The 72,089-nt window shown below is 34.5% G+C and overlaps 2 protein-coding genes and 1 long non-coding RNA gene across 3 annotated transcripts in view; all 3 read right to left on the reverse strand.

The window, feature by feature from the left end:
- LOC117321116 (thymidine kinase 2, mitochondrial-like) overlaps window positions 1-6,972 on the reverse strand; it is a 9,694-nt gene extending 2,722 nt beyond the window's left edge. The window contains exons 1-4 of the mRNA XM_033875586.1: window positions 6,694-6,972; window positions 6,351-6,409; window positions 6,007-6,081; window positions 454-507 (exon numbers count right to left, since the gene is read on the reverse strand). Of these exons, the coding sequence (XP_033731477.1) occupies window positions 454-507; window positions 6,007-6,081; window positions 6,351-6,409; window positions 6,694-6,721 (216 nt within the window). The 5' untranslated portion in view covers window positions 6,722-6,972. The remainder of the gene's footprint in view (window positions 1-453; window positions 508-6,006; window positions 6,082-6,350; window positions 6,410-6,693) is intronic.
- Window positions 6,973-17,495: 10,523 nt separating this feature from the next.
- Window positions 17,496-29,523, reverse strand: LOC117321117. Its single transcript, XM_033875587.1, has 9 exons — window positions 28,956-29,523; window positions 28,639-28,696; window positions 26,066-26,103; window positions 25,231-25,389; window positions 23,432-23,623; window positions 22,142-22,441; window positions 20,290-20,358; window positions 19,625-20,065; window positions 17,496-19,020 (listed from the first exon to the last, which is right to left on the reverse strand). The coding sequence occupies exons 1-9, from the start codon at window positions 29,209-29,211 to the stop codon at window positions 18,641-18,643; spliced, it is 1,893 nt and encodes a 630-aa protein (XP_033731478.1). The 5' UTR covers window positions 29,212-29,523; the 3' UTR covers window positions 17,496-18,640.
- A 37,434-nt stretch (window positions 29,524-66,957) lies between these two features.
- The window catches only part of LOC117321115, a 5,897-nt gene continuing 765 nt past the window's right edge, over window positions 66,958-72,089 (reverse strand). The window contains exons 2-3 of the long non-coding RNA XR_004531222.1: window positions 69,339-71,322; window positions 66,958-67,470 (exon numbers count right to left, since the gene is read on the reverse strand). This is a non-coding gene — a long non-coding RNA (uncharacterized LOC117321115). The remainder of the gene's footprint in view (window positions 67,471-69,338; window positions 71,323-72,089) is intronic.

Genomic DNA, 72,089 nt, shown 5'->3' on the forward strand with positions numbered 1-72,089 from the left:
TTATTTTCTTGAAATCAGTGATTTGTAAAATTTCACATATTTTTTTAATTTGACTCGACCGATCCCAGACATTATAGGACCTGCAGCAGGGCTTTTTCTGAGGGTGTTTTGGGGCCGTTAATGGGCCCCATTCCCATTAATTATTTCATATCTAAGCCAAATTCCCCAAATTTGCAGTTTACTTATGAAAAAATCTTTCCCGATTCACCAATTTTCTTCCTAAAATAACACAAAAAGGCCCCACCCCAAACAGGTGAGAAAAAGCCCTGTGCAGTGTCCCGGGTATTTCTACTGAATAATTATAAGCAGCTAATATTGCACTAGGGTAAGACATAAAAATATTTAACCTATCAGACATATATTTTAACCTGAAACCCCTACATTTTGAACAGACCATAAGGTAAAGCCTGTGTGATCTAATGTTTTACTTCAGCAGTGACATTTCTGACTTACCAGTGTGTTAAAGCCATCAACATCCTTCCACTTATTGACTGGTTCAGGTATCACCTGTCGACAGATAATCAATCTAGTGTCATCTTCAGAAATTACAGTCAAATAAACCCTTAACATGCCATTTCGAGGTATTTTATGTATAATGCAGTTAATATCAATAAAATAATTCCTACATTATACCTGTCAAGGATCAAATGTTGCCAAACTGGAGACCTCCAGTTTGGGGACTTTCCGCAAACTGGAGATTGTGTGCGACGACATTTTTACTAAACATATTATTCATAAAAAAAAAAAAAAAAACACAAATTAATTTTTTTTTTTTTTTTTTTTTTTTGTAACTTACATTTTATTCATCAAAATATATATGTATACAGGTACAAATTACATAATTTTATTCATTTTTTTTTTATTATCCATGCATGCCACGAACAAAACATACACACATACACACATGCACCACACCACACACATACACATGATGTACATGTATTATATATACTAATATACTGAAATTGATAAACTAATAAAGATATTACTTAAAGACATAAATGTCAAAAATATATCACAATAATTCAAAATCCATCCATCCATCCATAATACAATACATACATACAATACAAAACATACAAAACATACATACAATACATACAATACATACATACATACATACATACATACATAGAGTACATACATACATACATACAGTGGACCCGCGATAATCCGGACGCCGATAGTCCGGAAAACTCGCAGTCCGGACGGAATAGCACGGGAACGGATTTCCGTAACGTTATTTGTACTCACCAGTCCGGAAATTCGGTTTCCGATTCCGGAAGCCCATTTTGGGAACGGAAAGTACTTTTCATTAGTAAATTTCCCCCGATAATCCGGACGATTTTTTCACCACGAGGAGAGAAAAATGTCGGGCAAGTCACCCGTGTCGACAGCTGTACAGACTATCGCTTGACACTGTGCGTAGTCATAGCGACCGCTGCCAGGTCATAGCCCCGGGTGTTTACCTGTGTTACAATGTAGCTCTGTTTTTATAACGGTACATTGCTTTTCTTTACGATCGACCTAAATGCTACAGTATTAAAGGGTTTTATAGTGTAGACTGGTCTTGCTTTGATCAACTTGACGTACAATATCTATTATAGTTATTTTACATAGTGCTATTTCGTAGTTAGCAATAATTAATTCACTAACATACAGTATGTGATACGATACTTAATCAATCACAAATGCATGTAATAAATGTATTATCGGTAATTAACATCACTAACAATTGTATTGGGTAAACAAGGATATCGGCTTGTAACATCGTTACGTGTAATGACGACTCATTGAAAGATGCATGTTATTAATTACACACATGGTACATTTACGTATTAAGCAGTGATCACAAGAACCGGGTTAATTACACACTAATAAGTCGTCAGATACCGCTGATTTACTTCAGTAAGTGTCACATTGTTAAGTGAATACGGGTTTAATAATTATCGGACAGCTTGGGTAGTTCTCGCTGGTGTCGCGTACTTTTAGATAGGTAGCTTGGAGTTTCTGGTACAGCAAAGTGAGTTACGATTCACCACATTAATTAATGTTAATTATTACGTGGCGTATGTCTGAATTTTATTTACACGATTAAAAACACACAATATTGTGAATAGTTTTTATTATTATTATCCAATCAGAATAAATGGGCGTAACGTGATGCGATAACTTCTGATATAAAGACTGTGAACATACCAAACTACACATTGCAACTTATTCATTGTATCTTCATACTTACGTAAAAATCATATAAAAAAGCATGGACCAATGGTAAGTTGTACATAGTGGGTCTTTCATTTCACGTTTCTGATTTACGTAACAAACGTACATTGTACATAGCAGTTCGTTTATTTCAGGTTTTTAACTTACAGTAAAAAAAACCACAAAAACACAGACTGTTGGTAAGTTGTAAAAACCGGGTCTTTCATTTCAGGTTCATAATTTACGTAAAAAAACGTACATTGTACATAGTGGGTCTTTCATTTCAGGTATTTAACGTATGTAATTTCTACTCGTTTGTGAACCTCTGGGACGTAACCCATGTGTGTTGTTTGTAGGTCACATATGCCCGCTATAAATAAAACAACTTTCACTTCACATGTTCTTTTAAAAACATTGTTTATTTTTTAGTTTCTACAAAATAAAAGAAAACAAGAATCATATCAAGAACATAAGTGTATTTATTTTTTAAAAAGACTGACTATTAGACGTGTTTATGAAACGTCATTAAAACGTCCCGGATTGTATATAATCAAGGGAGATAACTCTTACACAACAATTTTTTGACCTGGTAGACGAAATTCGGTAGTCCGGAAAACTCGTAATCCGGACGGTTTGGGCTGGGAACGAAGGTGTTCGGATTATCGAGGGTCCACTGTACATAGAGTACATACATACATACAATACAAAACATACAAAACATACATACAATACATACATACATACATACATACATACATACATACATACATAGAGTACATACATACATACAATACAATACATACAAAACATACATACAATACATACATACATACATACATACATACATACATAGAGTACATACATACATACAATACAATACATACATACATACATACATACATACATACAATACAATACAATACATACATACATACATACATACATACATACATACATAGAGTACATACATACATACATAGAGTACATACATACATACATAGAGTACATACATACATACAATACAATACATACATACATACAATACAATACATACATACATACAATACAATACATACATACATAGAGTACATACATACATACAATACAATACATACATACATACATACATACATAGAGTACATACATACATACAATACAATACATACATACATACATACATACATAGAGTACATACATACATACAATACAATACATACATACATACATACATACATAGAGTACATACATACATACAATACAATACATACATACCCACATACATACATAGAGTACATACATACATACATACATACATACATACATACATACATACATACATACATACATACAATACAATACATACATACATACATACATACATAGAGTACATACATACATACAATACAATACATACATACCCACATACATAAGCATACATAAGCACATACATTGCACATACTTACATACATACACACACATACATACAATACTAGACAGACTGACAGACAGACACAGAAAAAAAGTAAAGATAGTGAAGACTTAGTCAAAAAGGAAAAAAAAAAAAAAAAAGAAGAAATTGTTGAGAAAAAGAACAAATATGCAACAGAAACAGATGGAGAAATAGGGTGGGAGGTAGGCTAGGAGAGTTGTTTGACCATGTCAAGGTTGACTTTTATATATATACTGTAACAACAACAACTGTACTACAGAGACATATTACAAGAACAAATTGGTAGAATTAAAAATATATATGGTGGAAAAAAAAAAAAAAAAAAAAAAAAATCTTAAGACAAATTTATTAATTTTTGCCACTTACTCCACTCTAAATCAAACCTTTCCTTGGCTGATACACCTTTACCAGTAGCAATATATTTTTGAACTCTGAAGTGATCCTTAATGGTATTAATTAATGAGTCTATATGTAATGAATTATGGAAGCACCTCATTCTGTAAATGTACTGTTTTATAATAATTATTATTTCATTGTCAACTCTATTTATAGGTGGATAATTATTAGTAATTAGTCCAAAGAGAAAGGATTTTTTGTTCACAGAAAAGGGGATTAATAACGCCTGCAGTAGCGTTTCAAAACTTTGTAATAGTGTCTGAACTTCAATGCATTCCCATAAAATATGTATAACAACAGTTTCTCTTTCAGAATTACACAAGACACAAACAGGAGAGTTTACCACACCCACTTTACACAAGAATGAATTTGTTGTTAAAAAATGGTGTACCACTCGGAACTGGAACCACTGAAGCTTTGTATTTTTTGTCACTAAAAACGGAATTTTAAAATAGTTTTTCCAATCAGTATCATTTAAATCTTCAAAAATTAAATCCCACTTCCTTCTACCAGATGGCATTATGTTATTTTTAATAAGCTTATTATAAAAACATTTTGAGCCACTGAGTCTGGTGTGCTCAAAAAACGGTTTTAGAATTAGTGGTATAAAAGGACAGGCTAAGTTATATAAACTTTAATCAAAACTAGATATTAACCTTTTTATTGCAGATGTGAAGCCATAGTACTGTAAAAAATTTGTCTCAATCTGATATTTGAGTGAGAATTCATTAAGAGAATAGAACGATCCAGTGGAAGTGTCTTTTAAAACATGGTATATATTAACTACACCTTTTTTAAACCAATTTTTATACAATATCGGTTTTCCTCCAACACATATTTTTTTGTTATACCAAAGAGGTATTTCTAGGATTGACTCATTATTTTCCAAATGTTCTTGACATAAATTATATTTATACCATGATTTAAAAACATCTTTCCAAAACTGATTCTTACAAATATTCATGCATGTATGTATATATTCATTACCAGTGTGCTAGCAAATCAATATCAATATGAGTCTTCAAGATTGACTGCCATTTTTCTGTAGTTTGGAACAATCTCTTGATCCAATTTAATTTTAACGAACAAATAAAAGAATCTATATTAATCATCTTAAGGCCTCCATTTGCATAATCTTGCACTACTACATCTCTTTTAATTTTGTCTGGCCCACCATTCCATAGATAATTAAAAAGAATAGAATTCAGTTAATTGATTAATAATAATAGTATATATGTCAATTTAGAATTAAGTAAAATGTATTCATATTCAAAAACATTAGTTCAATTGATTTTATCTTCCAATAATTCCATATATTGAATCAATAATTCCTTTAATTTTTCTTTTAATAATCTAAATATAGAAATTGAAGGCTCTTCTTTTTATATCAAATCCATGTAGATTCTATAGGTTTCATCGAAAAAAAAAGAAAATTAAATATCTTTCTTTTTTGTAACTACAATGAGGTTATGTCTGTGAAATAAAATTGAAGTTACAATTTAGAGAGAGCACAAAATATGTTAAATATATTTTAGAACGAAAATTGATTGCAAATCATTATTGACTCAAAAAGACGAGTTTCACAAAAAAATTGTATCAATTTATTCAACATCCTGATATTTTTAATGATTACATGACAATTTAAAACACTGAAAAATATCTAGATACTAAATTTGTGACCGATTTAAATTAAAATGTATGACATCACTTCATCATCATATATACCTCTGTCCAGTTCTTATACTTTGGGATTTTAAACAATGAACGTTTTAACATGGCCAGGGTTTCATAATGCTATAGTGTATAGCAAACATTGATATTAATTTGCTCACAAACAACATTTTTTTTAAATACTTTTAAACAGAAATTGACATAGACGAATATTGGTTTTATATTTCACTCTAGATAATTGATGGGATGGAGTGGAAGCACCCTTGAAAATTGAATTTTAATACCTCGACTTCAGGAAACTTTTTAAAGTACTGCAAGAAGGTAGATTTGCCACTCCCGATGTTTCCTTCCACTGCCACCTACAAAAAATCACCAGTAGACGTTATTAGACATTTATATATACATGTAAGTTAAACAACTTAATTAGAGTTCAGTTTTGGAGTGTTACTATGTAATTAGACTGAATATATGAATTTCAATGATTTTAATATATATGCAGTTCAATTCAATATGCATGATCAACTTCAAAACTGTCAAATTTATATATAGAATGCAAGCCTTTTGCACCTTAACCCAAGACTTCGCTAGCAGAAATTAAAACGACAAAAATCCTTTTAGCTCGTCTTACAGTGATGGAGTCTTTTGTTTGAGGCCCGTCTAGAACAACGCGGCATCGCTCCCGGTTTTCTGCAAAGTAAAAAATCAAATAAAGTTTGCAAATAGTTTATTAACGGTAACAAGAAATAAGTACTTGATAGAAAAATTGATCAGCCATTGCTTTTGATCGGAAACCCGACCACGGCAATTTATTTTTCATTTTCAATTTGCCCTGAGCCGGTGTGCGTGACTGCAGTGTCATTTTGTAAACAACTCTAGTTATAAGTTACGTCGATCTAATGCATTGACATGGAAAATTTCAACAGAAAATTTCATTGACAATTATTCCTCTTCTACATTGATGCTTTTCTCACCCAAATTCAGCTGCTGAATTCCAATCATGCTTGCTAACTGGGGTTCCCGTACGCCACCTAAACAGAGGACTCCACACCGGTAAAAATTTGGCGGAAAATGCTATGTTCACAACTCCCGCCTGTTTACATCTAATCAACCAATCAGAGCACCGTTTGTTATTCACTCCGTCGCCGCTCACGTACCGTAGTAATCCCCATAACCGCCCAACAGTAGGCTATCATGTGTGGTATTTTATTGATTTGAAGTAATAATTTCAATAATTACATTTTTTACAAATGTTTTGAATGTTGTGGGCTACATATATGGTACATTTAAACCATCGGAGACATCAATAGCAGGTAATGTTTAGTTACTTAACATAACATAGGCCTATTAGAAGTGATTCATAAATTAAAAATGCTAAAGTACCATATTTCAGCCGTTCAATTGTTATGTTCTCATCATAATTATTGAAGGCGATTCTCATTATAAAATGACATAAATTTCACATAAAAAGAATGAGGTTATTCAGGGACTTATGTGGCGCCGTTTTACTATTTATTCCCATTTGGTGATATCACCTATTCGAATAGGTGATATCACTTATTTGAAAAATGAATAGGCGATATCACCAAATGGGAATAAATAGTAAAACGGCGCCCCATGTAGGGACTTGTATAAATACGTCCAGGATTCTGTGTAGCCATATATATAGTCACACGATGACAGACAAAAGTACTATATAGTATTTATATATATACATGAAGAAATCTCCCCAAAATCGGTAAAAAAATATTGCACGATTTTTTTTTTCAAATACGTCACAGTTAAGAAAAAAAAACTTAATTATTTCTAGTTTACAAAGGACATGTCACATTAGCGAGAAATGGCAATTTTCAGTAAACTATATATACATATTGCAGTATTATATATAAATACACGTGTATAGTTGTCACTATGCATTCGATTCGATGATACAACGAGTAAGTGAAAATTATTAATTATGTCTGATATATTCTATGGCGTATGTTTTAGCCATTCTGTATTTTTTTTTTCAAAAATTGACTTTTTTATAACTTCAAAAATCACTGTTTGATTTCGGTAGTCAACACGTATGAAACACATTATTGAATTGTATTTTATATGGACATGCGTTATTTCAGTCGTTTAAGTTAAGTATATGCAATGGCATATATCTTCATATGTACATCTGATCATAAAAATGCATATATGAATTAAAAAAATATATATATATACTGTATATATAATAATAACAACCTATAACCTAGTTCTGTACGGAGTTGTTTCTTTATTTTTATTTTGTTTAATCACCCCGTCACTTAATCTGACATGTCTGTTAATATATATATACTGTATATATAATAATAACAACCTATAACCTAGTTCTGTACGGAGTTGTTTCTTTATTTTTATTTTGTTTAATCACCCCGTCACTTAATCTGACATGTCTGTTAATATATATATACTGTATATATAATAATAACAACCTATAACCTAGTTCTGTACGGAGTTGTTTCTTTATTTTTATTTTGTTTAATCACCCCGTCACTTAATCTGACATGTCTGTTAAAATATATATCCCATTTACATGATTACAATCAGCATGTACGGCTGTACGTGGTAATATATAACGAACGTGTACTTCTGTAACTCTCTCTCTCTTCTCTTCTAGAAAGAATAGAGCGAGAGCGAGAAGGCGAGAGAGAGCCTCTGTTGGCGAGGTGGATCGATCTCTGCTAGGAGTCCTCTAGCGTCTGCAGCAGAGATCGTCTAGAGATATAGAGAAGATAGAGAGATCATCTCTCTATACTCTCTCGTCTCTCTCTCTCTCTCTCTCTCTCTCTCTCTCTCTCTCTCTCTGTCTCTCTCTCTCTCTCTCTCTCTCTCTCTCTCTCTCGAGAAGTCGTTTATAAGTTGGAAAAACTTGCTGACTAATCCCTTTGTCATTATTATATGTCAATAAAATATGTTTAAACTAAAACTGAAATGTGATATTAGTGCAATATAAGGTATGCCAAACACAGAGTATTTCAGTGTTATCATCAAAAATATAATGGGTCGACATGTTGATTTGTCTGTATACAATATGTGACTATGTTATTGTTTATTATTTTGTTATTATTACGGGAGAAGTCGTTTATATAAGTTGGTAAAACTAATCCCTTTGTCATTTTTGTATGTCAAAATATGTTTAAACTAAACTGTTTATAATTACTCGCATAGGCGAGTACACATGTCATTGAATCCTGAACTGGTGTTGCAAATTTTATATATCTTAAACATTTTGCAAATTCATATAATTCTGATAAAGCCCATATACTTAGTAATGTTAACTTTTGATTTATAATTATGTATAGGTAATATTTTACAGTATAGTATGATAGGGGGAGAGCGAGTGTCTCATCAATATAATAGTAGACTAGATGTAAGGATGGGTGAACAGATTTATTTTAAAGTTTGCAATAATTGTACCCTTTGCATGTGACACTTATATAAACTACTTTGAATTTAAATTTTGTGTATTTATAGATATGTTGTAGCACGGTCGAAGCTTCCTTAATATTGGAGATAGGCTTTTGGTCGTGTGACTCCTTTTCGGGGAACCGATTGTCATCAGGCGCGGATCCAGGACTTTCGAAAAGGGATGGGGGTTCAGTAATTTAGTGATAATGCGAGCGCCGTACGTAGGCGCGAGCCTTTCAACAATTCTCTGTAAATGTTTACTGGTTACAAGGAAAATCCCATTTAATTGAGAAACTTCACCCAAAAGTAAGACTTTTTTATCATTAATGTTTTGTTGTTCTTTTTTCGGGAGGAGGTGAGGGGCAGGTGTGTGTGTGTATATATATATATATATACATATAATCATCGAGTGCAACTACGACAGGAAAATCAAATCTACACATCAAATGACATATATTAACCTATGAAACGGAATTCAAGTAGATATTACACTATCCGTTATTGCATTCTTCGAAGAATTGCGAATAGCATAAAACACCGCAGCGCCCCCATACTGCATAATGAGGAACTAAAGAATGAGATCGCCAACAATCACAAAGTCAACGCGAATGCCGATAATGCAATACTGAATGTTGACGTAGCGAATACCGGATTGCGCAATGCAAACTCGTAATGACAATGTTGACGACTGGAATAATGAAACTGCAATATGCAATCTTAACACTGAGTACACGAATGATAATAAAGGAAATGATAAGGTTCAATTCGCACAACACAATGTTTATGTTGCACACAAGAATGCAATAACGGATAGGCCTAGTGTAATATTTACTTGAATTCCGTTCCATATTAACCAATGTGTTTTCTCGTCGTTATGCGCCGTCCGCCGCTCGCTGCCGTACGTGACTGTTTCAAATTCCAAATCTCTTTTCAAGTTCCATCTGGAGATGATACTGATCAAATGTTGTTAAATTCGAGTCGGTCTGAAATCCATGATGGCCGCCATGACCAACTTGAGAAAGACAGACTTTTACACTTATCATCCATGCAGTTTGTCTGGTACCATTGACCTGAAAATATCTTAATAACCCGTATTTTAAACGTCTTCTCAATTCAGATCCGAGGGATTCACCTCTAAATTAAGTGAAATGGTCCGGACAACATGTTGCGGGTCGGCCTGAATTCCAAAATGTAGAAACGCAGACGGGAACTCGTGTTGTTCAAAACGAACCTTAGAAAGTTAGTACCATATTCCCTCAGAATTTTTGGAGGACCAAGATGCAGATTTCTTTTATGAATTGAAAGAGGTGTACCAACTTGACATCTGTAGCAATACCAAGTGATATATTTCTGATGATTTGTCCAATCAAGATTCTGATGTCAAATTATGACTCCGATTTGGAGGAAAGTGAGGAAGATTTCAATTTTCTTGTAGAACTATTCGACAACAAAGAATATATCATCCAGTCAAGACTTAGAAATGATTCATTTATCTGTAAAGATTTTACAGTGGACGTCCGTGTAGTTCAATGATTTATTTTGATGACAGTATAGACTCGCTGATTACACGTTGGGGAATCACGTAGTCAGAAGATACGAATATGCTAAATATATAAACACTGCTAGTTTTAAAAGATAAAATATTGAACTTGTTTTGTAATAATGTTTGTTTGTAGCTGACAATACATTGTATGATACTTGATTCTTATTTTGTGTTGTTTTGCTTTTACAGATAATCTGCCACAGTCAGAAGATACAGTTATAGGATTATCCTCAACAAGTTCACTTCCCTCACCATTTTCGACAAGTAGGACCTGTGTATTTCAGAACTCCTGGAGAATGCAATGTTTTTCAAATGTGTTCTGAAGGATCAGGTATGTTCTCTCGCTCGCTCTCACCCCCCCCCCCCCCCCCCCCCCCTTAAAATTTTATTTTTAAAGACAGTATAGTTGACCAAAGGGTTTATATCATTTATATCAGCGGGTATCCACGTTTTTATGTTAGAAACATTTTAGACTAAACGGAATGGCGTGGCTTTATTTCAATTATGATTAAATGATTAATTATTGTTCAATTCTGCCAAAAAAAAAAAAAACGTTTTCAAAATGTACAATAGTGTCAACATTGCCGGTTAATTTTTTTTGAGGCAGTTTTTGCTTTTCCTTCGCCTAAAAACCAAGAGGTCCATGGACGTAAACGGTACCTTAAGTTCCGAAATACATAACAATTGTTAATGTTTTTGTTTTTAAAATAAGAATAAACAAATTTGACCCCTGTAACATTGAAAGCAGGCCAAGGTCATTCAAGTCTGTTATCCAAGTATGCCATTGCCCCAGTATCACAATCCTGTGACTCTTGGTAATTTAGAAGATGTCGTTTCAATACACATTTGACCCCCTTGACCTTAAAAGTAGGTAAAGGTCATTAATTTGAACAAACGTGGTAGTCATTCAAGCAAGCAAGTCGCTGACCCAATATCATGACTTTGGACCTCATTGTTATTAGAAGACGTCGTTTTAAGATTCTAACTCATTTGACACTTGTGACCTTAAGAGTATGTCAAGGTCATTCATTTGAACTACCCTGATAGCACTTATTCCTTACCAGCATGCAACTGTCCCGATGTAATGACCTTGGGTCTCTTGGCTTTCTGAGAAGATGCCAAAAATGTGAATTGTTCACGACACCAGAAAAAAGGCGATCGCATCAAATCTTCGTCTTAGGTGACCTTAAAACTAGCTTGAAGAAATTGATTATAACATATTTTGCAGGATTAAAACAAAACGCATTGTGATTTATGTTAGACATGTTTTATTACACTGATTTAGCAAAACTGAAAAAAATAAAAACATGTTAATTGTTTTTGATCACATATTTAATTAATAATAATCATGCATATGCTTTGCATTTCAAAGATAAGGCATTATGGTCGTGTGTTGCTTGCCTGTACATTTGGGTTGAAAACAAATATCTGACATTCAAGAAGGAACATGGAAAATGTCAAACTTGATTAAGCAAACTTGATATTAATTGAGCTTACACATAACAAAGAAATATCTTTGATGTACATAAAGGATAATATCTTGTTCATAGAACATTTTACATTTTGTTATATATAGTGTTATTTAATCGAAAAATTTCAAAGAAACCAAAAATATTCTAAGATTTAAGCAATGTATGATGAAACTAGCAGTTCAACTTTATTCACAATATTGATCTCAATAATAATTATCGCAAATCAATATTATGAATTAAAGAAGTTATATACCGTTTACCACTGTTCAATATTTCTTCTGAATTCTGACAAAGATGTTTAATGTTTTATTATTAATCCTTTATATCGCTTTAATTCAGCCCATCTAAAAAAGTGACAGAAGCGTATTGGTTATTATAAAACAATATAAGCAATAATAGAAAAAAAAAACCCAAAAAACGATATACAAACTAACTAAATAATAACATTCGATATATTTGACCAATAAATTATAAAGTCAATCATCCTAGATATCTCTTACTTAGAAGACCGTATTCAAAGGTAACCTTTGACCTCTACTTCCTTTCATTGTTGGAAATATATGTATTTTTTATTATTATTATTTTTTATTATTATTATATAACACTATGCATTCCGGCATATTCGTTATAATTATATTACTGATAGAACCTTTAACCTTGACCAAAGCGAAGGTAGTTTTAGAGAAAATTTAATAATAGTTCATCACACCACACTTCTAATCTATTGTTATTACTTTATAACTTCAGAATGACATTACAGATTGAAAATTGTCATTCACATAACGAAACTTAACGTCCTATTAACAGAAAGAGGTCATTTACGGATGGTATCAACTGATGATAGGTCAACTGATGACAGGGGCCGCGGTGGCCGAGTGGTTAAGGTGTCCCGACACTTTATCACTAGCCCTCCAACTCTGGGTTGCGAGTTCGAAACCTACTTGGGGCAGTTGCCAGGTACTGACTGTAGGCCGGTGGTTTTTCTCCGGGTTCTCCGGCTTTCCTCCACCTCCAAAACCTGGCACGTCCTTAAATGACCCTGACTGTTAATAGGACGTTAAACAAAAACAAACCAAACAAACCAAACCAAACTGATGACATTATAGTGCCATCACACTGAAAAATCACTCCATCGGTCACACTGTAAAGAAAGCGGATAAACAAATTCATAATGCTTAAATCCAAACGTCTAAATAAAGAGCAATTATAGTTTCGGTTATAACTGACATATAAGGACGTTAAAGGTAGTCAACGCTCAAGAAAATTGCAATGTCCTGATTAAATGGGACAGAGTGCAATTTTAATATTGTCTATATCCCTTATCAAATTTCACGTTAACCTGACATATTTTAATCATCGAAGACGAGATACCACGTAAATGAGGCTCCCATATGCACTCAAATCCCATAATTTTTGTACGCTGTACCCTGCCTTGTACCGCTTTCTTATACATACACTATGAATTTAATATTGTTTTATCTCAATAAAGGCTTTATGAATTAAAATCAAACTTTATATCAAAACTGAATAAAAAGAAAGATCACAGTAAGGGTATTGGAATCTTGCCCGGGTTCAGTGTACAATTTTCACCCAAACCAATGTTATATAGTAGTCTCGCATTCGATATTATCTCGTCACCTGCTCAAAGACGGGACTATACATAAAACAAGTTATTTCCCTGGTCAAGTCGAGCACTCAGCTGTCCAGTAAAGTCAATGAAAGTAGGAATAGACACCTGGAGGCAAAATGAATTTATGTGTGAAATTTGATATTTTATTACATGGTCGATGGCCACCTTTAAGCCCAATCAATCAATCAATCAATCAATCAATCAATCACAGCAAGTACTATTTCGAGTCAAGGTAGCACACCACAGTAAGACAGCCTGGCCATGGGCGATTTTTTTGTTAAGCAAATAACTCCTGTATTATGATATGCATAAAAAATGAAAAAATAAATGTAAACTATAATTGGTATATTCAGTATGAAGTAGTACATACAGGCTTCACATTTATTAAAACAAAAATCAATAAATTGGTTCCGGATTTTAAATATCCGGATTTTCCGAACATGTGTTTACACAGGAAATTTAGTTTTGCCTACAGCGCAAAATGGAAGCCCACAGAAAAGGTAAGATAGCGGAAAAACTTAATTTACAACATATGTCCGAACAAGATTAATTCTGTCTTTGGGATAGAGATGTTTAATTTGAAATAGGTTTCAGAAAAAAAATTGTGTAGAGAATTGTGCAATTTTGGGTCAAATATCATAATATTTCGCAATTTTTGAGAATTTTTTAAGCTGTTACCATGGTATTCACAGCTCTAAAAATCACAGAAAATATCAGTTTACTTATCCTTCAGAGCTCTATTAAAATTGCAAATGTTGTACAGATTTCAAATATATATACTTTATTAGAGGTTATATGTAAGGTTAACTGGCAATGTTTACATATCTAAAACATGTGCCATATTTTTCAGAATTTGGCATTTTTACTGTACACTGCTACCCAAGGACACAAACGGACGTTCAAAATCAATACATCAATTTGAAAGGCTCTTAGACATAAAACCAAATAAAATTAAGTTGCTACTCAATATTACTTATCACGATGTTTTGACAGGGGACAATATTTTCTGTCTTTAATTAATGATCTGGGGGTATCACTAAGAGTATAACTAGCGTTTACCAGCATGTTACCACATACTCCCCTTCCTCCCCAATCATCGATAAGCAATGGATCTATATTTTACCTGAACTATAATGGTATCATATATTGTGAACAGGCAGAATAATTAAATATAAGCTACAATAAGTAAAATAAAGTAAATTATGTAAACGTTAAAAGGTAAAAAAAAAAAAAATTGTTAACGAAAGTTCAGTAAAATAATCAAATACAAGCTGCAATGATACAAAATTGAAGCACAATATTACATCGACAATATCCTTTGGTTAGTAGACGGTCACACTCAAACATTCTGCCTTAGCTATATAAAGGTCATGCATCTATGCTAGGCATCATGTTCCTGGAGGCACTCTGTGCGTGGTCCAAGATATCAAATTGATTTATCTTTATTTCCTGTTTCTGTTAGGGTTTGAGAGTATAGAACTATGAAATGAAACCCTCATAGTTAATTCCAACACACATCAATGCACGTATAGGGACCACAAAACCAAATCAAAAATAGATTGCGGGGTTTTCCCGCTTGGACAGAGAAGATTTAATAGGAAGGCGGTATATAGAAAAAAAAGTTATTTTTTCCTAGCCTGTTTTTGTCAGGGGGAGTTAATTAATCATTAAGTGTGTATTTTGTTGTAAATTTAGATGAATTTTTGGTGCTGAATTCAATACAAGATGGTGGCCCCCATATAAAAAAAGTTCAAATTGGTAGAATTTTTAATAATTCTATTTACAGGTTTCCAAGATGACATTCTTCAAAATTATGGCTAGTGGACCAGTGTTGAAAACTCCATTTAAGCAGGACAGTGGTAAACGTTAACATTACTGCTATGGGAAATAATTTGATTCCGTGGTTCCTATGTGATTACTTCAACACAAACAACCGTCTCTGGTCATTCCTATCTATACCATACTCAATGAACTCGCCAAGCATCATCAAACATAAACGCACAAATTCATCACAAATTTTCTGCAGTTATCAGATGAATTGATATGAATGCATTTAATAAAATACCAAAATATTCCTCATGAAGCATGATTACGTAATTTAGGCTAAAATTACATATTCATGTTTCTCAGTATCCTCTTTTAAGAATTGTTTCCAATTTTTAAAGTTTGATAATAAAATCACATTCTGATAATATTTTGATATTGAAATTGCTATACAATTATAGCCCTTTGATAAGATCCAAACATGGTTTTTAAAAACCAAGTCAGAGGTTGATATTTTTCAGGTTAATAAACCATGTATTAACCGAAATCAAAAGGCTATAATAGTTTTATTATAAAATGACTGTTTTGATGTTTAATAATAATGTAATAAATACATGTAACACTTGTACATGTATGACAGAGACTGATTTGTGAAGCATTTGTAAATATTTGAATACATCTTTTATACACCATACAATCAAAAATAAACTTATACATGAAAATGCACTCAATACACTAATTCTTACGATAATTTAATATTCTAACTGTCAAAGTTTTTTTTTTTTTTTCCTCTTTTTTTTTTTTTTTTTTTTGTTTTTCTCTCTTTTGCACTCAGAGCATAGAGCAAAGACTTTTTTGCATTAGCAGACTATAAAATTACAAACTTTATTATACAACGAATTTTCATATCTGCTTAGCTTAAACTTGTTTACACTCAATAATTATACATACCACAAACAGAAAGACAGATAGACACATAGTCCGACATATACACACAGATGCAAACACTGACAGGTAGACAGACAAACACACTGAAATACAACAAACCCACACATACACCCTCACATACAGACTGAGACACACAGGAAGACAGACAGACACATAACATACACACCGCGACACTCACACGTGCCGAGAGACATACATACACACCGATGCACCACCACACACAGACTGATACACACATGCAAAAGTCACCCACCTTGACATTCATACACGCCGCCAGATAGACACACTCTCAGTCAGAAAGATAGACATACACACAGACACCCACTTACATAGATAGACACCAACAGACATATACGCACAGACACACCCTCTCTTATAACACACCCTATACCAACAGATACACACAAACAGATGCACCACATGCATAGACAAAACACAAACTTACTATAAACTTACGTTATATATATATATTTTTTTTTCTCGGAATTATATTCTGCTTTTGCATTCTTTTTTTTTTTCTCATCATAGTGCTGCATTTTTTTTTTTCAAATTTTACATCAATAATATAATTTGAAAAATCATTATAATAGTCAAATTAATCTAATTTCATTTTTTTCTGTTCTTATATAATGACTACAATTTATTCCATTTTTTTAAATTATTATTTTGGACATGATACTTTGTCAATTAATTTCATTATATCAACATGTGTAATATATAGATAAATGTATATCAACTCTATAATCACATTCGCTACGTTATCGATATAATCGATCAGCCTACGCAATGTCTTACTAATTGACATTTCCACATATATACGCAGTAATTAATAGGAAGAGGCATATATATATAGTAAACTGCACATGTCTGTTATGCAAAAGTCCATTACATAGAGTTACAGACAGTGAGAATAGTCTCTTTTGTTTGCAATATAATATATTTTCTATTTTAAACATTATTAGTTGATATTTTCATAACTGTCAAAGTTATTATTTGCTTGTCATGTTTCAGGCAAGATATTTCACACTGTTGGACTATACCAAGGGGAAGTAATTCATGATTAATATTTTGACAATCAGCATATTGTACCAGCTTTTTTAGACGGCCCGTCAATCATTTTTTTTATTGGAAATCACGTGACATTATCTTGATATTAGTTTGATACTAAAGTTAAATCATGATATTAGTTTGATACTAAAGTTAAATCATGATATTAGTTTGATACTAAAGTTAAATCATGATATTAGTTTGATACTAAAGTTACATCCTGATATTAGTTTGAAATCAAATTACATCTTGATATCAATTAGAGAATAAAATTACATAGTAAATTTACTTATTATAGTTCACAATTCACATATCATATACTATTTTCAATTAGAATATCTTTTAGGGGCCGAGGTGAACGAGTTAGTTGTTGGACCGGGAGAGGCCGGAACGACTTGATTCGATTTTAGAATATGAGTTGCCCTCAAATAGTGTTTTAAACACAATAGGAACAATTCGTATGTCTTCCCCACGTTTAACCAGCCGTACCCATCTTTTCTAAACACTCACAAGATCCAGGAAAATGCGTAGAAATAACACTATCTGCAGGCGTGTTCAGACATCCGTACACAACGTGTTTTATTCCTCGTCGATACGATCTCCTTCCACAACATTTCACCGTAAAAATAAACGTATAACTTGCCGCGTATATACGTATATAAATATCTCATAATAAAAGAAGATAAATACTTTATTTAATCACATGACAGGCCGCATATATCACAGTAAATATCACTCTTCTTTGGTAACGCGTTGAACTTGTGATGTCACAGGTTTGGGACACCGAAACGGTGTCGTCGCTGTCGGGTCACAGGTGAGATTTCAAGAAATATTGTGATTTCTCCAAAATGAAAGTCGCTATGGCGTTCGTACATCCTGTTTTTGATGAGATAATGTATTTTCAAACGTAATATTGAAAATCTGGGTACACTTTAACATGTACCTTTATAGTAATCATTCAGTTATTGTCCCCAGGACAAACGGATAAAGGTTGGGGGATAAATGAAGTGATCCAAATATATGTAATTCACAACATGGATCAGAAGGCAGGTCAGCCATTTTCGTATAGGTTTTCTTTTTCAGGGAAATGATGCTATGGAATACTGTGGACCTAGCGCTTCCAAAATTGCACCAATAGGTGTAACAACTACATCTGCATATGAAGTAATTCCGATAGCCATTCCGATACACACCAGTTCATCGGTTCCGGGATATATCGTAAACACTCCAGAACCAGAGTCATCCATGGCGAAAGGAGTCTTTGTTGGATAGGTACTACGAAATACACACTGGTTGTTCATTGCAGTAGCTCCGCTTGCCAAAGAGACTCCATAAGTGTGTAAAACCCCTCTAGTGATGTCAGAAGAGCTTCCAAACATATATAGTGGATGGCCAATATCTAAACCTTGAACGTCTCTCTCAACAAGTCCACTGTTGAATTCTGGAAGTTCCTCGAATCCTGTTGTAACACAATACCTTAGTCAATCAATGCAGATGAATTATTGTTTATTACTGTATAACATGAAACGTTCTATGTGTATAAACTTTCATTGTTTCCGTGGTTTCTATTGAAAAACAAATTTTAATACAACGACTGTTGTTGTGTGTATTATTGTTATATCATGGTTGCATGGGCTAACCACGAAGAGTTGAACTCGCATACAAAATTGAGAGCTCCAAATCACGAAGGAAAGTAAACGGAGACATTTCATGTTATACAGTAGATATACATCATACACCGTCCCAAATGACTGTAAATTTTACAGAAAAACTCACTTTACGAAATATGATAATTAGTTGGATATGCTAGTTTCATATTCTACAAAATCACGACATTTTACTATCATATTAACACAACTGTACTGGGACAGAAGAATTTTGTGAAAACCGGTTTGATTTTCTAATGGGAAAACATGGTCAATATAAAGAATTTGTTTAGGAAAGGACTCCGTAGTGATTGACGAGGCTCCAATACAGTAGAGACTCAATGCATCAACGACCACTGGATATCCGGCCTAATTCCGATACTGATATTTTACTGCTACTCTTTTTATATGACATACCTGCATTAATGTAACTGCTGTGACGAGTATTGGTAAATTGTCCGGAAACTGGGATCCTACTGGGGTCAGTTATCTCAATGACAGCAACATCAATGCTTGTAATAAGTTGTGGTTTGAAAATTGCTCTGCGGACATGTCCACATGGAGGCCTATTAAATATGGGTGAATCACAAGCCGGCTGTATGATCTGGATGGCATCGATGCCGTCGTATTGGTAATCTATATCTTGGAAAGTACTTCCGATATCAAACAATGCGTGTGCGCAAGTGAGAAAGCCAATCTTGTTATCGAATTTTACAAATGGACCAAGTGTGCAACTTGTAGGATTCAGAAGACCTCCAATACTGCAGCCCATTTTGAGACTGTGATGGAAGGCAGTGCTTGGTAATGTATCATATTTACGTTGTCTGAAATATCCTTTATGCACATCTTTGTGATGTCCTGGAATAACAGGGAGAGATGCTCGTCATCAGAATGATTAAAAAAAAAAAAAAAACTTTTCTCATTTACATCGTTGGAATATTATAATCGTAACCATATTGTTAACATAAAGGATACAGTTTTTTGTTTATACATGCAACTTTAATGGATCACAGTTTAACGATATTCTTTCAATGATTTTATTCGCTACACGCATATGTGTTATATATACTTAGTTTTCATACCAGGTAGGTCACAGGATTGTGGGGTCAGGGCTTCCTCTGTGGCGGTATCGCCAGAATGGTGTTCTGTATCTGAAGATATCACAATGCTTTCAGTTTCATAAATCAATATTATCAATTGCCATTGTTTTTGAGTTCAAGTCTGTTCATTTTCCAATAACTGATTATAAGAAAATATTAATGGACTTCTTTTTGGAAGTCATATGTCAGTATTTACCTACAAATGCCATGCATAATTTCAACATAAAAATATTTCGGTTTATTATGAATAGATATTGAAAAAACAAATCTGTTGACTTCGTGCTCCGTTGGAATTTATGAACTCGCAAACTAAATAGAATAAGAGATTAATCCTTAATGCCTCGCCGAAAGTGCATAATTAGACACCGAAGGCATATGAAGTTAGATAAAAAAAAAATATAAATAATAATTGGCACATAAACGATCGCTTCAAGAGCCGGAACACGATACAAGTTCTCCAGGATGTAATTGATTATTTATATTTTGAAAATAAAAACTTTTGGACGCTGAAAATAGCGCACAATCATCAACCTTACATGAACACACGTCACATCTAAGACTGGACACTGCGATAAGAGAATTTTGATTTGGTTTACATAAATACTAGGATTTATTGTCGATTTTGTTACTTGTATGGACTGACGACGGAAAGTGAACTTCGTGCAAGTGGCATATGAACTACTTAATCGTTCATTTTATTTAGATGAGGTTCACTTCCCTTCAATAATCCATGGAAGCCATAAAATTTACAATAAATCCTTAAATATACATAACATGTCGTGGTTCATGTCATCACAAGTACCCATAAGTTTCACAATATACCGTAAAAGTTTCGCAATGTTATTGCAAAGTTTCGCGTTAATACGAATGTCACCAGGTTTTTTATTATCATAAACACTGTGCGGCATAATGAATGGGCGTATATGGTCCGTGTCGTGTGTAGTTGTGACCCGTGTCTATATATATTGTATGTTATGTACGTGTATAATGTCCTTATCGCAGTGTCCAGTCTTAGGTGTGACGTGTGTTCATGTAAGGGTGATGATTGGGTATTTGCCCATATTGGGAATAAGTTTTGATTGCTTGTTGGTGTAAGTGTGCGTGCATGCATGTTACCTGTCCTTTCCCTGTCACTTGGAAGCCTGGGACTGTCATGTAAGGTTGGTATTTACTACGGCCAACTCAACACATTAATATGCTCACGCAGTATGAGGTTATCCAGCTGTGCTGGGGTTAGTGGTAGCTACTATTTTGAATATATTTGTAAAGATCAACTATATTTCGAATTATATCCTGATTCAATTGGTGTGAATGTAAGGTTAATAAGTTTCGTTGTCGTGCTGTATGTTGTTACTACTTTGTCCGCGTGAACTTGTACATGTACCGCGATATACCTAGTGTAAGTCGTCGTATGTATTTCTGTATTTAGAGTTTGTCATTGTCTTTTATTATTTGTGTTACTGTTATAGGTTGTCGGGGGAATGGAAGGAATAGATATTTGTACTAAATTTACAACAAGACTTTGTCGTGAATGATGAATCCCTGGAGTCACGCGACACGAGTTTCGCGATATAAAGCAAAATTTTACATAACAGCGCGTTAGTTTCGAAATATAGATTGAACGTAATTTTTGGCGATGTTAAGCGAAAGTATTGTATTTGTTGCCGGAGAGTTAAGATCCCGCTTCGCTACCAAAAAATATCTTTCAAGCAAATCTATGATCTCCGTCTTAAGTTCTAATTCAAATACATGGGAGATTACTCAAAATTGAAAAATAGCTGAATAAAAAAATTGGAACTCGTCTCATCAGTTTTACCATGCTATCATTACTTACCCGATTGTATCGAAAGGAAAGTAATGTTGCTTGAGCCAACTCCATTCTTATTTGCAGCCTGGCACAAATAATGTCCTTGATCGCCAATGCTTGCTCCACGGATGATTAATGTGGGTGAAATATCAGAACTTCCGAAATATTGTTCGTTATCTATTTCTATTTTAAATTTCATGTCCTTTTCTATTCTGAACCACTCAATCGCTATCGCAGCAGGTTCTGCGATGACGTTGGTTTTGATGATTGCTGATTCTCCTACAGGAACTCTGAACTCGCCGTAACTGATGCTCACAAAGGGAGAACCTGCTCGATTAAAAAAGAAAACTTTGAATACAGCATACAGATGATTTTCCTTATTGAGCCTCTCTACCTTTCTTAGTGAAGCTATTCTCGTTTATAAAGTTCTTATCTACATCTGATCAGTTAAATGTCATCTGTTTAAAAACTTTTTTTCATTTCCGCTATAGGCCCTATAGTCGAGGGAATCATATCCGCATTTAGCTAACTTCACTCAATAATTCCATACGCAAACTTATTTTATGAGCACGACAGGATTATAATACTTCTATTTCCATTATTTGTACCCTTCCCCTCTGTCGCAATTGGAGGGAAGGGGGATTAAGCCCTATATCTATGCAACATTTGTCACATGTACTCAATGGGAGCCTATCGCATTACTTCCCTTTTGACGCACTTTGCCTTTATTCTCAGGCAGCTATTGTTATTTAACGGCATGCCAATACACGGCAGACTATTGAACGGCCATCTTGCATAAATGCACCCACGTGAAAGACTGCACAATAGGCAGAAAAATCCACGTGGAAAGACCAGGTAAAATATTTTCTCGTGAGATCTAGGGTCAGGTAGATTTGTAACTGGAACAACCCTTTGCATGAACTAATGAAGTTCAGTACCTTGTATGATATTGTTTCAAATAGAAATACCACGTCATGGGGAAAACAATGGTAGGTGATAAAAACTTGCATTATTATGTAATGTTATAATCATCATAACAATACTATGAACATTTATTTCTGATGTCACTCGTCAGTTTCTCGTCAAACAAATCTCTAATAATTAATACGTTTAAGTTATAACGGTCTCGTTATGTACATTTTTAAAGATGACAACATGGGCAATAACAAATAAAGAGAAATATTGGCGGTTTTATTTAGAAATATTTGTCCTACTAACGATTAAAAAAAACGTAGCAAGACAGCTCAATGTGGCATTCAGGGAGAGTAAAAGAAATCTTTTTTTTTCTTTTTTTTTTGCACATCCGTTTTTACTTACCATTGTGATCTGCATTTTTAGGTTTTATCTTGAAGCTATTTATGTCAATATCTAACACAGTGCGTGATTCGTCTGATGTTTGTACGATTCCACCATGCGAGAGATAGTTCTTAAACTGTTCAGCCAGATGAATGGAAGATGGTTCCAACGGCCCTTCTGCGGCCGTGATATCCATACATACGAGTATGCATTCTGTGTAATGTAACATACATCCTATTTAAATTGCGCTATTTGAAATATTATTGTTTGAGACACCGATATAAATGTAAATAATAATTTTTATTAAAGACATATTTAAAACAAATGATGATGGCATATCTGTTGTCTTGTAAGTAATATTCGTTTGTAATAACGGTAGAAATCTATAATATAATCAAGGAAATCCTATGGGGTTTGTCTATTTGTATCTATAAAACTATTAGCGCCTAGGTATACTCTACTATATTCACAAGATTTAACACTTGAAAAGTCGGAAGTGGGGACAACGGGCGATCTGATTGGTCGATAGCTCTGCATGCAATTCTAACCATACTTGTCGACCAATCAGACTTCCCATTATAAAACGTTATAAGACTACTCTAAGTCGACGCATCGCCCACTAGCTAAATATAATTATGTTATAAATAACTAAAGACATACATACTTAACAAAAAAGAACAGGTTATCAAGTTACATTGCCGTACACCAAATGTTGCTGGGTTATAAAGATATTTTTCATCTGCTACTGTGTTTTTTTACAAATATCCGGATTAGTTGCTTTTTTTTTTATTAAAACCAGTCATGCGTGTAATTCAAAGATTGTTTCAGAGAAAAAAAACCCGAGTTTTTTCACTTTACTCAAGATTTTTCAAGTTGGAATTTCGTAAAACGCTTTATGCACGATATCAGAACCTTTATCACTGCAAAATTATCATTTGGTTTTAAATTGTACAGATTAACACAATGCCGTGTCTGTCAAATGAAGAGCGTGAAAGGGCATGTGGCACACTCCAAGTGGGAGTAAGGCTGCAAGACGGTTTGAGAGTAGCTAAAGGACGGTATGTCATTTATGGCAACGTTTTAATGCTACCAATTTAACATGGAGCAACAAGGAGCGGCCGACCACGAGTTAACACCCCTCATGAAGGCCGTTTAATACGGCTGCGACATCTTCGGGATCGCTTTCTACCTGCAACTGTAACAGCAAGGACTTTGCTTGGTCGACGGGTAAGCAGCCAGACCATCCGTAACAGGTCCTATTTAAAGGCGGCGTCATCGCACACATAGCCTCGATTTGGTTTCACCGACGAGTTGAGATTTTGTTTGGTCCCCTCATTTGAACCCAGCAGAGCACAACTGGGAAGTCCTTGGAAGATGAGTATGGCGTCGGCCAAATCTTCCCTCTAACTTACAGAAACTGATGCAGGCATTGCACGAGGAGTGAAACGCCGACCCCGGCCCACAACCTTCAACGATATACAGGCTCTATGCACCGGCGTTGTAATGCTGTGGTCCTAGACAACACCGTTCTTAGAGACATGATCACCACATGTCTTGTACATCACAGAAAATCACCGAACCATAACGGATTTTGGCCTGCATTTAAGCGTCCTTATGCAGACATCCTACTTCAACATTTGACCTCGTATTTACTATATTTAACTAAAATTTGACATAGCTACCGCCGTTTTAAACCTTGAAAACCTTTCTTTATTTGTTAAGCAATATAACATGCTTTTCAAAGTAGCGACGTAATATTGACAAAATATTGGTTAAAGATCGTGTTCCCGGGGTTATCTGTTTATTTATAGAACACTTACCTTGTTTAGCCTGTGTATTACCAATGCGTGTGCCACACCCAGTACACATTTGGAATGCTGTTTTCATTCCATTTAAGACCGGTGTTAAAACGCTGTTCTGTGTTGTGTCCATATATATTTTCACGACAAATGATATTTCGCAACCTTGGTCAGCAGACGCTATAATTCAACAATACAGTAAAATTTAGTTGTATCGAATTTTTCTTAAATATATTGTTTGAGACACGGAACTAATTAACAAGTTTAGTTTTACTGTGACACTGTATTGAATTTAATTAGCATAACGTTAAAGAGGCTTACCTGCAGACGGACCGGTAAACGGCACATCACCGATCACTAAATAAACTTCAGTACATGTTTCTATGTGACAAAATTAGAGGCTTTCCGACTTTATTTCTTGAAAACAATTACAGAATATGTATTCAAAAGACGTTTTAAAACTCAACCTGAGAGGGAAATGTATGGAATATAACGGCAAATCTACTTTGTAAATCGCCGCTGCCTTTGAAGTTATCACTGTGCGGCACTGTGCACGTGCTTGTTTCTTTGATGTGTCAATCATAAATTAGACTCCACTTTATAGAGGGGACTTATCGCGGGTTGCGATTAAATAAATGATATTAAAAAATGAGGTTTTAATATCACTTTTCAGTGTTTTATAAGAAAAATAAAATGAAAAACTCAACAATTCCAACAATCTGTCATGTGTAAAAAATCTTATTCTATTAGCCAATTTTTCTGATCTCTCTGCGGGCAAGCCTCTTTAAATATCTCAAACCTTGCATAATTGTTAGTCAATGTCTGAATGATAGATTGAAAAACCAAATATCCATACCATGTTTATGTCTGAGTCCTGAATAACCCTCTTGGGAGCTGCAATGCAATCAACATTTATCACACATATCTGAAATTTGATGTTAATTGTTGTACAAAAGCATAGTGAAACAGAGTATGATTTTTTTTTACAAGAGGCACATGGGCTTAACGGTCGTCTGCGCTTTATTTTATCGAAATCTTTGTTTGGTGTAACTTGACATGGAAATGAATATATTTATATTAAGATCTCTAATTCATGTTGCGTAAATTGCAACTGCGATTATATCAACAGCATAACAAACTCATATAGTACCCGATAGATGCAAACAATCAGAAGAAAACAATCTGCCTTATCTGATACCTAATACTAAGATTTAAAGTCGAAGAGTATTTGAACCCTGTCATTCATGCAAAAATGAATTTGCCTTATTTCACCTAGGTCACGCAGCTCAGGCCCTAGTGGCCAAGACCATAAGACTTTCGACGGGTTAGAAACACCGTTTTTATTATTTTTTATTCGAGGATGCATCAGACCAAATTTAGTCAAAATCCATTAATTCATTTAGTATCGATTTTAAGGGGTAACGTTGACAGACGCCGGACGATGGTCCATGGCATACACTCACCTGTCCTTTGGTCTAAGTGAGCTAAAATTGATATCACTGTAACATTAATGAAGAGAAACTTAGATCACAGGGTATTGATTCTAGTTAGTATTAATAGAAAAAATATTAGCCCCAACTCCTACTATATCAACAAGGTGTAACACTTGAAGATCTACGATGCATCGACTGTGGAACGGAAGTAGACTTGATTGGTCGACAATTATAGTTAGTATTGTTTACAGAGTTGTCGACCAATCAGATTGCCCCCTGCATACGGCTCTAAAATATACAGACTTCTTCCGTTCCACAGTCGATGCACGATGGCTATCACGATTGCTTTTGATCCATCTTCTCATCTTTAAATCATTATCACGCGACAAAAGAATAACATGCATTGATATTTAAGGTTTCTAAACCGGTTGAACTTAAATTCAAAGTGAATCGAAGCTCACCCCCAGTTCCGGTTTCTCGAGTGTTACACCTTATTATTATTGTATGAGTAGGGGCTAATATATTTTTTCTACTAATAATTACCAGAAGCAGACGCCTGTGCTTAGATGTATTTATTATGATAGGAAGTCACATGTGCCGAAATGGATATTACATTGCATATACCGAAATCACAGTCAGAATAAAACATCTAGTTCACAGTTGATGCACGAAAAATGATTTTTCAGTCAAAATAGTCATTTCAACCATCTTACTAATGTCTTACTAAAATATTTCCAAATCTAAAATACCCAGTTAAAGCCTTTTATCATAAAATTGTAAATATACAACTTTCATAGGAAGTTATTTGCCTTTCAGATATTGTGCTGCATGTTGGTTGTACTAATGGGAGTGTTTCCTGGTACATAGAGCGTTAGTGTTTCAATCGGGAAAGATTTTCGTTTGCCCCAGGGCTTTATTTTAGGACCTCTGCTGTTCATTTTAAACTTTAACGATTATCCAAAAAGGTTGAAATACTCTGTAGCTATGATGTATGCATATGAAGATACATCACAGAGTGTGAGGGAGGAACAGTAGAAAGTCTGGAAGCAAAAATGTCAGAAGATATCTTAAACACAGTTAAATGGATGAAGGATAATAAATTAAGTCTGAATTTAACTAAAACCTAACGTATGATGATGGGTACTCTCAAAAGCTCGCCAGATGTCGGCGGCTGATTTTGAAAGTAGGGAATCTCACGATTGTGACAGTTAGCGGTGCAAAACTACAATGTACTATAGTTGTCTCTCACGGAAAGATCATATTGAAACAACGAATTTATCTAAAAAATGGTTTATTAAGAAGGCTTAATGTATTTATGTCAAAGTATATTATTTCAAAAGTGTACAGAAGTATTGCTTTTTCTTATTTTATGTACTGATCAACTGTCTGGAATGAATTTAGCAACAAATTTTATATAGATAGAATCTTAAAATTGCAAAAAATAGCAGCCAGGATATTGTTAAATATTAGAGAGAGTCTTATTCCCTCGAGCTCCTTTTTGAAAAAATAAGATAAATGCCAATAACAGACATTTATGTTTTAGAAAAGAAAGGTTCTTTGTTATGAAATTTTACATTGTGAATAATAAGGTATTTTAGCAATTATGTTTTCTTATGTGAAAAATGCTAATGAAAGAACTAGAGCTTCTGTATCAAACAAACTTTATGTTCCAAAACCAATTATTTTCAACGCTCATTTGTATATGCACGTTCAATCTTATTGAACGAAACTAGTGATCCAATTAGAGATTCAAGTAGTGTTGTTTTTAACGCAGATACCTACATCATTACTTCACAATATCTTCGCTATATACACCCGTATTTTATATCTTAACTACAACTATCCTCAAGTTTTAATTATAAAGCATTTTCTCTCATACAGCTGTAGATTATCTCTCTTATATTGATGTTTTAATATAAGAGTAAAGTTTCCTACAACTTGGCGATTCCTTGGGTCTATATTTAGAGGTGTTATAATTATATATATATATATATACCTGTGCGTGATATCATTCGCCAGTAGTGCAACTCTTTTCACGTTTGTTTCATTATTACCTGTAGGACAAGAACAAAACCGATTAAAAACCATTATGTGTCAAACTGAATTTAGGTATCATCATCAACTTCAGCAAAAAGAAACAAAAGAATGTCATTTTTTGGCAGAACGTCTTTAGTGCTTCCCTTTTGTGTCTAGGAGATTCCTAAGGTCTACATTTATAAATGCTGCGTGCAATAATACGTAATAACATCATTTATTCTATTTTTCGATTCGAAATATATTTATAATACAGACGGATATACTTTATGTACTTACACACTTCAAGTTCTACGACATCGCCATTCACTGCATTATTATTAGCAGCACATTGATAGTAATCTTCATCTGCAGCTTTCTCTGTATTCGCTATCACAAGTGTAGAAAAGTATTTAATATTGTCTATAAAAATTTTCGTAATTGACGATGGATTTTTCTTTGCCCTTTTCCATTCTATGTTGTCCGCTGTAAGTTGGAATGTGCAGTTTAGGAATGCCGTAGATCCTTCCGAGCTTTTATAAATCTGTTGATGCATCGTAACTATTGTTTCGCCATCACTGCGCCATTGAAACAATGTGGTGCAGCGGTATAAGCTGCGATTATGTGCCGTAGATCGTGAGTTAAAAGGTTGTCTTCCTTCGTCATTTGTGTTACTATGTCATATATCTATTTGTTAGTGCAATGTATCATATGCACTATGTGTTGGTGATCCGAAGATATAGATTTTAATTTCCTGTCGTAGTTGTACCGAGAGAAGTATTTATAATATATGCACAATTCCTATCCATGTATGTAAATACACTGCGATCCAGGTATTCATATAATCTAATAGACGACTTCCACAATGATCATGCCAGGGTATCGGGCCGACCATCACTGCGCCATTGAAACGTTCTTTTTTTAAGAACGCCGATGTGGCGCAGCGGTATAAGCTGTGGGTATTTCTGGCTAGGTGATTGGGTGCCGTAGATCGTGAGTTCGAGGCCCGGTCAGGGCACGAGTCAAAAAGTTGTCTTCCTTCGTCATTTGGGTTACTATGTTATACATTTATACAGTATATATATATATATATATTAATAATAATAATAAAAAGCACAAACCAGAAAATCACAAGCGCTTTCACATGCTTTGAGAGCAAGCTCTTCAGGTGTAATATATATATTTAGAGAACTTACAGCAATATTTATTTAAAATGTAAACGCTCAAAAAGTACCATTTGTTGAAATATTTCAAATATAAACAGGATATTCAGATCAAATTTAAACATCAATATTTAGTAAAAAGTGTGGTTTCTTTAAGGGCTATCTGTATAGGAGAATGTTAAATTTAAATCGCGAATAAATATCTATAAATTTGTAATATACCAAAATATTTGTTTGTACATTAAGCTTCTTCAAATTACTAATAATCTGCTGTAGACGCTAACAGTTTCTTCTATAGAGTTACTCTGTGGTGAGATGTAGCATGGGATAATTGCAAGTCACACAAATAATCAAACCTGAACAATAGCCAAGCTGCTATGCTCACAAGTGTCTATAGCACAAGATAGGGGCATTTATTTGACCGGGTTTGACTTGATGTACGTATAAACACATTTTGTTCGGATATTTTGTGCCCTATATGTGGTGAAAATGAGCTAATTGTGTCCCCCTGAAAAATACATTTTTCACATGCTTTGTTGAAATTACAAACAGCTTAGCAAATTTCATATCAACAGCTAGGCCCACGGTTTGCCAGGATACATACTAAAAGTTGATCGAATTATTTCTGTTAAATTGCATTAAATTGATAGGCTTATAAAATATCAATGTTTTGACTGAATTTGCTGTTAAGATGACCCTTTGTGTTCTGTCGTGGTTGTATCCTAATTGCTCTAGATGGCATGAGACGGACCTCCCGTATGTCGCTCAGTAAGGAAGTCACCAACTACTATAAGAAGACCGCGCCTCAAAACGAACCAGGATGTTCAAGGGGCGGTAAAACCAGATAACAAACGATGTATACAGTGTATACACTGTCGTCGATGCAGCATTCACAAAGAATCTGGGTCATCCATCAAGTTTCTAGGTTTTTATTTTTGAATTCAAACAAAACTATCATTATGGTATAGTAGAGATATACAAGGTGTATACACTTGTAAATTGCTTCGAAAGACATGTTATTAACAAGATTTAGCTACTAAGTATATTGCTACCGGTAGGGGTTCCGATAAGTATTAAATTCTTTATAAATATAACACAATGTAATAGAATGGTTGAACTCCGTAAATGTTCTGAAAATATGCAGAAATTGAATTATTTTCCCAGTAATAAAGAAGAAGAAAAACAAGCATACTATCCATAAAGGTTTGCTTAAGCAATACGTATCCCTACCGGCCCCCGGATCAAAACAAATGCCAAAATTTGGATGGAGATGTGCATACATGAAATAAAGATGAAACAAACATAATAAAGCTAACAAAAATATGTATCACACAACAAAAAACAACTGAAGGTGTTCTCAAATCCAATCTTTTGAAGCAGGCACATTTTAAAATATATTCCAATCGATAGATGGAACAAAAGAAAAATTGGCTATCACAGGTGTTGATCACTCGCCTGAAATCCCGAGAGTTGTCCACTTAATGAATTCGTTTGTGAGACTGTTCTACACCAGAAAGACTTCAAATGATAATTTCTTTAGTTCTTACCTGATTGTGGTTGTACTCCGGACCTCTGGGTGTCTGTAAAGAAAATGTTTGACATTATACAAGTCTGTTGTATATTTTGCTTGTTTGTTATATCAACACCTCACAATGAATAACCTTTCCTCCCGGATACAGGTCATCGACCGTAGTTGTAATTGAATACTGATATATTCGCTTTATTTAGTTGAAACAAAGAGCGCTTACCTGTATAATCTTCGTTGGGTTCTTTAATATTTCTGACGTGCTCGGTTACAATATCACACAAACTTTTATTCACCCTTTCCAGCATAGGCAACAAGAAGTCGTAGCTCCCATAGGATATTAATTTTTCTTTCATAAGTTTATCAAATAGGTTCGCCATATTTTTTATATTGACCATATCAGTCGCGGTGAGTGGGTTATTTCTAAGAAGGTTCTTTAAATCCTGAAATTCGTCTTCATTTACGGCTCGACTCAATACGAAAACCATAGTGTTGTGAAGATTTATAACCCTCTTAGGGACATCTACAGCTGTAGCCATGTTGAAGAGTCACCTTTAAATAACAAAACAGAATTACTGAAGAATAATAATTAACCATTTAGTGAGGAATTTCGAAATAAGAATGTGTCACATAAGTCATTATATTATTTTATCACCTATTCTCATACCGGTACACATTTGAAAGGCGCTTCATTTATACGCAATACCTTAGTAATGTAAAAGTTAGTAAAAGTTCTTGATTCGAAACTGTTTCGTGAGAGAAACGTCGTTGTCTTTAGGTTAATCATTCGAATGCATATGACATATCTAACTTTATTACTTCTAAGTCGCCATTTCAACGACTACTGAACTCAATCACTTAACTTTTTTTTTTGTGAAATGGCGGTGCCGGATTCCTTTCTGTTATAGATACCTATAAAGCTGACTGCCTTTCCCTAAGACGTTCTGAAGAGCGAAAGGACTCTCAGATCTCCGCTGTCTCTTCGCTGATCATTTCGGTCTCCTCAATCCTAGTCATTCTCAATCGCTATACATGCATATACAGCCTCAAATTTCTTAAGTCTCGCTCATTCACCATCCTAAACGAATTATTAAATGCATTATCATTATACAGATATAAACTTAACAACAAAGACTTGAATAATAGCTTATTATACCATTTTCTGTACTTAGCTACTGACATCATATTCCATATAATACTCACGCAAACCTCAGTACAGAAGTGTCAATAAAAGTTGACATCATGAAGACAAAATTGTTCAATGTAGATCATTATTATAAGCTAATAGATAATAAGTATTTATATATTAAAGTATTTACAATGCTGACGTAACTATCCACTTGAGGATAACGCTATAAAAAAATGTGAGCTGGCATCTAATACTTTCTCTCCTAGGGAAAGTATGGTCTTTCATTGATATGTGCATTAATTTTTCTATGTATAGAAACATTATATTTAACATTTGACCTTAAAATTAAAGTTACACGTAGTATTCCAAGCAACTGATTTCCATTTGACAGAAATAGTGACATTGACCTTTGACATCCGAGTCTGAAAGAATACTTAAGGTATTATGCAGCAGCCAAGCAAGAGGCCATCTGGGCCTGCATAAATTACCTCCTTTATCTCTTTTTGATATTGAATATAGGTTAATGTTGCTCAATTTTTAAACAAATTTTGTATCACTTCACCAGTATACTACAGGCCCGATACCAGGTATCTTGGCCTCAATTTTATTAAGTTGAAGATTTTCAAGAATTTTGCATGTCTGACTCTAGTGGTATTTAATGAAGATAAAGGTGTTTCATTCAAACAAACCTGGTTACATTCATGATTTGGGATTATAACTACAGAATGCATGTGCCTTTGGATTGTAGAATCGTCCTTTCGTGTCCCACCCCTCCTCTTTGGCAGCCAGCATAGTGCCTCAAGATTCTTAAACAACACTTAGATCAGCCAAATAATGCCGCAGACCAAGTTTAAAAAGATTGTGATCATCAAGTTAGCCATACAGAAGAAAAATAATTTAACAAGGATGTTATATTTGATTATTTGCCCTTCTGACACTCTCTTCCACCATAGAAGAGTTTTAGCCTAAATCACAAATTGGCAGTTGGATTAAAACCCCAAAGGAGAAAATTGTTTGAGTTATGTATCCTTAAACTGAAAGCAAAGAGACATAATTATTGATGAAAGCATGCTATTTTGAACTGAATATGTGCTGATCTGACAGATCCGCCAATTCAAAATGCCCAACAACATTATAGGAAGTTTTAACTAATCTAAAAATTTCATTAAAATTATTGTTAAAAAGGAAGTAGCAGAACTTTTCTATATATATGTAATCTATTGATGTATGTGTATTGTGTATTATCAAAATCCACGAAATGTGACAATTTTTTTACCAAAAGGAAACTGGAAACTGAAAGAAATGAGAAGAAACTTTTGAAGATATTTAACAGAAAGAAATGTAAAGATTCATGTGAGGGACTATAACCACAGAGATATTATCAATAGAAAGGAAACTAATTTTAAGTATACAAAAGAGAAAGAGTAAACCTATATAGGAGTTTTATATCTGATTTATATGAATATGTCCTCTGTCCCCAACAATGGAAAGTAAACCAACCTTAGCAATAAAATGTTAAAATCTTACCTACATGGAAATTAAAATGGATTTGTCAAGGTTCACCTCTTTTGTAACTTTCAGATTTCCTTGAACTGGATAAATTGGAGAAATGAAGTCAATGTGACTCAATAAAATAACCTATTCCATTTTTCACCCACTTTCAAATATCATCAGATGTATATAATGAGGTGTAGATCAATTGGAAACAAATATGAATGGCAATCTGCTAGAATAAGATGTATAGGAAAGAAAATCAAAGTACTGGAAGTACTGTAAACGAACATTATTGTTTAATGCAAAATCAGTAATCTTCTAAGTTTTAAGTTGATAAATTTACTGATATCGGTTTAGGAATTAATTGCAAATAATTTGAAATGTTTGCAGCTGTTCTGATTTGATTGTACACATGCATGTTTCTGTAAGGTCCTAATTGAAATTGGAAGTTTGTTGATCTATCTTGGATCGATGAAAATAAAATATGTCTTCTTTCTTTCGGGAAGGCATCATCAGTTATAATACAGCCAGGACTCTGTGACCTTATTGATGCCAACTTCTAATATGCACTAAATTTAGGCTAGTTCCATCGTTAGTTTAGCATATATACACTGTAGTTGCATTTCAACTTAATATGATGAAACACACATAAAGAATTACTGAAAACCAAAACCAGAGCTGCTAATCAAGGCCCGAATTAAGAATGTATCCTATTGAAACTGTACTCATGCAAGCATTTATGGTACTTCAAAACAAAAACACCTGACTCCTTTTGTTCAGGAATCATTTGATGTTAATAAATCTGTATATGAGAAGATAAACTTCTGGTATAATTACAGTATTGTAAACAATGTGAATAACAACCAGATAAAGACTATCTTCATCGAATAATTCAGCAAACAGGAAAAGAAAACTTCAAACGTCATTTTCAACTTCAAACCTGATCACAAAGATTACAATCCATTCGATGGGACGACACATTCCCTATTTATTGTCCTTTTCCAATGTTGATCATCCAATCATACTGAACCACACAATTCAGCAATGTAATTGCACAAATCACATCCTTTATGTGGAGAGAACATTTTTGGGGGTGTTATAAGATTCCATAACTGTATGCAAATTGTGAAGCATTCCATATCTATAACTATACAGTATATATACAGTACGTGTATATATTTACACATATCAAAATTGGAATGACACAGGAGATTTGCAAGTTTAAGTTCACCATCAGTCATGGGAGGTTTATGTAAAATGTTATATTTACCGGGGTAATTAGTAATTTTGAGAATATATTTATGAAGCTCTATTCTGTACATTCTACCAGTGTTTAGAGAATGGACACAATTATATGTTCTCCGATGTCAAAATTAATCATATGTAAAATATTAAGGGTTTATTCGCCATTCTAGGCCTGATTGCCGTCATAGTAAAATTACCAAAATGGACTTGAAATCAATATTTTTAAGAGAATGATCTATGACTTGAATATTTCATAAAAATAATGTAATACATCGTTTATTCACTTCATTCAGATCTTCAACACCGCATAATTTGTGAAGTCATATATAGAAATACATTAACCATTTTGTTATTGATTTATAGTTCACACAAGTAAGCACTAGATGTAAGCAGTAAGTACATGTATATGTACCGCGCGCTATCTACTGGCATGACTTTGAGTACAGTAAACTACACTCGCTTTGTGGATATTGACAGGATAACATATATTTACATACTAATTCAATTTTAGAATTGTAACTGAAATCTTGTAACAGCATGGCACAAATAGTCATCTGAACATTTGTTGTATATTGAAAAAAATATTTAAGGTAAATTTTCAGTTTATCAATTCATTGATTACTCCGTGTTTGAAGTATGGTGTAGTGAGAATTTCAAGTCTTGATCATGACTTGATGAAAATTTTAAATTAACAAATTATTAAAATGAATTTGTTTGAAAAATAACACAAGTTCCACAGCAATATTATATAGAGAATCAATCACAATATATCAAAAGTTATAAAACTACAAATAACAATTAACGGCTGAAATATCAAATTAAGTGAATATCACAAGTATTTTTGCATTTGTTTTTAGATAATCCGGATTTCCGTTTTCCGGCTTTAAAAAAAAATGAGAAGTATTTTAATTGCCGTTATAGTTGAATTACCAAAATGGACCTGAAATCAGTATTTTTAAAAAAAGAATGATCTATGACTTGAATATTTCATAAAAATAATTTAATACATCGTTTATTCACTTCATTCAGATCTTCAGACACCGCATAATTTGTGAAGTCATATATAGAAATATATGAACCATTTTTGTTATTGATTTATAGTTCACACAAGTAAGCACTAGATGTAAGCAGTATGTATATGTACCGCTATCTACCGGCATGACTGAGTACAGTATACTACACTCGCTTTCTGGATATTGACAGTATAACATATATTTACATTCTAATTCAATTTTAGAATTATAACTGAAATCTTGTAACAGCATGGCACAAATAGTCATCTGAACATGTGTTGTATATTGAAAAATTATTTAGGTAAATATTAACTCATTTGCTTGACTTTTAGAATTGTAACTGAAATCTTGTAACAGCATGGCACAAATAGTCATCTGAACATATGTTGTATATTGAAAAATTATTTAGGTAAATATTAACTCATTTGCTTGACTTTTAGAATTGTAACTGAAATCTTGTAACAGAATGGCACAAATAGTCATCTGAACATCGTGTTGTATATTGAAAAATTATTTAGGTAAATATTAACTCATTTGCTTGACTTCAATTTTCAATTTATCAATTTCAATTCATTGATTACTGTGTTTGAAGTATGGTGTAGCGAGAATTTCAAGTCTTGATCATGACTTGATGAACGTTCTAAATTAACAAATTATCAAAATGAATTTGTTTGAAAAATAACACAAGTTCCACAGCAATATTATATAGAGAAGCAATCACACTATTTCAGAAGTTATAAAACTACAAATAACAATTAATGGCTGAATATCAAATTAAGTGAATGTCACAAGTCTTTTTGCATTTGTTTTTAGATAATCCGGATTTCCGTTTTCCGGCTATAAAAAAAATACGTAGGAGTAGTGTATACTAAACGTAGCCATATCATGTAACAGTTGATTTTAATCAGATTGACTTAACATGAACTAACACCGTCTCAGTAGTTCGTCACAATCGAAAATTTGATCGTGAATTCGGTATTTTGCAAATTCTTTCAAAATACTTCCAGGTCTCTATACACACACCAAAGATTGATAGATCCTATATTGGGTCCATTCTCTCGTAAAAATGTCGATTTGGGTCCACTATCGGCCATTTCGGTAATTCAACTCTAACGACAATCGGGCCGCGATTCGCAAATGAAAAATTAATTTAAAATTCGTAAACCTCTAATATTTTATATACGATACAAATAGGCATTGAAAAACATATATGTGGGTCAATTCTCTGAAAATAATGTCAATTTAGGCCTATATTATAATTAAGCCCCGTTTTTCTTCGTTTCGGTATTTCCAAGTCTGCTTCACCTGTGGTCTGTTTCAGTAAATATTCTCGACTTTGCCGAAATAAAAACAAGCTATATAATTGTTCATTTTAAACATGACAACTGCCGACCACACGTATCTAAAAATGTTATTGTGGATATCATCTGAATATTGCCGTAGTTATCTGTCACTTCGATTGTAAACCCATTGCCAAAGTCATGGAAGAATCGACCAATCAAATTGGTTTAACGTTTGATTTCCGTAATCTTGCAGTTACCTCCCTTACAACAGTAAATACGTTCCAAGTATCGCCTACAACAACCAATCCCGTGCACATGGCAACAAGATATTATCATTTGCATTTGATTTATTGGTCGTTTTCGTCAAAGGAAAATGGAATATGGAAATCGATGACAATGTTAACACTATGACCAGTCACCCTGACCACAAATGCCACCTAGTATCTATCTTTCTCGCAAACATGTTCAGTAACCTATAGTATGATACAATGTATCGTCTCGTACCTATAGTATGATACAATGTATCGTCTCGTATGCCGTTATTGATATATTTCTTTCTCTAAATTATAGAAATACTCATCTAGTTGATAATGATGTAACATTCTAGAATATATATATTACAAATTTAAGTAAATCGCGGACATATTTGCAGACCTATGCTATAATGTCAGCCGTTTTGGAATGAACACGGAAGAGCAAAACTTTCTAAACATCCGGAGACGAATGCGCCTGCGCAATATTTGTTTACATAAATATATTGACCTGGAGTTATTCGCAAAGTTCAGGTTCATTTAGTCTTCACATTTCGCTAGCGTTATGCATTTCTCAAATCGTATGCATCTTGAAAACATCTACTGAATACATTTCAACATTTTCGGTAAAACTACTACATAAAACGAAGATGTTTTTGCAAGTAAATTATTTGAAGCGTAAGGCAATGAGGGCAGCCATATTTCATTGAAACAGACAGTAGATGGCGTATTGGTGAATGTGGTTACCAAATATGGTCATATTTCTCAGTCCAGTTCTTGATGGCAATAACCGAACATTAATGTTCGTTTAAAAAAGGGGCACAACTCTTCAAGTTAGTGAAATCCACCCCTAAATTTAGCATATGATCATCCGTCATTTGAGAATGTGTTCCTAAACCAAAGTCAACAACTGTATGAGAGCTTGTCAGTGTCTAACTTCCGGTATTGGGGCAAGAGGAAATTGTGAATCATGTCAACAAGTAGTTTTGGATTGATACACCAAATATGTTAATATGAAAGTTTGAAAAAAATGTTTTCTTATTACTTCAAACACATATGTTCTACAATTATTTCAATCATAGATTTTGGAATTGAAGGAAATATTTCTATGTTCGAGTGGATCTAAGAGATATATAACACAGTATTATATATTATAATAAAGAAATGTATAAATTGTCACAAAAACAAAAAACATGTCAACCAACAATACGATGTGGAGCGCAAAGGATTTTGAAAGCAAGGGTTTATGAAACAAAACAGCAACCCCCCCCCCCCCCAAAAAAAAAAAAAATAAAACAAAATAAACTTTACACTGATGAACTTAATTAAAAAATATAAACCATAAAAGTTAGTAATTGTGTACAATGAACTTAATTTTACATCTTCACAAAGTGTTTACAAAGTCCATCAGAGCTGACTGAGAAAACCCCATTTCATGTATGTCACTATCCGGGAAGGCCGTCCATAATTATAAATGACCCTTGTTGAGTTGTACGTTAAACAATACATAACCAAACATTTATTTTGAAACGGAGAACATGTGTGTCGGAGAAACAACGTCCAAGTAGCATATATGTTTATCATATACACGTCTCTACCAGAAGGTAGAAAGCTGTAGTAATCCAGACGAATCTGCCGTGGATAGACATTTATTATGAAGTGTTTACAAAAGGATACGATAACGTCGATAGTAACGTGGCCCTGTGGTCAGGGTCAGCTGAGGGTAGTCAGATCAGACCTGCAGACCAGTCAATTTTAAACAAAGATGAACTGTACATGAGAGGTAGAAATAATCTTAATAGAAAAATCCTGCGGATAAGTAATTAGATCGACTATGGTTGAGAAGATGAATTATTTATATGACCATATCCGTAAACTGTAAAACGAAAGTAGGTCTAGACTAACTAGGTGAAGCAAATACTGCTGTTTTGTAATAACTATTCCTTTAACTTGATACGATAGCTATGACCTAAATCAGTGCTACCTTCCGTTGTATTTTTAGCACATTGGTGTCTCAATAAATGCGAAAATAATCCGGTAATTTTCAATATGATCTTCTGTTTTTATTATCGTCATGTAAAAAATGGATATTCCAATCCTTAACAAATCATCGACAAACATAATTAACGAAAGTAATAACGTTGGTCAGATGTCAACAAAAATATATAGCCTAAATATGACACAATAAAAAGATTTAGATTGTAACAAATTTGGAGGTATCTTCACAGTTCGTATCATACATCGTTTTATATACACATTTATTTCGAAACTCCGCCTATCCTCTTAACATTACACCAACTAATTGACAAATTATGATAATGAACAACTCTACCATTCTATAAAATGTCTGTGGACCTACCATTGAAGGAGAATAAACACAGAGAAATTCACATTTTTGATGATCTGCCTGAATAATTGTTTCCCTCTTGTTCCTATGCAGTCATACAAAATGGCGGCGCAATTGCAATCTACAACTACTACCCGAATGCACAAAGTGGGTGTACCGGAACACCGGTGAGTTTGGTGGACCGACACCATCACTCGGAACACCTCGACCGATTCTCTACAGATGACCGTAGAGAATCGGCCGAGGTGTTCCGAGTGCCGACACCATAGGTTTTTGATTCCGACAGAGTTACTGCCCTTGTCGACCGCTCTTCGGTTTTTCTTGATGATAACCTCGTGATTCGCAGTGTTCACACCAGATGTTCAGCGAGTACAAAACCCGAAATGCACTCAGGCGTGAAGCGATTTTTGTTGATTTATTGTGTTTATTAGGTCATATCTCCGTTATTACTGAGTCGATTTTTGTTCGGACACCAGCAGTAAAAGGGTTGATTTATCCCCTTTAAAATGGTGTATAAGTAATATATTTAACAGTATTAAAAATTAGAAGTGAAAGTGGTGGCCGGAATGAACCCATATGAAATAAAAATCTCGATATTTACAACTGTTTTCGTTATAATAAATACCCATATCTCTAATAATACTGAACAGATTTTTGTTCGGGAACCACTAACAAACGGGAATCATACTTTCGGAGAAATAATTGTTATAAATTTGTACTCATGACGAGATATAACCGCATTTCGTCGTATGTATTCAATGTTTACACAACGCCCATGATTGTTAGTTATATAACTTACATCTTTGTGGACTACACAAATTACTTGGTAATTGACCAGAACAAGGGTGTTATCTGGGTATATGTATGTACAATATACAAATCCTTGTATTTGCGGTGTCACATTTATGTGTTCAGTGAAAATATAAGGTTGAGAGATTTTGTAAAGGGGTAGATGGTTTTGTTATAAGAGTATTACTGTCATATTCAGTGTACATGTCGAAGTATGGAACACGACCTGCACCCTAACAGGGGCGCGAGGAATTACCCAAATCTACCCAAATCTACCCAAATCTACCCAAATCCACCCAAATCTACCCAAACCTACCCAAATCTACTACGTAAATCTAACAAAATCATACTTTAAGCTTATAATTTGGGAAGTTGTAAAATCAAAATTTGAGTGCAACATTGTCGCGTAAAGCACCATGAATCAATCTAATGTACACATACACTCTAACTTCAGTAGCGGTTATCTCCCCTTATGCATATAATGTCAAGGAATAACAAAGACCTGGTTAATTTAAAGACAATTTATTACGTAGAATATTGATAATGTAACAAGTAATGCGTGTAGTCGATGTATAGAAATAGTATGAAATAATTCTTAGACAAAAGTCTTCTTTAATTCTAAGCAAAGCCTATATGTAAATATAAACGTCTGTATATCATGTAAAAATCTAGTTGTTACATACACATATAATTTGTTTTACATACATTCATAACATTACTATGTATTTATTCTGTACATTTAAATAATTTCGAATATTTTTATGAACAATACAGTCGTATTCAATGTAACATCTCATAAGCATCTTGGTATATACTTGTCCTCTAGTCTTGACTGGGTTGACCACATTGAATACATTTTAAAGAAAACTTCCATACGTTTAGGTACACTGAGGAAACTAATATATGTTCTTGATAGAAACTCTCTACAGACTCTATATATATATTTCATAAAACCAATATTAGAATATGCCGATATTGTTTGGGATGCACTACCACAATATCTCATAGACAAAATAGAGCAAGTTCAAATTGAAGCTGGCAGGATAGTGACAGGTGCTACAAAAATGGTTAACATAGAACTGTTATATAAAGACTTATGCTGGGAAAAATTATCAGATCGAAGAAAAAAAGCACAAAATTTTCCAATTTTACAAAAATTTTCACAATAAAACACCAAACTATCTATGTTCCCTTATACCTTCCTTACACTCAGATCTTCATGATTATAGAACCAGACAAGCTGATCAGCTCTTATCAGTTCAGACAAAAACAAATTATTATAAATCATCTTTCTTGCCGTCAGCTATAAAATTATGGAACTCGGTACCTCCAGAAATTAGAAAACTTTAAGCTTGTTTCCAGATCCTTTTGCAAATTATGAACTGTTATTTTGTATATTTGTATGTAATGTCTATGAATTGAATAAAATACTGTTTAAACTAATTTCGAATGTCGTTAAAATTATGTCGAACAACAATATACGTATATATAGTAATTTATCTCATAATCTATTCCACATATATAAAAACCATATTAGATGTATATCAAATATATATTAAAAACCCTACACACTCTAAAATGTACACATACAATACTGTCATTGACTGATACAGTAGACAAATTTCAGTTCTCACTTTAGCCCGAACGCAAAGTGCACCTGACGAGGTGACGAGTCTGAAATTGACTACTGTAACGAGGTGCATTTACCACTGAAATAAAAAAAAATTTTTTATCAATAATTAAAATGTGTATCCAATGTCAGTGTCAGGTCAATATACTGGACTAACCCATGAAGAAAATGGTCTGGTTTCTACAGTTTTTAAACGTTGGTTGCAACATATTACATATTCTATTTCCTCTTGTGATGTTGTTTAATCTTACAAGTTCGGAATATACATTTGGTGTTGGACAACAGGCTCAGCCTATATTAGTCTTTTCCTATAGATTTCCAGTTTAATGAACATATGAGTATTACAAAATTAGTATGTAGTAGGAAAATATTAGAAGTTAATGATTGATATACATGTATATAATCAAAGAAAACACATTCTCACTCACTCTCATACTACTATGTATTCATGATGTATTTTCAACTGATAGAACTTTTACATAAATATTTATTAATAAATGAGTATATAGACATAATTATTACTTATAATTTTGAAAGCGTTAACTTTTTTAGATAAGAACTAATAAGATTCTTTATATATATCAGCTGGCAAGTCAACGGCACCATATTATAGAACGTGAAGATTGACATATCCTAGAAGGTTATATTCAAGTAAAGTGGACATTGGAAGAAGAAATGAATTTCGTTTATGATATTAACACCACATGTACAAGAACCATCATCAACCAAATGATCCATACATTTATCATAATTTAAATCACTAGCTTTGTTTCGTAATTGACAATTTAAACCTGTTATAAACCTTAAAGCTTCTAGTTTAACAGATTCAAGTAAATCAGATTCATTTTTGTACAGTTTCGTAACATCCATGGTTGGTAGTTTTATAAAGTAGATAATCAGTTTATGTGTTAATTCTATTGTTCTAGGAGATGAAAGGTAAAATATGACTTCAATCTATTTTTCCTTCACATTATTGCATGTATATTCTAGTCCTTTATTTGTCTAATGCAGCCAGCATTATATTTGGGATTCAATTGCAATTTGATGTTCCCAAGTCGTGGAGTTACCTCCCTTTGATAACATTTCCAGTATTACCGTAAATATCCATATATTGTCTCCACTAGTACTAAATATGCATTTTGTTATGTTTTATGAACTGAACCTCAAGTACATACGTATCTATACAATATGTAATGTGTCTTATGAGGATTATTGTAGATTTAGACAGTTGTTACAATTTATCATTTGTTTTTGTTGTAGTTTCTTACGGGTTTTTGAATTAAAGTCTAATGAAACTGACTATTCGTCTCCGTTATCTATCTGTCGGACCAAAGGGCAGAATAGTAGGGTTTAATGTTACACGGTCACGCAACATGGGCATGAGTCAAATGGGTATGTCATTGTTCTTGCTGTGTCCTTACTATAGTTCCAGTCGTGTGTAGACGCAATACAAACCAGACGGGTTGCGAAATATCACATTAGTGTTTTTTTTCTTTATTGTTGAATACAAGCAGAGGCTAACATAGCTATGATATGTTAAATAGCTATGGGCGGATTAACACAGCTGTTACCTGTAGTATAGCTCAGTCTGTAGAATTTCAAACTCACTAAACGAGTGAAGATAGGCCATTGAGTAAAGATTTGTGTGAAAGTAATTAAAATTAATATCCGAGTAAGTAACCGTGTCATCAGTATGGATTTGTTTCTCGATTTAGAAGTTTGGTCTCTAGTAAGGATAAATGTCTCGAGAAAGGATTGGTGTCTCGGGTTAGGATTTGTGTCTCGAGTAAGGATTCGTGTCACGACAAAGGATCTGTGTCTTGAGTTAGGATTCGTGTCACGAGAAAGGATTCGTGTCTCGAGTAAGGTTTGGTGTCTCGAGTAAGGATTGGTGTCTCGAGTAAGGATTTGTGTCTCGAGTAAGGATTGGTGTCTCGGGTAAGGATTGGTGTCTCGAGTAAGGATTGGTGTTTCGAGTAAGGATTTGTGTCTCGAGTAAAGATTTGTGTCTCGAGTAAGGATTCGTGTCTCGAGTAAGGATTTGTGTCTCGGGTTAGGATTCGTGTCTCGAGTAAGGATTGATGTCTCGAGTAAGGATTGGTGTCTCGAGTAAGGATTGGTGTCTCAAGTAAGGATTTGTGTCTCGGGTAAGGATTGGTGTCTCGAGTAAGGATTGGTGTCTCGAGTAAGGATTGGTGTCTCGAGTAAGGATTTGTGTCTCGAGTAAGGATTTGTGTCTCGGGTAAGGATTGGTGTCTCGAGTAAGGATTGGTGTCTCGAGTAAGGATTGGTGTCTCGAGTAGGGATTGGTGTCTCGAGTAAGGATTTGTGTCTCGGGTAAGGATTGGTGTCTCCAGAAAGGATTGGTGTCTCGAGTAAGGATTGGTGTCTCGAGTAAGGATTTGTGTTTCAGGTTAGGATTTGTGTCTCGAGTAAGGATTTGTGTCTCAAGTAAGGATTGGTGTCTCGAGTAAGGGTTCGTGTCTCGAGTAAGGATTGGTGTCTCGAGTTTGGATTCGTGTCTCAGGTTAGATTTGTGTCTCGGGTTAGGATTTGTTTCTCAAGTAAGTTTTTTTTATCTCGAGTAAGGTTTTGTGTCTCGAGTAAGGATTGGTGTCTCGAGTAAGGATTGGTGTCTCGAGTAAGGATTTGTGTCTCGGGTTAGGATTTGTGTCTCGATTAAGGATTGGTGTCTCGAGTAAGGATTTGTGTCTCGAGTAAGGATTTGTGTCTCGGGTTAGGATTGGTGTCTCGAGTAAGGATTTGTGTCTCAAGTAAGGATTGGTGTCTCGAGTAAGGATTGGTGTCTGGAGTAAGGATAAATATCTCAAGTAAGGATTTGTGTCTCGAGTTTGGATTCATGTCTCAGGTTAGATTTGTGTCTCGGGTTAGGATTTGTTTCTCAAGTAAGTTTTTTTTATCTCGAGTAAGGATTTGTGTCTCGAGTAAGGATTTGTGTCTCTAGTTAGGATTTGTGTCTCGATTAAGGATTTGTGTCTTGGGTTAGGATTCGTGTCTCGAGTAAGGATTTGTGTCACGAGAAAGGATTTGTGTCTCAAGTAAGGATTGATGTCTCGAGTTTGCATTCGTGTCTCGAGTAAGGGTTTATGCATCGATTAAGGATTTGTGTTTAGAGTTAGGATTTGTGTCTCGGGTTAGAATTCGTTTCTCAAGTAAGGATTTGTGTCTCGAGTTAGGATTCGTTTCTCAAATAAGGATTTGTGTCTCGAGTTAGGATTCGTTTCTCAAATAAGGATTTGTGTCTTGAGTTAGGATTCGTTTCTCAAATAAGGATTTGTGTCTCGAGTTAGGATTCGTTTCTCAAATAAGGATTTGTGCCTCGAGTTAGGATTCGTTTCTCAAATAAGGATTTGTGTCTCGAGTTAGGATTCGTTTCTCAAATAAGGATTTGTGTCTCGAGTTAGGATTCGTTTCTCAAGTGAGGATTTTTGTCTCGAGTACGTTTTTGTGTCTCGGGTTTGGATTTGTATCTCGAGTAAAGATTTGTGTCTTGGGTTAGGATTTGTGTCACGAGTAATGATATATATCTCAAGTAAGGATTCGTGTCTCGAGTTAGAATGGGTGTCCGGGGTTAAGATTTGTATCATGAGTAAGGATTTGTGTCTCGAGTTAGGATTTGTGTCTCGAGCTGTGTCATGGGTATAGCGTTTTTTCTCTTGAGTATTTAGATATGTGTTATGAGTAAAACGTTTTGTGTCCTAAGTATAAAGATTTCAGTCAAAAGTATATAGGTTTCCTATGCGTTGCGTCAATTCGCATGTGGGTTAATGTTGCGTCCCATTCTGTTGCTTATTAGTGTATTTTTGTAAAATACTTGTACATTCCGATGACGTCACATTGTTTACGGATCTCGCGTTGTGTCTGTACTGCCTGACACGAAGGCTTCATTTTGTATTTTTTAGTGTTTTTGTTAGTTTTCTTATATTTCAATTGATCAGGTATGGTTAAACAACCTCAATCAATATGAGGTGTGAGCGTACTTTTAAGAAAAAGCGGCATGGTGCGCATAAGACTTTAACTTTCACTTTGTCAGTGCATTCGTGATCGCGGCTTAGATCGGCTGTCATGGCAACGACGAGGACGGTGGTTAAATCACTACAGTGTTGAATCTACAAACTTGCATGTACAAACGAAAACTTGTAACTATACCTTATTCTTTGGAAATCATCTGTAAATAATTAATTGAATTGATAACGATCCATTGCATTCGTCTATCAACGTTTGTTCGTTTCTATATGCCGATTTCGATACTTAAAACACTGAAGAGTTCCAATATTGAAGTATGAACTTTAACACTTGCTCTATAAATCGTCTTAGGGCACCCGACTACCGAAAATCCCTACTAATGAAACAGATTAGAGCGTGAAGGTATTTGTAGGTGGACAACGAAAAGTGCTGTACATTCTTAAGAAAATGACAAACATCGTCAAAATCATTTAAAAAGTAGTCAATTAATCGGCACTTCGTCAATTAAACGCCATGATGTAACTGTACGTGAATAAATAGAAGAATGTACAGTACTTTTCCTCGGTTTCTAAGTACGATGAACAAGTGTATAACGTTTGTTTGCACGGCAAAATACGTTAATCAGGTGTTCCGGCCGTACCTTCGTGCCGGTCACGTGACCACGCGAGAAGACGATCGAGGACCGACGAAAACATCCCGATAAGGACGTTGGACACCTAACATAAAAATCCGGTCGAGAAGACAAACAGAACTGACGAGGAAAGCATTAAATAATGAATTTTAATTATAAAAGCAACATTAACCCACATACCAATGCCTGACCGCACTAACTGTTGACATTTTTAACCAAGGTAGCCGACCGCCTGGCCATGGGTGATTTTTTTATGATGCAAATTACTCCGGTATTATGATATGCATAAAAATGGAAAACTAAATGTACACTATAATTGGTATATTCATTATCAAGAAGTACATACAGGCTTCACATTTGTTAAATCTAAATTAATTGGTTTCGAGTTTTAATTTTCCGGATTTTTCGAAAGTGTGTTTACACAGGAAGTTTAGTTTTGCCTCCAGCAAAAAATGGTGTCTCCCGATCAAGGTAAGATTGCAGAAAAACTTAATGTACAATGTATGTCAAAACAAGATTAATTCTGTCTTTGGGATAGCGATATTTAATTGTAAATAGGTTTTAGAAAACAAATGTCTAGAGAATTGTGTTATTTTGGGTGAAATATCATGATATATTGCTTTTTTTCATTAGTTACCATGGAATACGCAGGTCTGTAAAACATAGAAAAAATAAATTACCTTATCTTTCAGAGCTGTATTAGAATTGTAAATGTTGTACAGATTACAAATATATATACTTTATTATAGGTTACTGGTAATATGTAGGGTTAACTGGCCATGTTTACATATCTAAAACATGTGCCTTATTTTTCAGAATTGGGCATTTTCACTGCACACTGCTACGCAAAGTGAGATTAATTTCAATTGTATTCTGACAAACAGTTGAAAATGGATATTGCACCACATGCAATTTAGGACGTCGATACAGGAGGATGGGTGGTCGTTTCAAGAAATTCACCTGGATGAATAGATCTTGAATTTCGCGCGACACGTGACTTTTGACGTCTGCACAGCAAACGCCGCATTGACTTCCTCAGCATGTTCCATTGTCTACAAAGGACTGGGACGTCGCATGTTACAATAACAGCGATGACTGAAATAAGGGTAAGTATAGCCACAGTTCCTATGCTGACAGATAACGGTCGATGATCCGCAATGCTGTGCAACTTCCGCTGAAATTTATTTGTTTGTTTTATATCAATTTTCAAATCTGCTACAATGTCCATAAATGAAGCTCCAATAGAGCTTGTTGTTGTTGTCGTTTGGGCGTAACAACAGGAAAGACAACTCGTGAGACTCGATGGATAGCAAACATTACTGGCTGCTGTTGTTGTTTGTATATTCGTAGATGTTCTCCCGTCAGTACTTGCTGTCTGAGGTGACGTAGTGGGGACATTTGATACGCTTGATTGAACTGTTGTACCAGTATTTGTGACGCCACCAGAGCTCGTAACAACTGTACCGGAACAAGTGTACGAGTCAAGTGGATCTGTAAGATTAATTGCGGACATGTAAAGATTAGGATAGACTGGTCACCAGCCACGAAGATTTTCGTTAAGAATTGCTGAGCTAGATACCAATACTAAATTATCTCCCCCTAGGTTGAAACTCAGGAATCATGCATATCCTAGAGACCAAAATCATTAAACTCAATTGTATTCATATTTTTATATTCTAGAGACAAGGGCCAGTCTAAGATTTGAGTTAAGCTTGATGGTAATATTACACAAGAGGCGCATTTCAATGTAAACTGAGTGTTAGATACAGTAGAGACAAAAATTAATTGAAATGCACCATACAACTCTTTCTAGTTATCATCAAGATGCTATATGGAAATAGCATACATTGGAGGTGACGGGGTAGAATCAGAAAAGGCAGAAACAAATGTCAAAACATGGATGGAAAGTTTCATAATTGAAATTCAAAATTTTCAATATTGTATTTCCTAGAACATCACGAACAGTGTCGCTATCAAAACGAGTTAAAACGTGATGCAGGTTACGGAAAATATGAATACGATATGAGTGAAATATATTTAGAATGGCGTCCATTTTTTTTAAACCCGATATATAAATTAAACCACGTCTTTCATTTCTTGAATTTTGATTGCTTTTAATTTCAGTATATAACCTACATGTAGTTATCGCGAAATGTACGTGTGCACGTGTACGTACGTACCTATGACGCAGTAACATACTGCTGGCAGGTGGTCGTTGCAATGAGTTGCGTACCATTCGTAACTTGTCCTCTCCATGTAGCCACAAAACTTGCTGGACTGAGGTTCCATACTAGCCCAGTTGGTGTAAGTAAGACTATCCCCAGCCCATGTCTGGAAATTCCCGGTGTGGGTGGCATCTGCCACGCCAATGTAAACGTTGTCTGTAACACTGAAATATAAGTTTGAATGGTTAATCAATACATATTGAGATTATGATTTCTTATTTGCGTAGACAAAGAGGAAATGTAATTACATGTAATATGCGAAACAAATTATTTTAAGTATATTCAGTAAGATTACAAGATTTAGTACAACGGGGATTTATTCACAGTCCTTTAAATGATAGATATCTCCTGTGGGATATGGATATGCCTGATGGTTCCATCTTTGAAGGCGTTATATCATTTGGATTTGAGATTTACATTAACAGAAGACGCTTACACTCCTGGAACGCCTCATGTTTAATCTTCTTCATGTAAATCTATATCTTCTTAGAATTTTTGTTTTACTTTCGGTTTTCTCTTGTTTTATATGGACATCAATACGTACGTCCAAGACGAGCCTAACGCCGTCTTAATAACCGTCTCGTGAGCTGCAGATGGTATATTTGCCAATGTTCCACCGTTGGTAGCACACATGATTTCCTGGTAGATAGAGGACTGGGCAGTACTTTTAAGCCAATAGCACCACGTGACACCATTGTCCACATAGGAAACGGCAGACGGTGTGACATCAGGGCAGCCGACTATTGACGATCCAGCTAAAACAATGGAAAGGGTTCATCTGCTAATCAAGAAGAACGACGACGACGACACGACGACGACGACGACTACACAACAACAATAACAACAACAACAACAACAACAACACGATTCATCATAGTGACGTCACAAGACGGACAACGTGATTAATCTATTATGACGTAAATCACACACTTTAGCATATGAGTAATATACATAATATATCAAATAGAATATCAGATTTTAATATGAATTTAGAAATGCAAATGGCGTAAGTAAAATAATGAATAAAAAACTAGGTCCGGCACGTGTTTTGTAGCACGTGTCAATTTTACAAATAACCACTCGTGGTATTTATGTGTCGAAAATTCAAAACGCATTCACATACATATCCATCCTCTCCTACTTTCGATTTTTCACTTTAATGGCACTTTCAGTCCACATTGATATTGGCATTCATGTATTGCCCAACAAACCTTTTGTGAACACGAACAGTTCTACAGTGGTTGTCAATAAAGGTACCATATTTATGACAAGTTATACAATAAACAATCGATCTCGTGCAAAATTGTCCACCCATGAATTATTGAAATGATCAAAAAAAGGAAGGAAAACAAAAGACACTAAATGTCTGTTTTAACACATCGCGGAGTTTTATTATAAAAATCGATTGCCATCCACTTTAATGCCATTTGATATTTATCTATAAATATTCCCGAAATGATAGGTTTCCGGTCCATGTTGAAATGTTGAAGAGAAATATGTACGAAAAAGAGCGAACCATGAAGATAATCATATACAATGTATTTCCGTTGATGCATAAAGTTTGAAATATAGAAACTAAATAGCAGTTCTAATTTTGCGAATTTAACAACATTACCACCATTATCAACAACAATAAACAATTGTCAGAATTTTTAAAGTACTATTCATCTACAGAAGAAAACAATGATAGTCAATCTACTGATTCGATTGCTTAAGTGGTATGGGCGTGAAAATATATTGATGTTGTGTGATAGTTTTTATCTATACATTTTAGCTAGATAATGTACTGTTTAAGAGCATATAATAATGATGTATAAAACTACGCTGCAGAAAAGTGAATGTTTGGCAGTAAAGTGTATATTTTCGTAAAGGAGTAACCACGCTTGACAGCACTTACCTTTTTGAAAATACCAGAAAGGGATAAACAGCATGAATATCTAAAACAAAAAGGAAATTATCAGGTTTGGGTTTGAACAGTGAGATAAAAAAAATCATGCTTAAAATACAGGCGTTATATTGATGGAGAAGTGATTCTTTTGTTAAGGATATCAATGGTTATCAATTGATTAGCATATGAATTGTACCTTGGTGCCAATATTGTGACGCAAATATTTATCAGAGGAACTATGCCACAGAAAGATTGTTTTGTACTCGAGAAAAGTGCATTACGTTTAACTTTATTTGGTTATCTGTTATGTTTGTGTCACTGATGAATCGTCCGAAATGTTCTCATTATAACTAGGGGACTAGTTTTAGTTTAAACATATTTTATAGCTTCTAATAACAAGCACGAGGATTTGGCACACGTTATGGAAACTTATACAAGCCCGCTTTTCCACAATTCAACCATAGTGACAGTAACAATAGACATATTGTACACTGTATACAGCGAAACGGATTTAGAAATCAGTGGAGTGAAAGAAGAGACAGACTGGATTGCGAGGAAACGGCAATGATATCATAAAGGAGATTTTATCATTCACAACAATATATCCTATATAGAATATAAGATATGATACATCATAATTATGTACCTGCCTGGCACATACCAGCTAAACACTCCAGCTACTTTCTCTGATCAAATTGTTCATATAAATGTTCCTACCTAGTAATCCGGCTCTAATGTGTACTCGTACACCTTCAAGCTTTCGTTTAAATGTGCCAGGAAGAAATTCAAAATCAGTTTATTTTTTCTTATCTTTAAACATATTTAGTATAGAAAGACATAAATAAGAATAACGTTTTATCTGTTTATATCGCTTAATTTGTTATACGACGTTTCAGAAAAGGCAGTGAAAGGACTGGGAGGTGACAGAATGTCAGAGGATAGTTTAAAGAATTATCTCGCCTCCTCTTCAAGACCATATCAAAATCTATCACTTTTTGGAATAAATATTTGGGCAGTTTCAAACGCTTTCTTCTAATGTTAGATCAACACTTTCATGCAAAAGCGTATCAAGATGTAATGGTTGATACCGTTGTAATTTAATAAAAATTGCATTTGTAACGTTGTTATAAAGTTGACATTCCAACTAAAAATGATAGGAATTTTCATAGAGATAAATCTAATCACAAGAAGGAAATTGTGTCTTAGTTAAGTAGAATATTAAGATGACGTTGTCCGTGGTTAAATAAAAGCGAATGATATTTGTGATTTTTTACAGGTAATAATATATACAGGTAGGAAGGTGTTTTGATTGTTATGCATTTTGTAAAATGAGTTAATTTTTCTCATGTCTCGTCTACTTAGTAAAGTCTAAATACAAAGATTGCTTACTGGCATAACTAGGCAGTCCTAAATGTAATTTTCTAGCCATTTTAAAATATCACTTTGAATACCATATGCTTTTAGCTTTGCTTTTTGACCTCTTTGCCAAACTCGATCAAATACCTTGTAGCAAATATCAGAAAAATACATATTGTAATACAAGTATGTTTCTTCTTTTCCATATTCAAACAAATATCATGATAAATTTCAATTAACTGTAGAATGACTTGACATAAACCCTGATTGCTTAGTAGAAAAGGTGAGTAGTTTTGTAAGAATTGTGCAAGTTGATGTCATATAATGAACGAAACGACATCAAACAACTGCCCTGTCCTTCTGGATCTCATCAATGATGATAGGTGCCGAAATTGTGGAAACTCATAAGGAAGACAGAGGGAATCAAAATGGTTTAAACTAATGTTTTAACAATTTGTTGTTGGAAGTTCACACAACCTCAAAATTCAAGTAACTTGTTTATTTTGAATATTGAACAAAGCAAGGGACCAGTGGTAACGTATATGAATACTTTGAACCCCTGACACTAATTAGAAGTTAGTTAGACGTGGCATAGAGGATAACGGTAGACATCGGGGGCTTAAGGTCTGCCAGCAGGGTAATGAAAAACATGGCCGACTCGGAAACAACCAAGCACACAAGCAAAAAAACACGTTATTAATTGACGGATACAGTATTTATCGAAAATATTTATACTGGTCAAGAAAAATAGGGACTTTGAGTACCAAGAACTGCAAACTGTTGTTCAATTTTAATGATTAGAAATGATAGGATTATAATCTAGATCTGAATGGATTAAACCGAGTTGAGGACGTTAATTGTTCATGGGTTGCATCCATTGTTCATGGGTTTGAACCCATTGTTCAGGGGTCTGAACCCATTGTTCAGGGGATTGAACACATTTGTTCAGGGGATTGAACCCATTGTTCAGGGTGATTGAACCTATTGTTCAGGGGGATTGAACCTATTGTTCAGGGGAATGAACCCATTTGTTCAGGGGGATTTAACCCATTGTTCAGGGGATTTAACCCATTGTTCAGGGGATTGAATCCATTGTTCAGGGGGATTGAACCTATTGTTCAGGGGTTGGAATCCATTGTTCAGGGGGAAGGAACCTATTGTTCATGGGGTTGAACCCAATGTTCAGGGTTTGAACCTATTGTTCAGGGGGTCGAAACCATTGTTCATGGGATTGAAACTATTGTTCAGGGGAATGAACCCATTGTTCAGGGGTCTGAACCTATTGTTCATGGTGTTGAAACCATTGTTCAGTGGATTGAAACCGAGATCCCTCAACCCTTGCAATCATTATGTTAACATATATACACATATGAAATATATATTTGATATGTAAAACATAAACTATACCTGTACACAAATTAAAACATATGCATTTAATATATTGGATATCGCTGAGGAATTAAAAAATAATTTTCAAAAAATAACTGAACAAAAAAATTATACGATTATAACAGCTGTACAAAATGTATAATGGTCATGTTAGATAGTTTATCAAATCAATGTCAGAACATGAATAAATATAAGATACATACGTGCGGTGAAATAGTGGACATAGCTGTTGTAGTGTCTCCAGGTCTTATCCAGACCTGCTGAACGAGTCATGTAGACTAACACCGGCTAGGATAATGATCCAGCACCAGCGTCTAGTCTTCAGCTACCATGGGTGTGTGGTCTGCTACTGTGTATATACGCCATTGTAGTAATATACACTAGTTTTATGGCATTTAAGTTCAATTTTCTAAACTGTAAAATATAATGGTTTTTCGAAAAAGGTAATTTTAGAATGCATTATCAGTCGAGGAGGATTTTAGATAAAAGAGCATAGATTAGATAAATTTACGGTGTTATTATCTCAAACAATTGATTGAAAATATATTGCACGATGTCAGTAGGCTATTAAAGGTTTACACATATATCCATGTAGTCACGTGCAACTAAATTCTGGCAATAGAGAAATGATGGGATTTCAATTAAAAAATCAATAGAGCGTAATTTCAAATGACATTGTCTCACAATTTATGAATACATGTTTACACAGCTAATTTGAGTAGAGTCATCCTGAAATTGCTTAAATAACTGAAACACACACATTATCATTAACCGAAATCAAATTCTTTTCAAAATATTTGTACTTAACTTTTAAAGAAAAAATAAAACTAGTCATTAATGGGAGAAATTTGGCAGATAGATGAAAACTTTTGTAAATATAAGAATAAATAAATAGAAATGAATAAGTGAATTAATAAAACATTTTTATGGAGATAAACAACACCGTATTAATCACACTAAATAGACCAATCAACGAGTGGTTTAGTAGGGCATAGCACTGCTCATTTGCGAAAAATGTAAAATATAAATCGCCTTTATTCTTTTGGAAATAAAAAAATTTAAAAAAAGTTTTTTGCTGGGTTTATCGCCACGTCAACAGTTTTTGAGGCGGATATCATTGTAGTAGCTGGTGGTTACCTCAGTAAATTTCATACTAAAAGTCTGTTGCATGGTATACGGAGTAATTGGTGCCTCATGATACCATATGCCTCACACCTACAGCAGTCGCTCTGTTTTCATATCGCGACATTGTCGATAGTCTATGCTTACTTTTAATTATAGGATATATAAATTTAACAAATTCGATTTTTCTGATTTCAAAATTTATGTTTGATGATAGTACATATTTCCATCTGTGATACAGCATTAATTCTTTGCTCATTATATTGTTTTGTTATCATAACGCTTATGTGCAAATAATGTCCGAAATGACAATTGAAGTGACCAATCGATTCCTGTATCCCTGTTTAAAATCTAGTCATACATGTACAGGCGATACTATATGGTGACTTTCACTTCAATAAAAAAAAAAATGAATAAATTAGCCATATTGTTATTTTAGAAAATTACTATACGTATGTCGCCAATATCTTGTGTTGATTTTTCATCGGTATCGTATTGACAGAGTCAAATGTTTGTCTATGATTTACAAAGGCCGAATCGACTTCGGACGAAAATTAAACGGAGTCCGGCACGGACTATTATCGATTTGATACATTACAATACGATTGAAACATCAAACTCTCACTCTCCGGACAAATCATATCTTTGTTTTCCTCCATACAGGAAATGTACCAGCTAGCAGTCACCGTTTTATGATTCGTAATATTTGGGATTTTTATTTCAACTATTCTTTCTAAAATGTTTCTTCTTAAAACGTTTTTCTTTGCGTTCAGGGCAGCTCCCAGTCCAGCATCATTCAATTCAAATCGATTTAGACACAGTAGAACCAAAATAAATCATAGATCTGTTTCGTCCTTCTAGGACTCATCATTGATGCAAAGGGCCAAAAGTGGTAACAACATAGAAGGCGACCAAGAATCTCGAAATATTTTGAAAGAAATGTCACGGGAAGGTGCAAAAACTCCATAATTCGACGAATTTCATAATTTTCAATATTGGGTTTCATAAGAACTTCACGTGTATGTGTTTACTCGGAACCTTTTCATTACCAGTATCCATACGGAACATTCGTGGGTTTACGTTCACCAGCAGTATCTACCTGCTGAAATCTGAAATTATTGTAAAATGACACACAAATCATAAGCACATTTTTCTACCTGCGTGTCCAAAGAAGGGGCCGCGGTGGCCGAGTGGTTAAGGTGTCCCGATACTTTATCACTAGCCCTCCACCTCTGGGTTGCGAGTTCGAAACCTACGTGGGGCAGTTGCCAGGTACGGACTGTAGGCCGGTGGTTTTTCTCCGGGTACTCCGGCATTCCTCCACCTTCAAAACCTGGCACGTACTTAAATGACCCTGGCTGCTAATAGGACGTTAAACAAAAACAAACAAACCAAAAGTGTCCAAAGAGGCGACTTATTTGATAGTCGATGAATACAAGTGCCTGTTGCATTCAACCGCGTGTCGATTTGGTCAAGAATAAAACATAAGCTCCTTGAGAACCGAAGATTTTCATCTAGGCCTAGGGCTCAGGGCATTGGAGAGACCAGAGACGTCTCTGGAGAGACCAAGCAAGTGGATGCCCATATTTCAACACCTATTCTTCCCTTCCCGACCTTATTTTCTTCCGTGTTTACCCTTTCTGTTTTATTCCCTAAAAATGCAGCATAAACTATACCTCAATTATTCACATTTACAAGCGTACTATGTATTACGCCTAGTCAATGCAATTCATGGTCCTTTTAAGCCACATATTGTGTATTAATGGCAATCCAGGATGCTCATTCACGCTCTCCCAACATTAAAATGACCCCTGGACTGGACGATTGACCGGGGAGTCCTTGAGACATCAGTGTATAAACATAACTCGCCGCATTTATATTTATCGCGAGATTTGTCACGGAGCCGAGAACGAGGCATAACAACGTGTACTGCACATAAACTACTAACATGGCCGTTGTTTACATATCGAGCATACATGTACGTCAACTTTGCCTAATAATGCTTTCATTTAAACATATCAACAGAATATTTGCGTAATACCCAGGTTACTGAACAAAATAAACAAACATAGTATACATTTAAATACTTAACTTTAAAATGTAGCATGCAACAAAACATTTTTTTTTTGGCAGAATCTGCGTTTTCGCGGTTCCACGCTTGCGGCGTTCCGCCATTTTGTATGGACTGTAAAACCCGCAGTTGCATTGTGGGACTAATTTTCAGAGAAACTTGGTCCGGCAGCCAGAGTTATCATTTTTGGGAATTCCGTGTATACTTTCATGAATACATATTTTCTTTCAGTTTCTGATTCACGATAATCTGTTAGGTATGTATCAAGTCCGAAAAACTGAAAAAAAAACTCAAAATATAAACATTGATATTTGTTTCTTCGGGAGTATGTGGCTTTAATGTTTGTTTCCAATGTCGACCACTTGTTATGTTTACTAATCAAATAGACTTTCCCACTGAAATGCTGTAATAGCGAACGTTTAACCTGTAAATGATGATAATGATCAATATAGCATATCTTCGTGAATATACCTTGATGATTTTACACAATATTTGTCTTAAACGATATCGTCAAACAATAATGCAGCCCACTTATATTGTATAAATGTATCATCCTATTCCAATGCCATAATCACTGACAGTTCATAAGTAGATGCTATTATCTGAAAATCGATTTCACTAAAAGCTTGATCTACCTAACTTTTTTCATGTTATTTAACAGGAAGCAGACACATCCAAACCCTGACCCAGTTCCTGTGTGATTTCACGAGTTTAAACATGCTTTCACATAAAAATCAATGTAACATTATCCAACATCGTCTATCCATGTCCTTTTTTTATAAAATGGATCAAGGATTCTTATTTTAACTCACAATCAATAGAACTGTTTTTGTTCAAATTAATTTGTTCATTGTGCTTACTTCGTCCATCACGTGGAAACCAGACATTTTAATGATATTGACATACCTACCTTGGTCATTGAGACGCTTTGAAGCTATTTAGCCTGATTTTTAATGTGTGCAGTATTACGTGTCAGTGCTATTACTAAAAATCCTTAATACTTTTTAAAAATAAGTCGGCTTCAGTTTATATGAAATAAAAGCCTCGTTGATAATACCCGATAGGTTTTGAACGCAGTCATGTACATTAATTATTCGCGCTGTGCCGCTAGGACAAAAGGGGTTGTTACCGTATTAATGCAGCTGATATCACTCCGACTGTCTCTCTAGTATCGTCAAAGTAAACCGCTTCCCACAATCCAGTCACCAGTACTCAAACTTTCTTTCTGCTTTATAAGGAATTCAAACATGTATCTCTTTACCGTATAATATCCAAGTAATTGCCCTTCAAGCGTTAAGTCATCACAACTCTGACTGTATAAAGAACGTTGGGCCTATATTTACCTTATATCATCACAGTAAGCCCTCTCCCCCTTTATAAAGTCAACACAACTCTCCTTGCTATCCTTGCTATATAAGGAATATTGAGGCGTACATTTACCGTATACTATCACAATAAACCCACTCCGTCTCCATTCACTCATTACAACTGCGATTTCTTTCTGCTATATATAGGAAACATCAGTCGTATCTTTACCGTATTTATCACAATAAACCCACTCCCCTCAATCCAGTCATCAAAACTCTCTCCCTACTATATAAGGAGTATTGGGGCGTACCTTTACCGTATATTATCACAATAGACCCATTCCACCTCAATCCAGTCATCACAACCCCGTCTTTCTCTCTGCTCTATGTAAGAAGAATCAGTCGTATTTTTACCGTATTTATCACAGTAAACCCTTTCCCCCTCAATTCAGTCATCAAATTCTCTCCCTGCTATATAAGGAGTATTGGGGCGGACCTTTACCGTATATTATCACAGTAAACCCTTTCCCCCTCAATCTAGTCATCACAGCTCCCACTTTCTCCCTGCTAAGGAACCTTGGGGATTACCTTTATCCTAGCCTATGTCATCACAATGATATAATAGACCTGGTCGTTATATATGGAGGGTTAAAAGGGACATAAGTCAAACATACTATTTTCAATCTTTTTTCTTACTTTTTTTTACTTTTCTAATTGCAACTTCTCATTATTTGTCATTACTGATTTATTTCTCACAATTTTAATGCTTCATTTTACGTTATTACTTTTTTGAATTCAACACTCTTTATTTTAACATTTTATCTTCAATTGTGCATTTTGTTTTTTTGTTTTTGTTTTTTTTACTGTTGTTAAGATTTTATATTTAAACTTTAAAGTTCTCCAATTTTACAACTTGTAAAATAACTATTTTTGCTAAAACGTATTACATGAAAGATGAAAACTAAAAATGAAGAGAGAAAGAAAGGGGGAAAAGTAAGAAATAGAAAGTTAGAATTATGTCCCAAAAAACCCTTATGCAATTTTTCATCTTCATTCTATCGCCAGAGGGTGCTCAAATCAATCGCTTCGGAAGTAAGGATTACTCCCTACAGTAGCCATGGCAACAGTGACTCTCAAATTCCTACCAATGCCCGACTGAAACACTTCATCATTGTTTGGATTAAGTGTTGGCCCTAAATTATACACTCACTGCTTTTTATCCTTAATATTCGAAATAATATCAATATTATATCCTCAGATGATAAAATCCTAGTTTAAAAAAAGTGTTTACGACACCGAGCCCGTTTTTTCGTGTCTGCTCCGGTTGAATGGCACAGGCAGTAGGCCAAGAGCTCGAAGTACTAGACTGGTTTTCGTAGTTCCGCATATCATACAGCAATCTAATTAAAATCTAGATGGTCATTCTCACTACGTTACATGAGAAACGTGTAGTGATAATGACCATCTAGATTTTAATTAGATTGATCATACAGCGCCCGTACTGCCAGTTCCAAGACTTCGATATAACGGTTAGACTTCCATCAACCGATGATTTTGCCGAATATTGCAATATATTAAATTGTAAATTTCATTTCGGGACTTTCCCCATAGTTCAAAGTCAAGCGTCTTTGTCAGTGGTCCGTGTCAAGCAAATTGGGAGATTGTCTAATTTTTTTTATTCGAAAACTTCTTCAGTAGTGTTGGGAATCACTAATAAGTTCATTATCAATCATCATCATATCGATAATTGATCGATCATGAATATAACTTTAGGGAAATATCTTATTACCCATGTAATTTAATATCAAGAACAGGTGAGCGAGTTATCTCCCTTTTTCTATCACAGATGAAAATTAAGTAATTAGCAAGTTTTAAATTATTTATGTGAATTTGACCAATAATTCATGTAAAGGAAGCTTAATAATGCATAATAAATCATATTTTTATTTTTAAATAACTGTTTCAACCTTTTATCAGGTAGCAGTGTACACCAGTTTGCCCTGGAGTTTCTGAAAATTAAGTGGCAAATTATCTCTTACTCTCATATATATTTGCTTTGTTATTTGTTAGCTTTGTTTATCACCCTTTGAATAGCCAGCTGAGTCAGTTTGAGGCAGGGTCTCCTTGTAGTAGTTAGTGACTACCTCTGAACAACATGCAGGAGACCTGTCTGTCCACAAGCCATCAAGGAAATGGAGCTTACCAAGCAAAATAAATAATATTTTCTTTTCAAATAAATTATATAAACTTCTTGTAAGGTAGCAGTGTAGACCAGTTTGCCAAGATTCTAAAAAATAAGTAGCATCTTTAAGTCTGAGGCTGGGTCTCCTTGTAGTAGTTGGTGACTACCTGACTGAACAACATACAAGAGGCCCATTGCATGCCATCCAGAACAAAAAGGGTAAAGTGGTCTTGTTCAAAGACATAACCATGACAGCACATACCGGACTGATTGTCAGCTTCCATTTTCTTCTGCAGGATAACTGTTCAAACTTTACTTCTTCTATATATATAATACTAATATACTTGGTGTATTTGGTTTAACGTCCTATTAACCGCTAAGTTCATTTAAGGACGTGTCAGGTTTAGAGGTGGAGGAAAGCCGGAGTACCAGGAGAAACACTACCGGCCTACGGTCAATACCATGGCCAGTTAACTTCCAACGTAGGTTTCGAACTAGCAACCCAGAAGTGGATAGCTAGTGATATTAAGTTTCATGACACCTTAACCACTCGGCCACCGCAGCCCCTCATTAATAAATAATTAACTATCTTACAGTGGCAATAGTACCAAAGAAGTGAAAATTGTGGAAAATTTGTTTCTTAATATCTAAATGGCTTGAAATTGAGAGTACTTCTACAAAATGAAATGAAAACCATATTTTATGCAAAGTCTCAAAAACATTTTAATGAATTTTTTTTTAAGTAGAACATAGAGGATAATTACTTGCGGTCTAAGGCCTGCAATTTCAGTACCTGTTTAAAACTTTTTAATTTTTATTTGTTACAGTTGCAATTGTAAAAGATGTGAAAATAAAAGAAAATGGTGTTATCCCAATATCAAAATAGTTTGATATTGAGAAAATAGTTCTACAATATGAAATTAAAACCAGATTTTATGTAAAGTTTCAAAATCCTGAATTTGTTTCTTCAGTAGAATATAGGGGGAAATTAACTGCAGTCTTTGGCCAACAATTTGTAACACCCTTCCTAATGTAAATGTTTGCATATGATGGTGTTGGCCTAAAAAAAAAGAAACATATAAACTATTTACATGTACACTAGTCCTACTGTAGTGTTACTGTATTTCACCTGTGTGGAGATGACATTATGAAGAAGACTATCTTGTAGAATGGTTATCATTAAATCCTGGTCATTGTTTGAATTTGTCAAATAATTTTCTATAATACCTTTATATAAGTAAAGTTTAAATTCAAAAGATAAAAAAAACAACTACTTTGTTCCCCAACATTGAATTTAACATAGTGCAACACAGTAAATACATAATAGTTTCAAAAACTTAAGTATAAATTTGTCAGAATTGGTGTCTTGCACATTGTTTTCTTTGGTATATGTAAGCGAAAGGTTGAAATATGTCAGAATGATATTTAAAGCAAAGATATTTCAAAATTTACCACTTGCTACCTATGTGCAGATGAAATTTTGGAGAGAAACTATTTTGTAAAATAGTGATAACAAAATATTAGCAATTCTTTAATTTTGACAAGTAGTTTTCTATTATACCTTTTGTAATAAGTTGAAACTGATTACAAATTCAAAAGACAAAACTACAACATGGTTCCACACCCTAAATTAGTTAATTAACTTATGTGATATAACAATCAACATAATTTTAGTAAAATTTTCTCAGAACAGGTTTCTCGCACATGGTTTTCTTTGGCACATGTAAGCAAAGGGTTGAAATATGTTGATATGGAATTGATAATAAAGCAACTTATAGATATTTAAAAATTTACTAATTCATGAAATTTCAAAGTAAACTATTTTGTTAAAATTGTGATAGCTAAAACCTGGTAACTCTTTGATTTTGTCAAATAATTTTCTATCTGATAATTTTTTGTAATAAATTGAAATTGATGTAATTTTAAAAGATAAAAAAAAATGCATGACATCTTTCTATACACCAGAGACCTATATAGTATATAGGTCTCTGTATACACCCAAAGCAACAGAATTTTTCCTAATGCAACATAATAATTGACAATATTTTAGCTTAAAATTTGTCAGAACAGCTTTCTTGCATATTGCTTTCTTTGGTGCATAAAAGTGAAGGGTTTAAATATACATGTATTTGAAAACTTATTTCATTTATTAATCAATGCAACAGATGATATAATTTGACACTGTCAAAATTTAAAGCATTAGAACATATCTATATTTCATTAAGAATTTGAGAAAAAAACTTCTATTACTGAAAAAGAATTATTTAATATACTGCTAGTGTGTACTGAAGTACATGTACAGTATACGTAGTTCCTTGAAAGTTCGTGTCATCGTACTTAGCTAATGTGTACGAGAATGATTCTCGAAATGTCGTTGCTCCACGTACAACATAAACAAATATCAGCTGATCAAGACATCAAAGCATAAACTAACGAAACAGTAATTTCATTAAACAAACAAACAATAAAGACATTTAAAAAATATTACATATTTAAACGTCGCGTGTCTCTAAAACGTGAATGAACACGTAACATTTACACTAGACCTTGAAAACCTACTGGAAACATACGATTCCATAAGAGAATAGATTTGTTATCGAAAAGATGAACGTTGGTCTAGCTGAATGACCCACTTCCGTCACAAAAGTTGAGCGATGTCGTAAAACGACACGGAAAAAATCGTCAAAAAGAAACATTTTATGGGTACACAAACGGTGTCTCAATACTAATAATTACATATCTAATAAGCACAATGCCTAGGATTTAACCGTTTTGATAAAATCATAATATGAAGTTACCAGTCGGTGGTTGTTGGGGAGCGCCCCGTGATTATATATTTATGTTTAGATTTTACTGCCCCCTGGTGTTAGAATAGTTGGGGAAAATGAATCAAGGGTTTTTTGGGACATAATTCTGAAACACTTACATTGTTGTTGTGAAACAAAATATACTTAAATAACCAAATAGGAAAAGAAGAAAATGCGATATTAAACCACTAAATTTGAAAACCATAAAACTATCAAGCAGAAACTGAAAAAATGACATATTAAATCAAAGTTTTTGGTCACAAAATAGAAATAGCCGACTAATATCTAAAATTGTTAAACACAATTTTACTTAGTTTATAGCATCAGTCTGCAGCAATAGGAATATAAAACAAAGAAACACAAACTATCTACCGCTGAATAAAAGAAATTTAATATCAACACTTATCACGATGTAAAAATAAAGAAATGAAAAAATAAAAGATAAAGGAACAATAATCAAAACAATAAGTTAAATGGTTAAACAAACAAGAAAAGTTAAACATATAATTATGTCCCTTTTAACCCTCCATAGTTATATACCAGGACTCCGCCATTTGGTACTAGTTGTACCTAGGCTGCCTGGAGATAGATTTTGTTTGATATAGAAGAAAGATTGTGCAAAAACATGACACAACAATGGAGTGGCACTATTGAAAATGATTCAAGGATTAACTTGAGTAAATTGTTTTATGTTATGGAGATCTAACACACAAAAAAACTGATTGTACTCTAAATAAAGAGTGAATATCGCTTGTTTGCTCCATAGGACTCGTCAGTGATGGTAGGGATGCCATACAACACAGATATTTTGTATTTCTACGACTCTTCAGGGATGTTAGCGACGTCATACAGCTGTTTCGCCCTTCTATGACTCTTCAGGGATGTTAGCGACATCATACAGCTGTTTCGCCCTTCTATGACTCATCAGTGATGCTAGGGACATCATACAGCTGTTACCCCTTCTATGACTCTTCAGTGACACTATAGGGACATCATACAGCTGATTCGTCCTTCCAGGACTCGTCAGTCAGGTTAGAGACATCATTTAAGCAATGAACAGTGGTTTTAATGTTGTTATAGTCGATATGTGTGGAAGGGTGCATGAACGGCAAATGCTATGGGAACCCGTTAGGGTTTCCATGCTGCAGGACTCGTCAGTGATGTTAGGGACACCATGCAGTTGTTTCGTTGTTTTAGGATTCGTCAAAAAATCTAGGGATTAAAAAATGGCTATAGTTTTACTCTCTTGTTTGGTTTATGTTCGAATCTGTCAAAATGTGTAAAGTTGATCCTGGTTAATCAGGATTCTTTTCTTCGGGTTGAAATCAGTTCGTCGTCCGATAACATGGGACTCTGGTAAACTTTTCACTGATGAAGCAACAATTGGTGTGTGGTATTACAGATATCACAAGCAAACGTCCACGCTCAAAGAAAGAATCAAATGTGTTCCTAAAGCAATTTGGTTTCCTTTTTAAACTGCTGAATGAAAAACAACCGATAGAAGAGCTCAAATAAGAGAAATAACGTTTAGACTTTATATAAAACCCGCCCGACTGGACAGAGGAGAGAGTGTTAAAGGCTGGTGGCTTATATGATGTGGTTGTGTTTATTAATATAAGATGAAGTGAGTTTTATTGGGAACCAAGAACCTTTCTGGACAATTTTTTTTTCTTATTTGCAATCAAAATTATTTTTCGTCCGTTTAAGCCCAAGAAACCCCAAGCTACCGGTTAGTCAATCAATGATTTACTTAACTAACCTACCGGTTGGTCTAACTATGGTTTACTCTACAAACCAACCGGTTAGTCTATCCGTGGTTTACTCCACAAACCAACCGGTTAGTCTGTCCATGGTTTACTCCACAAACCTACCGGTTAGTCTATCCATGGTTTACTCCACAAACCAACCGGTTAGTCTGTCCATGGTTTATTCTACAAACCTACCGGTTAGTCTGTCCATGGTTTACTCCACAAACCAACCGGTTAGTCTATCCACGGTTTACTTCACAAACCAACCGGTTAGTCTGTCCATGGTTTACTCCACAAACCAACCGGTTAGTCTGTCCATGGTTTACTCCACAAACCAACCGTTAGTCTGTCCATGGTTTACTCCACAAACCAACCGTTAGTCTGTCCATGGTTTACTCTACAGACCTACCGATTAGTCTATCCACGGTTTACTTCACAAACCTACCGGTTAGTCTGTCCATGGTTTACTCCACAAACCAACCGGTAAGTCTATCCATGGTTTACTCCACAAACCAACCGGCTAGTCTGTCCATGGTTTACTCCACAAACCAACCGTTAGTCTGTCCATGGTTTACTCTACAAACCAACCGGTTAGTCTGTCCATGGTTTACTCCACAAACCAACCGTTAGTCTGTCCATGGTTTACTCTACAAACCAACCGGTTAGTCTGTCCATGGTTTACTCTATAAACCTACCGGTTAGTCTATCAATAGTTTACAAACCTATCAGTTAGTCTACCAACGATTTACTCCTTCACAACAAGCGGTTCTTGCAGCGTTTAGAAATTTCCGATGCCAAGTGTTTCTTTAAATCTCTCCTAGAGCGGGACACTTGGTTTCCGCTCCTTTGATAGTTAGAGGCCCGTTAATACCTTTTGGTCAGTTGTATTTATAAGAAGAGTACGGCTGTCCAGCATGGAATCTTAACAGGACAATATTCCAACTGAAGACAGATATCAGATACAACGTATGTACTTCATAGTTACAGTTCTCAACCCCATCAATGAACCCATGTTATTGATGGAAAATGGAGAAGGGGCCGTGGTGGCCGAGTGGTTAAGGTGTCCCGACACTTTAACACTATTATAGCCCTCCACCTTTGGGTTGCGAGTTCGAAACCTACGTGGAGCAGTTGCCAGATACTGACCGTAGGCCGATGGTTTTTCTCCAGGTACTCCGGCTTTCCTCCACCTCTAAACCTGGCACGTCCTTAAATGACTGTTAATAGGACGTTAAACAAAATAAACCCAAATAAACCAAATTGATGGGGAATTGAGATAGCGATATCTAAAACCATTCTGCATTTCGGTTTTCGTAGGATACAAACACAACACATTATCATTACATTAGATAGATTAAGAAAGCGGCTTATCTAAACAACTGGGTTTGGTGTTGACTGGTATACAGAATGAAGAAGAGTTCGCTAATCTTAACACTTTGGTGAAGTTTGTTATTAGGACAATGCAACGGTATAAATGGTTTACAGAAAAACAGAACGTATAAATACAAATAGAGGACAAATAGAAAGTGTAATTATAGATAGAATTTTTCTTAAAATCTGTAATGATTTGGCATAAATGGTTTACAGACAAACAGAATGTATAAATACAAATAGAGGACAAATAGAAAGTATAATTATAGATAGAATGTTTCTGAAACTCTGTAATAATTTCCCTTGGAATACTATTGTGTAAAATTAAAAATAGAAACTAAACAAAAAGTTTAAGTATGAATATTGCTCAATTTATTGGTCAACAATTGCAATACCTGACACTCCCAGCATGTCATATAAGGTAAAGTATATATAACATTATCAAAATGTTTATCTTCATTAGAAGTAAATTACGATCATCTCATACCAGACAACTCTCTCTATTCTGGAAGAAAACGTACTGTTTCACCCTATTTCTTACATGTATTATCAGTAAAACGTTATAGATATAATTTCAAAATTCCAAGTACATGTAGTCCACAAGCGGAGAATTTTAACATCTGCAGATTCAATAAGAATACATTTATCAAAAGAAGGTATATAAAAGTACTTCTCTATTAAAGCTAGATAGTTTCATATGCCAACATTTTTTTTTTCATGGAAATTCAAAATAATCGGCAAATATGTGGTCTGTATAGACTTCTTCAATCCTAATGGTAGGAATCGTGTTGCAAGGAAAACAGATTTAACAAATATGATGACAAATATAAACACTTGAGTACATATAGAAACAATGTTAACTCTTACAAGAGGCCCATGGGCCTTAACGGTCATCTGACAAACACTTACACTTACAGCAGGGACACACCCCTCAATCCAGCATTATTACCATAAATCATTTATCGCAGCCAGTTATGTTTTAGATCAAATTTGGTTTTTATCCATTTAGCTTGTCCAGGAAGAGCAGCATCATAAAGCAAAATTTTAGCCAAGTTCCCATTTTTGGGGCATGCCCCTCTGTGTCCCAATGGGTCAGACAAGACTCATTTATATCAATTAGGATTGCCTTTCCCCAATGATGTTTCATGCTAAATATAGTTGTAATCAATTAAGGCATTAAGGAGGAATTGCATTTTAAAGAAATGTTTAACCTAAGCGCTCCTTTTGCCCCATCTTTTTTTCCCCAGGGGTCAAACCTGTCTCATTAAAAATATGATTGCCGTCACCTTATATTTCACATCAAATTAGGTTGTAATCCACCAAAAGGTTAGGGAGGATTAGGATTTAACAGAAAATATTCACCAAAGTTCCCCTTTTGGGGCCCTGCCCCTAAGGCCCCAGGGGTCTCACTAGCCTCGTTTATATAAAATATGACCACCCTTCCCAAAGGATGTTTCACACCATATTTCGTATTAATCCACCCAAGGGTTAGAGAGAAGTAGGATTTATAGCAAAAATTCACCAAAGTTCCCCTTTTGGGGCCCCGCCCCTCTGGCCCTAGGGGTCAAACCAGCCTCATTTATATAAAATATGATTGTCCTCCTCCAATGATGTTTCACACCAAATTTGGTAATAATTCACTATGGGGGTTAGGAGGAGTAGTATTGTAAAGCAAAATTTTATCAAAGTTCCCCTTTTGGGGCCCTGCCCTTCTGGCCCCAGGGGCCACACCAGCCTAATTTATATAAAATATGACCACCCTCCCCCAATGATGTTTCACACAATATCTGGTTGAAATCCACCAAAGGGTTAAGGAGGAGTAGGATTTTATAGCAAAATTTCATAAAAGTTCCCCTTTTGGGGCCCCGCCCCTCAGGCCCCAGGGGCCACACCAGCCTCATTTATATAAAATATGACCACCCTCCCCCAATGATGTTTCACACAATATCTGGTTGAAATCCACCAAAGGGTTAAGGAGGAGTAGGATTTTATAGCAAAATTTCATCAAAGTTCCCCATTTGGGGCCCCGCCCCTCAGGCCCCAGGGGTCACACTAGCCTCATTTATATAAAATATGACCGCCCTCCCCAAATGATGTTTCACAACATATCTGGTTGAAATCCACTAAAGGGTTAAGGAGGAGTAGGATTTTATAGCAAAATTTCATCAAAGTTCCCCATTTGGGGCCCCGCCCCTCAGGCCCTAGGGGTCACACCAGCCTCATTTATATAAAATATGATCACCCTCCCCAAATGATGTTTCACACAATATCTGGTTGAAATCCACCAAAGGGTTAAGGAGGAGTAGGATTTTATAGCAAAATTTCATCAAAGTTCCCCTTTTGGGGCCCCGCCCCTCAGGCCCCAGGGGTCACACCAACTTCATTTATATAAAATATGACCGCCCTCCCCCAATGATGTTTCCAACCAAATTTAGTTGTAATCCACCCAAGGGTAAAGGAGGAGTAGGATTTTATAGCAATATTCACCTAAGTTCCCTTTTCGGCGCCCCGCCCTTCTGGCCCCAGGGGTCAGACCAGCCTCATTTATATAAAATATGATTGCCCTCCCCCAATGATGCTTCAAACCAAATTTGGAAGTAATCCACCCAAGCGTTAAGGAGGAGTAGCGTTTTGAAAGAAAAAGTTTACGGACGGCGGACGGCGCACGGCGGACGACGACGGACGAAGCACGATGACTATAGGTCATCCTGACCCTTTGGGTCAGATGACCTAAAAATGTATGATATACCAAATGAAAATAAGACAAATGGACGGAATATTCAGGCCAGAAGCCAGATTAATAATAATTATAAAAAACAACAATAGATTAATAAGAAATATACTATCACAATCAATTGCTAAAGTTAAAAACACTAATTTATGACTATACATGTATATTGTATTATTGTGAAAGAAACAAAACAATACAAAGTTGCATTTGCTGATGTGAGTTTTTTTTTTAAATCTCCAATAATGACACGGAATGTCTTGGGTGAAAGCTGTTAATGGCTAGTTTAGTAATTATGGTTGTCAGATCACAAAAGTATGCAAATATATATACTTAGTACACTGTACATTAGTATATACATGTACAACAGTTTTTTATTGATATAAACAAACAAAATCTAGTTAAAATTCTACTTTTGCATTCTAAACACTCTTTTAACAAGTTTTTCGTTTATTTATTTTTGTGACTCTAGCATTTAAATATACAGCTGTATTCTAAAATGTAATGATTAATCTATAAAATTTTCTGATATCAAATACATAATTTTATTACTTATGCATTCATGTCCGAAAGTGAAGGATACCAAATTGTACATACCTACTATAATTTCTTGCAGCAATTTGATACTCATTAAGCCAAATGATATAAGGTTTTTTTTTCTCTCTGATATATATAAACATTTAACAGTAATATGTTAATCTGAATTTACACAAACATTTTATAAGTTACCCCTACAACACATAACACATGTCAATAATTAGTGCCGTTGATGATGGTCGTTGATGTTATCCTAACTAACATTGAAATGGCATTTGCATGTCAAATAGGCATGAAACAAACAAACAGTAAAATTAGCATACGTGATCTACACTAACTATATATTGTACAAGGTATTGAATGATAGGATTGTATGTAATATATACATGTATAGATATCGGAGTGAAAAATTAGTACACATGATCTACACAAACTGTATAATGTATAAAAGATATTGAAGGATAAAATAGTATATAATATATAGATATGTCAGTGTAAAATTAGCGTTCATGAATAGACTGACTACCTGGTAGACATGTGTCAGTGTAAATTAGCATTTATGACGTAAATAATTGTTTATTGTAGTGATTAAACACATGTCCAGCATGTATTATATGAGAAAATAAAAAAAAACAATGGATGGAATCGTAGAAATATACTGATAATTACAATGTGTAGAGAAAACTTGTATACAGATATATAATAATATAGATTATTGATATTAAGTGGTATTATAACAATCATTACATGTATGTCTCGGCCATTCAAATCTTAAACACTGCCATCCTGAAATTAAAAACACTGATCTCCATGCTCAATTTTCTTTCACATATATATTAAAATAGCTGATTACTGGCGACAATTTTTGGTCGGATGTACATGTATGTTGATATCAACATTCAGGGCTTTTTCTAACTGTTTTGTGGGAACGGGCCTTTTTGTCTCATTTTGGGAAGAAAATTGATGAGTTGGGAAAGATTTTTTCAGGAATAAATGGAAAATTTTGGGAATTTGGCTTCAATATGAAATAATTTCAATTGGGAATGGGGCCTAGTAATGGCCCCAAAAAGCCCCCAGAAAAAGCCCTGACATTTCAAAACAGTTATAAGTAGACAGCATTGTATACAAGGTGATTCCAGGCTCATTGCATTGGATGAGAAAGATAAAGTTATGATTATATTCCGGACAATTTTTAAAGTTTCCTCTTTTATTATTGATAAAAACTTCTTGTTTTCATAAATATTTTGTCATTTACCTTGTATACAGAGCATGACAGTATACATATAACAGTTCAGTTTCGATTATGATATCAAAACACTTTATAGCTAAGCAATCACACAGCGACTCGGTTCCTGATCAGGAATGTCCTCCTCATCTACAAACTCGTCATCATCCTCTAACTTGGGTATTCCATCCAACACCTGAAGGTGAGGCAGCATTTTGAATACCCTATAAACAAACAGATTGTGTAAGATAAGTTTCTGTAATTTATAATAACATCCTTCTCATTATCTCATTTATCACACAGAAACAGCCAAACAATCTCTCTCGATCACACGTAATAGTGAATCAATTTCATTGACACACACTAACAACCAGCCAATCAAATCACATATCAATAGCCAATAAAATATCAAGGATAAAAAAACTAACGACCAATCAAATTTTATGAAACACACTCGATATCCAACAGCCACGCTTCATGGATCAAATACTAACAGGCTCACACACTAACAGCCAATCTCGATTTATGGATCACACACTAACAGCCAATCTCGATTCATGGATCACACACTAACAGCCAATCACGTATCATGGATCACATACTAACAGCCAATCACGTTTCATGGATCACATACTAACAGCCAATCAAGTTTCATGATCACACAGAAACAGCCAATCACGTTTCATGGATCACATACTAACAGCTAATCAAGTTTCATGATCACACAGAAACAGCCAGTCACGTTTCATGGATCACATACTAACAGCCAATCAAGTTTCATGATCACACAGAAACAGCCAATCACGTTTCATGGATCACATACTAACAGCCATGGCATCATGTTTCACGGATCACATACTAACAGCCAATCACGTTTCATGGATCACACACTAACAGCCAATCTCGATTTATGGATCACACACTAACAGCCAATCTCAATTTATGGATCACATACTAACAGCCAATCACGTTTCATGGATCACACATTAAT

This window comes from Pecten maximus, unplaced genomic scaffold (genome assembly GCF_902652985.1).
Source record: "Pecten maximus unplaced genomic scaffold, xPecMax1.1, whole genome shotgun sequence".
In the NCBI taxonomy this organism is placed as follows: Eukaryota; Metazoa; Mollusca; class Bivalvia; order Pectinida; family Pectinidae; genus Pecten; species Pecten maximus.

Bases quoted from the DNA above. Each gene is read 5' to 3' on its own strand.
- LOC117321117 (XM_033875587.1), bottom strand. From the start codon at position 29,211: ATGCATCAACAGATTTATAAAAGCTCGGAAGGATCTACGGCATTCCTA. The intron at 25,390-26,065 runs GTATGGATATTT...GTTGAATTATAG, and splicing joins AGGACTCAGACATAAACATG to CGTCTGCTGACCAAGGTTGC. The intron at 20,359-22,141 runs GTAAGTAATGAT...TGATATCTTCAG, and splicing joins TTTCCTTTCGATACAATCGG to ATACAGAACACCATTCTGGC.